Genomic DNA, 72,089 nt, shown 5'->3' with positions numbered 1-72,089 from the left:
TGTTAAGAACAGAACTTCTCTGTTCCACAGAGAATACAGTCCATGTTCTAGCAATGACAGAGCTGCTGACTGTATGGGGGCTTACAACATGGATGCAATATAATACAGAGCATTGCTTCTCATTATGTTATTGTCACCAATTCACAGTATACTGTCAGAAAAGTATCACATTTTAAATAACCATGCACTATATATGAAATACGTACGTATAGAACTTGTGGTGTATGCATGTGACCTTATGTCCACAATTAATTGCATTGTCTGCTGACTTTATATTACAACACGTTAAGCTCAATTCAGGCCTGAGGTGTGATTTCTTAACAAGGGAAATAAGTGATGTGCCAGATTGAGAAACAGGGGAGAAACACACTCCTGTGTGTGTGTGTGTGTGTGTGTGTGTGTGTGTGTGTGTGTGTGTGTGTGTGTGTGTGTGTGTGTGTGTGTGTGTGTGTGTGTGTGTGTGTGTGTGTGTGTGTGTGGGCTGCAGTTATGCATAATGGGGTTGGGGATCCCTGCAATAAGAGAGGAGGGCTCTGGACTGGCGAATGAACAAATGCGCATCTGCAAATACATACACACTCGCGCACGCCCTAAAGCTGGCTGCCCACACCCATGCAGATGCACATTCACACTCCCAACACTTCCCCCAATCTCCCACCCTTTGATATCAATGGTAAGTATACATGACACAAGTCATGTTGAGACTGAGCGTAGGCCTGCTATGAATCACTGCAGATATTTAGATTGCTTTTAGATTAGGAAGTTAAGAAACAATGTAGACTTGTTGATAACTCAATACGCATTGACTGTAGGCTACAGCGTCTCAATCCATAATTTTGCAACACTATGCCAGATTGTTTAGGCTAACATTCCGTACGGTCTTGTACTAGGCTGTATACTGTCTTCCCCTACTGTTAGGGCAAAGTATCTACAAAATAAATTATCTAGACTGTTGGAATAATACCGTATTGTAATTATGTTGCTTCTTAAGTCCTAAACATGAGCCATATGTTTCCATTTATTCATTATGGAAAGGATACGAGTAGGCCCTTCAAATTGAAATCTGGACCTTGAAGCCAGTAACACTGCTTTTTTATTCTTGCCCTCTAATCAGGGAACAGAAGACCAGCAGTACTTTGGACCTCCAGGGTAAGATTTGAGTACCCCAGCAGTAGGCCATCTCTTGAACATTGTGCAGCATACATAATCTAATTGGCCATAGGCTATTTCCCTATTTTCACTGTTGATGAAGGCCTCTTTCAATGTAAAATGTATTATGATTCAGAAATACACAAACACAATTTAGCCTACTGCGAATGGACATTTAAACTCTTGGCCAATGTCTGGGAGGGGCATTCAACATGTCTAACTGTTTATGGACCAATTAGCATCTATCAGTCACACCCAAAGGACAATGTCAACCCTTTTCACCATAGCTATACACAACTCAAAAAGTCGTGAAGGGTAAACACAATGTGGATTGGACAATGTAGGGATTCCTATGTAAAGAATATTTGCTGGTCTGTGGTGTGTAATGAGGAGCAACCAGACGCTGCACTTGACACATTTATGAAATTGGTTACTCCAGTTAACAATAAGCATGCACCCATTAAGAAAATGACTGTAAAAACCTATTGGATTGATGAGGAATTAAACAGTTGTAAGGTTGAGAGGGATGAGGCAAAAGGGATGGCAAATAAATCTGGCAGCACAACCGATTGGCAAATGTACTGCAAATTTAAGTAAATAAAAATAAGTTGAAGAAACTATGTTATGAAACAAAGAAAAATTATATAAAGAATAATAGTAAAAAGCTTTGGAGCACCTTAAATTAAATATTGGGCAAAAAGGCAAACTCAGCTCCATCATTTATTGAATTAGATGGCTCATTCATCACAAAACTCACTGATATTCCCAACTACTTTAACAATTTTTTCATTGGCAAGATTAGCTGGCATGACATGCCAGCAACAAATGCCAACACTACACATCTAAGTATAACTGACAAAATTATGAAAAACAAGCATGTGAAAACAGTATTGTTGTCTATTAACAAGCCATAGGGGTCTGACAACTTTACTCCAACTTCCGGGATGCCTACAAGGCCCTCCTCCGCCCTCCATTCGGCAAATCTGATCACGACTCCATTTTGCTCCTCCCTTCCTATAAGCAGAAACTCAGACAGGAAGTACCCATGCTAAGGACTATTCCTGGTCTGACCAATCGGAATCCAACCTTCAAGATTGATTTGATCACGCGGCCTGGGATATGTTCCAGGTAGCTTCAGAGAGAAACATAGACGTATACACTGATACGGCGAATGAGTTTATCAGGAAGTGTATAGGAGAAGTACCCACTGTGACTATTAAAACCTACCCTAACCAGAAACCGTGGATAGATGCAGCATTCACGCAAAACTGAAAGCGTGAACCATCGCATTTAACCATGGCAAGGTGACTGGCAATATGGCCGAATACAGTGTTACAAGTGTAGTTATTCCCTCCGTAAGGCAATCAAACAGGCAAAACGTCAGTATAGAAACAAAGTGTAGTCACAATTCAATGGCTCAGACACGAGACGTATGTAGCATGGTCTACAGACATTCCTGGACTACAAAGGGAAAACCAGCCATGTCGCGGACACCGACGTCTTACTTCCAGACAAGCTAAACACCTTCTTCGCCCACTTTGAGGATAACACAGTGCCTCCGACGCGGCCCTCTATCAAGGACTGTAGGCTCTCCTTTTCTGTGGCCAATGTGAGTAAGACATTTAAGCGTGTTAACCCTCGCAAGGCTGCCAGCCCAGACGCCATCCCTAGCCTCGTCCTCAGAGCATGCGCAGACCTGCTGGCTGGAGTGTTTACGGACATATTCAATCTGTCCCTATCCCAGTCTTTTGTCCCCACATGCTTCAAGATGTCCACCATTGTTCTTGCACCCATGAAAGCAAAGGTAACTGAACTAAATGACTATCGCCCCATAGCACTCACTTCGGTCATCATGAAGTGCTTTGAGAGACTAGTCAAGGATCACATCACCTCTACCTTACCTGACACCCTAGTCCCACTTCAATTTTCTTACCGCCCCAATAGATCCACAGACAATAAAATTGCCATCACACTGCACACTGCCCTATCCCATCTGGACAAGAGGAAAACCTATGTAAGAATGCTGATCATTGACTATAGCTCAGCATAAAACACCATAGTACCCTCCAAGTTCATCATTAAGCTCGAGGCCCTGGGTCTGAACCCCGCCCTGTGCAACTGGGTCCTGGAATCCCTGATGGGCCGCCCCCAGGTGGTGAAGGTAGGCAACAAGACCTCCACTTTGCTGATCCTCAACACTGGGGCCCCACAAGGATGCGTGCTCAGCCCCCCTCCTGTACTCCATGTTCACCCATAACTGCGTGGCCATGCACTCCTCCAACTCAATCGTCAAGTTTGCAGAAGACACAACAGTAGTAGGCCTGATTACCAACAAGAATGAGACAGCCTACAGGGAGAAAGTGAGGGCCGTGGGAGTGTGCTGCCAGGAAAATAACCTCTCACTCAACATCAACAAAACAAAGAAGCTGATCGTGGACTTCAGGAAACAGCAGAGGGAGCACTCCCCTATCCACAACGATGGGACCGCAGTGGAGAAGGTGGAAAGCTTCAAGTTCCTGAGTGTACACATCACTGACAAACTGAAATGGTCCACTCACACAGACAATGTGGTGAAGAAGGCGCAACAGTGCCTCTTCAACCTCAGGAGGCTGAAGAAATTTGGCTTGTCACCTAAAACCCTTACAAACTTTTACAGATGCACAATTGAGAGCCGACAGCACCTGATGTCAAAAGAAGGCCAAAAAGATCATCAAGGACAACAAACACCCGAGCTACTGCCTGTTTACCCCGCTATCATCCAGAAGGTGAGGTCAGTACAGGTGCATCAAAGCTGGGACCGAGAGACTGAAAAAGCTTCTATCTCAAGGCCATCAGACTGTTAAATAGCCATCACTAGCAGATTAGAGGCTGCTTCTCTATATACATAGACGTGAAATCACTGGCCACTTTCATAATTGGAACACTAGTCACTTTAATAATGTTTACATATTTTGCATTACTCATCTCCTATGAACAGTATACACTGTATTCTATCCTATTCTACTGTATCAGTCTACGCCACTCTGACATTGCTCGTCCAAATATTCATATATTCTTTATTCCATTCCTTTACTTTAGATTGTGTGTATTGTTTTTGATATTACTTGTTCGATATTACTGCACTGTTGGAGCTAGAAACACAAGCATTTCGCTACACCCGCAATAACATCTGCTAAACACACGTATGAAACAAATAACATTTGACTTGATTTAGACAGAAAATTACTGAGGATAATAGCGGACAATATTGCCACTCCTATTTGCCATATCTTCAATCTAAGCCTACTAGAAAGGGTGTGCTCTTAGGCCTGGAGGGAAAAAGTCATTCCGCTACCCAAGAATAGCAAAGCCCCCTTTCCTGGCTCAAATTGCCAACCAATCAGCCTGTTACCAACCCCTTAGTAAGGTGTCTTTTGAACAGATACAATGCTATTTTACAGTAAACAAATTGACAACAGACGTTCAGCATGCTTGTAGGGAATGACTTTCAATAAGCACAGCACTTACACAAATGACTGATGATTAGCTGAGAGACATTGATGATAAAAAGAATGTGGGGACTGTTTTGTTAGACTTCAGTGCAGCTTTTGACATTAACGATCATAGTCTGCTGCTGGAAAAATGTATGTGTTATGGCTTTACACCCCCAGCTATATTGTTGACAAAGGCTTACCGGTCTAACATAACACATAGGCTGTTCTTTAATGGAAGCCTCTCCAACATAATCCAGGTAGAATCATGAATTCCACATGGCAGCTGTCTAGGCCCATTTATTTTTTCAATCTTTATTATTGACATTCCAATGGCTTTGAGGTTGCGGATGACGCAACACTATACACTACTTAGTCCTAAATATTTCAAAAACTAAAAGCATTGTATTTGGGACAAATCATTCACTAAACCCTAAACCTCAACTAAATCTTGTAATGAATAATGTGGAAATTGAGTAAATTGAGGTTTCATAGTCAAAACATGTTGATACAACAGCAGCTAAAATTTGGAGAAGTCTGTCCATAATAAAGGGCTACTCTGACTTCTTAACAACAATATCAACAAGGCAGAACATGCCCAATTTGGCTGGAGCATCGGCCTTCTCGCCCGCTCCAGTTTCGCTACAGTAACGCTCCAGTAGTGCTCCAGTAGAACTCACTTCATGCGCTCAGGGCATGCCCGTCTCAGCATGCATTTGTAGTCTACTTGTGTGCTGCTATAGCCCCTAGCTTTAGCTACTGTCATGGAGTTCGCTAAATATTTTCATATAGGGGGCGGCAGGTAGCCTAGTGTTTATAGCGTTGGGCCAGTAACCGAAAGGTTGCTAGATCGAATCCCCAAGCTGACAAGGTAAAAATCTGTTGTTCTGCCCCTGAACAAGTGTAACGGGGTGAGTGACTGGTTGCCGGGAAATCAGGCGCAGGAGAGCAGAGATGGGTGATAATAGGAGAAATTTAATATACACCCTGGCCCAAAGGCACAGGCGAGGCAGCACAAAGCACAACCACGGTAACATGAACCGGATTAAACAAAACAAACAAACAAACCTAGGTTTGAAACAAACCTAGCATAACACCCTACACAAAGAACAATTCCACACACAGACATGGGGGAAACAGAGGGTAATATACACTGCTCAAAACAATAAAGGGAACACTTAAACAACACAATGTAACTCCAAGTCAATCACACTTCTGTGAAATCAAACTGTCCACTTAGGAAGCAACACTGATTGACAACACATTTCACATGCTGTTGTGCAAATGGAATAGACAACAGGTGGAAATTATAGGCAATTAGCAAGACACCCCCAATAAAGAAGTGGTTCTGCAGGTGGGGACCACAAACCACTTCTCAGTTCCTATGCTTCCTGGCTGATGTTTTGGTCACTTTTGAATGCTGGCGGTGCTTTCACTCTAGTGGTAGCATGAGACGGAGTCTACAACCCACACAAGTGGCTCAGGTAGTGCAGCTCATCCAGGATGGCACATCAATGCAAGCTGTGGCAAGAAGGATTGCTGTGTCTGTCAGCGTAGTGTCCAGAGCATGGAGGCGCTACCAGGAGACAGGCCAGTACATCAGGAGACGTGGAGGAGGCCATAGGAGGGCAACAACACAGCAGCAGGACCGCTATCTCTGCCTTTGTGCAAGGAGGAGCAGGAGAAGCACTGCCAGAGCCCTGCAAAATTACCTCCAGCAGGCCACAAATGTGCATGTGTCTGCTCAAACGGTCAGAAACAGACTCCATGAGGGTGGTATGAGGGCCCGACGTCCACAGGTGGGGGTTGTGCTTACAGCCCAACACCGTGCAGGACGTTTGGCATTTGCCAGAGAACATCAAGATTGGCAAATTCGCCACTGGCGCCCTGTGCTCTTCACAGATGAAAGCAGGTTCACACTGAGCACGTGACAGACGTGACAGAGTCTGGAGACGCCGTGGAGAACGTTCTGCTGCCTGCAACATCCTCCATCATGACCGGTTTGGCGTTGGGTCAGTCATGGTGTGGGGTGGCATTTCTTTGGGGGGCCGCACAGGCACGTGGAGGCCACACACACTACTGAGCCTCATTTTGACTTGTTTTAAGGACATTACATCAAAGTTGGATCAGCCTGTAGTGTGGTTTTCCACTTTAATTTTGAGTGTGACTCCAAATCCAGACCTCCATGGGTTGATAAATTGGATTTCCATTGATTATTTTTGTGTGATTTTGTTGTCAGCACATTCAACTATGTAAAGAAAAAAGTATTTGGTAAGATTATTTCTTTCATTCAGATCTAGGATGTGTTGTTTAAGTGTTCCCTTTATTTTTTTGAGCAGTATACATTTAGTCTGATGAGGGAATGTGAACCAGGTGTGGGGAAAAACAAGACAAAACAAATGGAAAATGAATGGTGGAGCGGCGCTGGCTAGAAGACTGGTGACATCGACCGCCGAATGCCGCCCGAATAAGAAGAGGCACCGACTTCGGCGGAAGTCGTGACAGTACCCCCCCTTGACACGCGGCTCCAGCAGCGCGCTGACACCGGCCTCGGGGATGACCCGGAGGGTGAGGTGCAGGACAATCCGGACGAAGACGGTGGAACTCCCGCAGCATAGAAGGGTCCAAAACGTCCTCCACCGGGACCCAGCATCTCTCCTCTGGACCGTACCCCTCCCAGTCCACGAGGTACTGAAGGCCCCTCGCCCGAAGCCTTGAATCCAGTATGGAGCGAACGGAGTACGCCGGGGCCCCCTCGATGTCCAAAGGGGGCGGAGGAAACTCCCACACCTCACACTGCTTGAGCGGGCCAGCCACCACCGGCCTGAGGAGAGACACATGGAACGAGGGGTTAATACGGTAATCGGGGGGAAGCTGTAACCGGTAACTAACCTCGTTCAGTCTTCTCAGGACTTTAAATGGCCCCACAAACCGCTGCCCCAGCTTCCGGCAGGGCAGGCGGAGAGGCAGGTTTCGGGTTGAGAGCAAGACCCAGTCCCCCGGTGCGAACACCGGGGCCTCACTGCGGTGACGGTCTGCGCTGGCCTTCTGGCGCAGCACGGCCTGCTGGAGGTGAACATGGGCGGCATCCCAGGTCTCCTCCGCGCGCCTAAACCAGTCGTTCACCGCAGGAGCCTCGGTCTGACTCTGATACCAAGGCGCCAGAACCGGCTGGTACCCCAGTACACACTGGAAGGGCGAGAGGTTAGTGGAGGAGTGGCGGAGCGAGTTCTGAGCCATCTCGGCCCAGGGCACGAACGCTGCACACTCCCCCGCCGGTCCTGACAATAAGACTGCAGAAACCTACCCACATCCTGGTTCACTCTCTCCACCTGCCCATTACTCTCGGGGTGACGGAAGATGTGCCAGAAGACGTGTGTAAACAAGGCCTCCGCAGTCTGTAGGGCTGTAGGGAGACCGGGCACAGGGAGGAGACGGCAGGACTTGGAAATCCGGTCCACAACAACCAGGATCGTGGTGTTACCCTGTGAGGGAGGAAGATCGGTGAGGAAATCGACTGACAGATGCGACCAAGGCTGTTGTGGAATGAGTAAGGGGTGTAGCTTTACACTGGGCGCACAACGAGCAGGAGGAAACATAAACCCTCACGTCCTTTGCCAAGGTGGGCCACCAGTACTTCCCACAGACAGTGCACCGTCTGACCGATGCCTGGATGACCAGAGGAGGGTGACGTGTGGGCCCAATAGATCAACCGGTCACGGACAGCAGACAGAACGTACAGACGCCCAGCGGAACACTGGAGGGGAGCGGGCTCTGCACGTAACGCCCGCTCAATGTCCGCGTCCAGCTCCCATACTACCGGCGCCACCAGGCAGGAGGTTGGGAGTATGGGGGTAGGATCCATGGGCCGCTCTTCTGTGTCATACAGCCGGGACAGTGTGTCTGCCTTCACATTCTGGGAACCTGGTCTGAAAGAAAGGGTGAAAACAAAATGGGTAAAAAACATGGCCCACCTTGCCTGACGAGGATTCAGTCTCCTCGCTGCCTGGATGTACTTCAGGTTGCGGTGGTCAGTCCAGATGAGAAAAGGGTGTTGAGCCCCCTGTCTCCCCCAATGTCTCCACGCCTTCAATGCCTTGACCACAGCCAACAGCTCCCGGTCCCCCACATCATAGTTTCGCTCTGCCGGGCTGAGCTTCTTCGAGAAGAAGGCACAGGGGCGGAGCTTCGGTGGCGTACCCAAGCGCTGAGAGAGCACGGCTCCTATCCCAGCCTCGGATGCGTCCACCTCCACCGTGAACGCCAAAGAGGGATCCGGATGCGCCAGCACATGAACCGAGGTAAACAGAGCCCTTAGGTGACCTAAAGCCCTGTCCGCCTCAGCCGATCACTGCAAACGCACCAAGCCCCCCTTCAGCAGTGAGGTGATGGGAGCCTCTACCTGACCAAAACCCCGGATAAATCTCCGGTAGTAATTGGCAAACCCTAAAAAAACGCTGCACCTCCTTTACCATGGTGGGAGTCGGCCAATTACGCACAGCTGAAATGCGGTCATTTCTCCATCTCCACCCCTGAGGTGGAAATGCGGTATCCTAGGAAGGAGACGGACTGCTGGAAGAACAGGCATTTCTCAGCCTCGACATACAGCTCATGCTCCAACAGTCGACCAAGCACCTTGCGCACCAAGGACACATGCTCGGCGCATGCAGCGGAGTATATCAGAATGTCATCGATATACACCACTACACCCTGCCCGTACAGGTCCTTGAAAATCTCATCCACAAAGACTTGGAAGACTGATGGAGCATTCATCAACCCGTACGGCATGACGAGGTAGTCATAATGCCCTGAGGTGGTACTGAACGCTGTCTTCCACTCGTCTCCCTCCCGGATACGCACCGGGTTGTAAGTGCTCCTGAGATCTAGTTTAGTGAAGAAGCGCGCCCCGTGCATTAACTCAAATCGCTGTGGCTATGAGAGGTACATTTACATTTAAGTCATTTGGCAGACGCTCTTATCCAGAGCGACTTACAAATTGGTGCATTCACCTTATGATATCCAGTGGAACAACCACTTTACAATAGTGCATCTAAATCTTTTAAGGGGGGGGGTTAGAAGGATTACTTTATCCTATCCTAGGTATTCCTTAAAGAGGTGGGGTTTCAGGTGTCTCCGGACGGTGGTGATTGACTCCGCTGTCCTGGCGTCGTGAGGGAGCTTGTTCCACCATTGGGGTGCCAGAGCAGTGAACAGTTTTGACTGGGCTGAGCGGGAACTGTGCTTCCTCAGAGGTAGGGGGGCCAGCAGGCCAGAGGTGGATGAACGCAGTGCCCTTGTTTGGGTGTAGGGCCTGATCAGAGCCTGAAGGTATGGAGGTGCCGTTCCCTTCACAGCTCCGTAGGCAATCACCATGGTCTTGTAGCGGATGCGAGCTTCAACTGGAAGCCAGTGGAGAGAGCGGAGGAGCGGGGTGACGTGAGAGAACTTGGGAAGGTTGAACACCAGACGGGCTGCGGCGTTCTGGATGAGTTGTAGGGGTTTAATGGCACAGGCAGGGAGCCCAGCCAACAGCGAGTTGCAGTAATCCAAACGGGAGATGACAAGTGCCTGGATTAGGACCTGCGCCGCTTCCTGTGTGAGGCAGGGTCGTACTCTGCGAATGTTGTAGAGCATGAACCTACAGGATCGGGTCACCGCCTTGATGTTAGTGGAGAACGACAGGGTGTTGTCCAGGATCACGCCAAGGTTCTTAGCACTCTGGGAGGAGGACACAAGGGAGTTGTCAACCGTGATGGCGAGATCATGGAACGGGCAGTCCTTCCCCGGGAGGAAGAGCAGCTCCGTCTTGCCCGAGGTTCAGCTTGAGGTGGTGATCCGTCATCCACACTGATATGTCTGACAGACATGCAGAGATGCGATTCGCCGCCTGGTTATCAGAAGGGGGAAAGGAGAAGATTAATTGTGTGTCGTCTGCATAGCAATGATAGGAGAGACCATGTGAGGATATGACAGAGCCAAGTGACTTGGTGTATAGCGAGAATAGAAGAGGGCCTAGAACAGAGCCCTGGGGGACACCAGTGGTGAGAGCGCATGGTGCGGAGACAGATTCTCGCCACGCCACCTGATAGGAGCGACCTGTCAGGTAGGACGCAATCCAAGCATGGGCCGCGCCGGAGATGCCCAACTCGGAGAGGGTGGAGAGGAGGATCTGATGGTTCACAGTATCAAAGGCAGCAGATAGGTCTAGAAGGATGAGAGCAGAGGAGAGAGAGTTAGCTTTAGCAGTGCGGAGAGCCTCCGTGACACAGAGAAGAGCAGTCTCAGTTGAATGCCCAGTCTTGAAACCTGACTGATTAGGATCAAGAAGGTCATTCTGAGAGAGATAGCAGGAGAGCTGGCCAAGGACGGCACGTTCAAGAGTTTTGGAGAGAAAAGAAAGAAGGGATACTGGTCTGTAGTTGTTGACATCGGAGGGATCGAGTGTAGGTTTTTTCAGAAGGGGTGCAACTCTCGCTCTCTTGAAGACGGAAGGGACGTAGCCAGCGGTCAAGGATGAGTTGATGAGCGAGGTGAGGTAGGGGAGAAGGTCTCCGGAAATGGTCTGGAGAAGAGAGGAGGGGATAGGGTCAAGTGGGCAGGTTGTTGGGCGGCCGGCCGTCACAAGACGCGAGATTTCATCTGGAGAGAGAGGGGAGAAAGAGGTCAAAGCACAGGGTAGGGCAGTGTGAGCAGGACCAGCGGTGTCGTTTGACTTAGCAAACGAGGATCGGATATCGTCAACCTTCTTTTCAAAATGGTTGACGAAGTCATCCGCAGAAAGGGAGGAGGGGGGGGAGGGGGAGGAGGATTCAGGAGGGAGGAGAAGGTAGCAAAGAGCTTCCTAGAGTTAGAGGCAGATGCTTGGAATTTAGAGTGGTAGAAAGTGGCTTTAGCAGCAGAGACAGAAGAGGAGAATGTAGAGAGGAGGGAGTGAAAGGATGCCAGGTCCGCAGGTAGCGGGTAACTGTACGTCACAGTGATCTGGTTAAGGGCTCGATAGTCAATACACGGACACAGACCTCCCTCCTTCACAAAAAATAAACTCGAGGAGGCGGGTGAAGTGGAGGACCGAATGTACCCCTGACGCAGAGATTTGGAGACATATGTCTCCATAGTGGCCGTTTCCGCCTGTGACAGGGGATACACGTGACTCCTGGGAAGTGCGGCGTCTACCTGAAGGTTTATCGCACAATCCCCCCGACGATGGGGTGGTAATTGAGTCGCCTTCTTCATAGAGAAGGCGAGAGCCAAATCGGAATATTTGGGGGGAATGAGCATGGTGGAGACCTGGTCTGGACTTTCCACCGTAGTAGCACCAATGGAAACCCCCAAACACCTCCCCAAGCACTCTCGCGACCACCCCGTGAGAGCCCTCCGTTGCCATGAAACAGTGGAGTCATGACAGGCTAACCAGGGAAGGCCTAGCACCACGGGAAACGCAGGAGAGTCAATGAGGAAGAGACTGATTCTCTCCCTGTGACCCCCTTGCGTCACCATGACCAAAGGAGTGGTGGCCTCCTTGATAAAGCCGGACCCAAATGGTCGACTGTCCAACGCGTGAACTGGAAAGGGCCTAACCACTGGAACAATGGGGATCCCTAAACTATGGGCAAATGCTCTGTCGATAAAATTCCCAGCTGCGCCTGAATCGACGAGCGCCTTATGCTGGGAATGCGGTGAAAACTCAGGAAAGTTGGCTTGCAAAAACAGGTGGGCAACAGAGGGCTGTGGGTGAGAATGGTGCAAGCTGACCTGGGATGACGCCAGAGCGCTCTGTCTGCTGCCTCAACCCCCAGAGGAACCAACCTGACACCGACCGGCAGTGTGACCTCTGCAGCCACAGATGGTGCACGTGAAGGCCCCCCCCTCCGGCCTCCCTGAGCGCAGCAGCCCCCAGCTCCATAGGCACCGGAGCAGTGGTGCTGGGAGATGGAACCAACAGAGCCGCATCTGAACGTCCGCGGGTGACCAGCATGTTATCCAGCAGGACGGAAAGGTCCACCAGCTGGTCAAAGGTGAGGGTGGTGTCTGTGCAGGCCAACTCCCGACGGACATCCTCGCGCAAGCTGCAGCGATAGTGGTTGATAAGGGCCCTGTCGTTCCATCCTGTTCCGGCGGCCAGGGTCCGGAATTCCAGGGCGAACTCCTGGGTTCTCCTCGTCCCCTGCCTCAGGTGGAAGAGATGTTCACCCACCGCTCTACCCTCGGGCGGGTGATCGAAGACTGCCGGAAGCGGCGGGTGAACTCCTCGAAGTGATCCAGCGCCTCATCTCCTTCTTCCCACACGACGTTAGCCCGCTCCAGGGCTTTCCCCGAGGGGCACGAGATGAGGGCGGACACCCTCTCACGTCCCGAAGGAGCCGGGTGGGCGGTCCCCAGATACAGGTCCAGCTGCAGCAGGAACCGCTGGCAGCATGCCGCCGTCCCATCAAACTCCCTGGGAAGGGCGAGACGAATCCCACTGGGACCGGGTGCAGTGGAGGCGAGTAGTGGAGACCCCTGTTGTGCTGGTGGGGGCGCTGGAGGGACTCCCTGTCTCTCCCAGTGGTCCATAGTCCGGACGACGCGGTCCATGACAGAGCCGAGATGGTGAAGCATCGCCGCGTGCTCCCGGATGCGCTCCTCTACCCCCACAACGGGGGCACCCACTCCTGCTGACTCCATTGGTCAGTGTGGAATTCTGTAATGGGGTGAGTGACTGGTTGCCGGGAAGTCAGGCGCAGGAGAGCAGAGATGGGTGATAACAGGAGAACTTTAATATACACCTTGGCCCAAAGGCACAGGCGAGGCAGCACAAAGCACAACCACGGTAACATGAACTGGATTAAACAAAACAAACAAACCTAGGTTTGAAACAAACCTAGCGCAAGCCAGCCTGTGGCGTAACATCCTACACAAAGAACAATTCCACACACAGACATGGGGGAAACAGAAGGTAATATACATTTAGTCTGATGAGGGAATGTGAATCAGGTGTGTGGGAAAACAAGTCAAAACAAATGAAAGGTGGAGCGGCGATGGCTAGAAGACCGGTGACGTCGATCGCCGAACGAACAAGGAGAGGGACCGACTTCGGCGGAAGTCGTGACAACAAGGCAGTTAACCCACTGTTCCTAGGCCGTCATTGTAAATAAGAATTTGTTCTTAACTGACTTGACTAGTTAAAGGTTAAATTAAAAATATATATAGAAACTGATAAACACAGATACAAAATCAAGGTGACTTACAAAGATGAGGACCAACAGCAAGAGAGGGAGTGCAGTGATGTAGTGAATCTGAAAAGACACATATCCCGAAAGCATGATTGTGTATGTACTACATGCATATGCTAAAAGAAAGGAACGAGGTGGGTAGATAACTGTGTCATTGTAGCGAAGTATTTATGAACAAAAAATATATTTTAAATGTTTTGTTCATTTTTGTGCTATTATCTATACAATAAGCCATAATTGATTTTGGCCCAATAGGCCTGGCATATTCCCACGTTCAAGAAGCTTTACGTTTTCATTGGGTTATTTTGCCTAAAAATCTTTAGGCCTACCTACAGAAAAATAAACAATACTGCATCTCCGCCCAGCCTTGTGAGAGTGGCCAAAAGGGTGTTTTGCATCCCCATTGGCTCTGCAAGTGTGGAGAGGATATTCTCCACTGCTGGCCTGCTCTGCAGGCACCGTCTCATAAGCCTGAAACCACGGACTGGCAAAACTGGTGATTCTAGAAATAAATTCAAAAGGCACTAATAAGTAATTTTTTGTTTAATTTTGTATTTAATTCTAAGTAAGTCATTGCCTATATACGCACAATTTATAGACTACATAGATTTAATACAACAAAATGTTGTTAAAATGCTGAGTGCTTTATGTCCCTACCAGCCTATTGTATCACACTCGCAAATGCTTCACAACATATTTCTTTTTAGGCTATAGCCTTGAAATATTATAAATAATATAGTCTAAATAATTCATCTTCGTTTCTTCTTAGGCTCCCTGTCTGGCTCCTGACCTATTTAGAGTGTTTATATGCTGTTTAATATGACATGTATTATATTTGAAATAATGTGTGCTTCTTACATTCACCTTTTAATGTTTATTCAAATACTGTACTTTTCATTCAAATCATATGGTTTGGTTTCAATACTTCAAAACCAAATGGTCCAGGGAGTCACAAAAATAGATGGGTGTTGGTCAAATTATGATTTTAATGAATGGAACAAATTCAGAGCTGCAGTTTTTTCACATCCAGAGCGATAAGTGGGACTTCCAACCACTCAACTCTGCTCACATACTCTGGGTGCCACACACTTAGGAAAATTACAATTGGCTCAGAACAGGGCAGCACGGCTGGCCATTAAATGTACACAGAGAGTTAACATTAATAATATGTATGTCAATCTCTCCTGGCACAAAGTGGAGGAGAGATTGACTTCATCACTACTTGTTTTTGTAAGAAGTGTTGACAAGCTGAATGCACCAAGCTGTCTGTTTAAACTACTAACACACAGCTCGGACACCCATGCATACACCACAAGACATGCCACCAGAGGGCTCTTCACAATCCCCATGTCCAGAACAGACTATCGGAGGCGCACAGTACTACCTAGAGTCAAGCATTAGAGTCAGATTTAAAAATACATCTTATGGAACAGCGGGGACTGTGACGAGACACACACACAGGCACAGACACGCATACGCACACACGCTAGCACATGCACTCTACACACACATAGTAATATTTTTGTATGGTGGTATTAAACATTTTGTATTGTAGATATGTAATAATTTAAGATGTACTGTTTAATATTTTGTTTTATGTGTGATATAAGTGCATTAATGTGTTTGGACCCCAGGAATAGTAGCTGGTGCCTTGGCTAATGGAGATCCCTAAAAAATACAAATACAAATGTGGTTGCTGAAAATACTGTTGAAGAATATCCTCGTAGTTGCAATGACTTGTCATGGCAGCCATTTCTGCAGACATGCAGAGTCAAAGTCAGCGCTTACACGATGCTAGAATTGTGTTAGGTGTGCGGTTGACACTGGTGAAATTGTAGCCAGTATTAAATTGCTAGGTAGTTCCCACTAAACACTGACAGACAGCAACATCTATTGGACGTCTTTTTTTGATGCTGTCCAGACCGGTTGATTTTTGGTCTATGTTTGGTTCAGATTTGGTCTGGACCGGCTTTGATTTGCCCCAAACATTGACCTCTATAATTAGTTCAGATTTGGTTCAGTCTGGTATAGTGTACTGTATTGTACCCTTACTATCCTACTCTAATGCACTCTACTCTGCTGAACTAAACTGTACTGAATTAAACTATACTGTGCTCTACTGAATTAAACTCTACTGTACTCAATTGTACTCTACTGACTAAAAATCTACTGTCCTGTACCGTACTCTACTGTACTTAACTGTGCCGTACTGTGCTGTTGAAACGGGGGGAGGTGTTGGCAGTGTGAATGTTGTTTTACATTTACATTTTGGTCATTCAGCAGACACTCTTATCCAGAGTGATTAGTCAGTGCATTCAAATAAAAATACAACATATCACAGTCATAGTAAGAAAAAAAGACTTATGTAACCGTTACTGTGAATGTTATTGTAGTTGAGGTTGTCTGTTGATTTTATGTAGGTTGGACAACATTGAACCTCATCACTGACAGTTTAAAGTTTTAAATATTACATGTTGCAATCTTTTGTTGGTTCCCATGACCAGACCAGACAACACCCTTCCAACCCTCTTTCTCCAAATCCCCATTTAACCCACCTGAAGATGACAGATGCACATTCACACTGCCAACACCACCCCTCCTTTGATATCAATGGTTAGCGCACATGACACAAGTCATGTTGAGACAGAGTATGCCGACTATGGGCCACAGGAATAATTCAAGGCTCCCCAGTTACTAGAACAGTTTTGGTTAAAATACAGAAATTACAATGATTCAGCCCCGTTTAACAGATTCAGAGCATAACCCTGAAACAGAATCCAAGGAAGTTACAGTACAGCTTCACAATGAATGCCTCCAGAACACTAACATACAAGTTTGGTTAAGCAGATTCACCACCGTCAAGTCAACAGCTAGGAGGGTCCTAGACAAACACCGGGGCATTCAGTTAAGACCGGACCCAACTGGAGTAGGCAGTGTCCAACAACGCTCAAGCACCATCAAGCTGGGGAACAACAGGGGCTCCGTCCACTACTACGGCATGCCCAAGCTGTGCAGGAACTGCAACCAACTGGGCCACAGCCACCATCTGTAAAGACAACCATTCCACCTCAGACTGTACCTCCACACGACCCTGCAACCTGTGCGAGAAAGGGGGCCAACACCACCAACCCCAACCCCACTAACCCAAATCTCAACCCAAATCTCAACCCTACCAACCCCCCATCCCCTCCACCAGTCAAAGACACAGACCATCCCACAGACACCATCCAACCCACCACCCAAGACGTCCCAGAAACGGCCCCCACCCAAGACGCCCCCCCCCCAATTACTTTACTCCTCCAACAGTCAAGAAGAAGAACCATAAAGGCCAGAACACACAGAATCCAAACCACAGACGAAAAACGGGAAAGGAAGACAAAATAACACACCAGCAAAGCCAGCACGCAGTCCCCCGAAGTCCCCCACCCCCTCAGAGGTACCGCCTCTCACTCCCAGACCATTCCACATACCACTCTCTATCTCCCCACCACCCTTTACCAGACCTGATCCCTCCACTCTAGCCCCCATAGGCCCAGATCCATCTCCATGGCCCTAAAGGCATCTACAGAGAACAAATAGGTGGGGCCTATGGAGCGTAGCACAGTGTTGCAATGTCGTTTTTTGTCACAAAAGAGGCTGCTCCTTGAAATACGTTCCGGCATTCGATGCAGTTTTATTCTACCTGGAGATTGAGACCTGAGGTAGCATTTACTTTCGTTGCAGTGGGGGCAGTGTTGTCGCATGGTTGCGGGATCTGATCTATAGGCTACATAGGCTATTCATCAAAGTAGCCTATTTTGCATTGATAAACAAATAAACTCAGCAAAAAGAGAAACATCCCTTTTTCAGGTCCCTGTTTTTCAAAGATAATCCGTAAAATCCAAATAACGTCACAGATCTTCATTGTAAAGGGTTTATCCTGTTTGGGATAGGGGGCAGTATTTTCACAGTCGGATGAAAAACGTACCCAAATTAAACTTGTTACTACTCTTGCCCAGAAACTAGAATATGCATATTATTAGTAGATTTGGATAGAAAACACTCTGAAGTTTCTAAAACTGTTTGAATGGTATCAGTGAGTATAACAGAACTCATATGGCAGGCAAACACCTGAGAAAAATTCAACCAGGAAGTGGAGGATCTGAGAAATGTAGTTCTTTCTAGTCCCTTTCAAAACTACAGTATCTGTGGGGTCACGTTGCACTTCCATTGGCTTCCATTGGCTGTCAAAAGCCTTCAGAAAGTTGTTTGAGCATTCTCCTGTCACTGGGCAGAGTATAGTAGCTCAGTCACTGAGTGGACTGCCTGGGGACAAAGAGATTGGATATGCGCGGTCCCGCGAGCACGCTGTTCTTTCTTTTTCTCCTTGAATGAATACGTTATTGTTCGGTTGGAATATTATCGCAAGTTTACGTTAAAAATACCATAAAGACTGATTTTAAACAGTGTTTGACATGCTTCTAAGTACGGTAATGGAACATTTTGACTTTTTGTGTCTCGAATTGCGCTCGCGCGTTAGCCTTTGGATAGTGACCTGAACGCACGAACAAAACGGAGGTATATGGACATAAATATGGATTATTTCGAACAAAAACAACATTTCTTGTGGAAGTAGCAGTCCTGGGAGTGCATTCTGATGAAGATCAGCAAAGGTAAGAGCATATTTATAATACTAATTCTGAGTTTAGGTGACCCCGAACTTGGCGGGTGTCTGTATCGCTTGCTGTGATGGCAAGCTATGTACTCAGAATATTGAAAAATGTGCTTTCTCCGTAAAGCTATTTTAAAATCTGACACAGTGGTTGCATAAAGGAGTACTGTATCTATAATACTTAAAATAATGTATTTTGTCAACGTTTATGATGAGTATTTTTGTAAATTCACTGGAAGTTTTTGGTGGGATACATCACGCGCCAATGTAAAATGCTGTTTTTGGATAGAAATATGAACTTTATCGAACAAAACATACATGTATTGTGTAACATGATGTCCTAGGAGATCTGATGAAGATCGTCAAAGGTTAGTGCTTCATTTTGCTATGTTTTGGGTTTTTGTGACATATATCCTTGCTTGGAAAATGGCTGTGTGGTTATTTTTGTCTATGTACTCTCCTAACATAATCTAATGTTTTGCTTTCGCTGTAAAGCCTTTTTGAAATCAGACAATGTGGTTGGATTAAGGAGAAGTGTATCTTTTAAAATGGTGTAAAATAGTTGTATGTTTGACAAATTGAAATTATTAGATTTGAGGTTTTGTATTTCGCGCCATGCTGTTCCATTGGATGTTGGCTCCGCTAGCGGAACGTCTGTCCTCAACAGGTTTTAAACACTGTTTCCCATGCTTGTTCAATGAATCATAAACAATTAATGAACATGCACCTGTGGAACGGTCGTTAAGACACTAACAACTTACAGACGGTAGGCAATTAAGGTCACAGTTATGGCAACTTAGGACACGAAAGAGGCCTTTCTACTGTCTCTGAAAAACAACAAAATAAAGATGCCCAGGGTCCCTACTCATCTGTGTGAACGTGCCTTAGGCATGCTTCAAGGAGGCATGAGGACTGCAGATGTGGCCAGGGCAATAAATTGCAATGTCCGTACTGTGAGACGCCTAAGACAGCGCTTCAGGGAGACAGGACGGACAGCTGATCGTCCTCGCAGTGGCAGACCATGTGTAACAACACATGCACAGGATCGGTACATCTGAACATCACATCTGCCGGACAGGTACAGGATGGCATAACAACTGCCCGAGTTACACCAGGAAAGCACAATCCCTCCATCAATGCTCAGACTGTCCTTAACTGGCTGAGAGAGGCTGGACTGAGGGCTTGTAGGCCTGTTGTGAGGCAGATCCTCACCCAACATCACTGGCAACAACGTCGCCTATGGGCACAAACCCACCGTCGCTGGACCAGACAGTACTGGCAAAAAGTGCTCTTCACTGACGAGTCGCGGTTTTGTCTCACCAGGGGTGATGGTCAGATTCGCGTTTATCATCGAAGGAATGAGCATTACACCGAGGCCTGTACTCTGGAGCAGGTTTGATTTGGAGGTGGAGGGTCCGTCATGGTCTGGGGTGGTGTATCACAGCATCATCGGACTGAGCTTGTTGTCATTGCAGGCAATCGCAACGCCGTGCATTACAGGAAGACATCCTTCTCCCTCATGTGGTACTCTTCCTGCAGGCTCATCCTGACATGACCTTCCAGCATGACAATGCCACCAGCCATACTGCTTGCTCTGTGCGTGATTTCCTGCAAGACAGGAATGTCAGTGTTCTGCCATGGCCAGTGTTGGATCGGAGGGTGAGGGCTAGGGCCATTCCCGCAGAAATGTTTGGGAACTTGCAGGTGCCTTGGTGGAAGAATGGAGTAACATCTCACAGCAAGAACTGGCAAATCTGGTGCAGTCCATGAGGAGGAGATGCAGTGCAGTACTTAATGCAGCTGGTGGCCACACCAGATACTGACTGTTACTTTTGATTTTGATCCCCCCTTTGTTCAGGGACACATCGTTCCATTTCTGTTAGTCACATGTCTGTGGAACTTGTTCAGTTTATGTCTCAGTTGTTGAATCTTATTAAGTTCATACAAATATTTACACATGTTAAGTTTGCTGAAAATGAACGCAGTTGACAGTGAGAGGACGTTTCTTTTTTTGCTGAGTTTATATTCTCAGCGACTGTTCAAACAATAAACCAAACAACATTGTAGCCTTATAGAATCAGCCCCAAATATATTTTGCTTATAAGTGATAACATTATTCTAGGCTAAAACAGTTTTTTCTCATAGAAAAAATGTATGACATTCTATTTTTGCTGATATGGAAGCAAATACATTAAAGCAGCAAATCAAATTAGGATAATGTTGTAGGTTACACTGGCAAGTATAAGAATATTTGCTAGGGCATATTATTTAATTATAAATCTGATTATTTCACATGTTGATGTGGGAAGCTAAAAGGCCAGCTAGCTTGCAGTGTTGAGCCAACTTGCTAGCAAGGGAAGACAAGACAATACTCCTCTTTTGCTTTCACCACAAATGAAAAGACAACAAGAAAACCCAAGAATCCATCCAGAAATGTATTTTGTTTAGAAGTACTAATAACGTGTGATTAAAAGGCTATTGTTAAATGGTAGAACCTGCTGTAGCCAACTTGTTAACGTTAGCCATGTGACTTTTTCTCCATGACCAAAACATGACGTTCTACTGTGGGAAAGAATACACAAGCAACATATCAAACTGGGATAATGTTTTAGGTTACACCTGCAAGTATAAGAATATTTACCAGGGCATATATTTTTTTTGTATTAATCTGATTATTTTACATGGAGATGTTGGAAGCTAAAAAAGCTAGATAGCTTGCTATGTTTTTAGCCAGGCTAAAGCAAGCTAGCAAGGGAAAGTGATTAGTCCTTGTTGTTTAGAAAATTAAAAGACAAAAATAAAAGCTTTGTTATTGCCCACTTTTGAATGGGAATGGGACCGGCGAGGATATCATGTTACCAAAAGGTTTGCACTACTCCAAAAATCCAACTGCAACCACGTGCATGCACGCACGTGGATCAACGGAGTGGGGGTTGTAGTAATCTTTACTGCCCCTGACCACCCTTAACCGTATAGTCCTTACAGGCCCAGATCCCTCCTCCCTGTTCCCTACTGCCCTTGACCCCCCCCCCCCCCCCCACGGCCCCTGAACCCACACAGCAGCAAACCAGCCAGCCTCAGTCCAGGCCCCCTGGACCCTGAGAGCTGACTTCACCCCTTCCATCAACCCACATCCCACCACCCAGTCAGTACAGGTGGCCACCAAGCAGTCAGTGGAGAGGTGGGTCAAGACCCAGCAAAATGCTTGTGTTCAAGCTCCAACAGTGCAGTAATACCTAGCAATAAAAATGTTTTTAAACAAATATACACACATAATCTGCAACAGAATGACCAACCCCGGACCCCCCAATAACCCATCACCATTACCAAGACAATACCCCCAGAACTGGAAGACAGACCTTGGAGGGCTGTTCATGGCAGCCTCCCTTTCCCAAACAGACGGCACAATGTACTTACAGAGAACTGCCCCACGGAAGCACCAAAAGGCATCTACCACCAGTTTGTTAGTGCTCCATGGCCAAGCGGGCCGAGGCCCTGTTTCTTTCCCTCCATCCTCCAGCCTCCAGCGTCAAGCTTCACTGCCGCATCCTTCAACTGCCCAGGCAAATGGACATACTCTCCACCCCCCCTCCCCCCTCTCTTCCTCCCTCTACTTCTCTACCAAACACCAGACCTTCACCCGGAGCGAGCAGACCACCGTGTACTGCCACCACTGACTCCCGGTCTAGGGCTCCGTTGTGTGTTTGCTTGCTCCTCAGGTTGTCCTTTCTTTCCTCTGCAGATCCAGCACCAATTCAGATCCCCGTTTCCAGCACAAGTCCTAACACCAGACCACTAGACGAGGCTTGGAGGAGGGACCAAAGATCGGACCTTGTGCCGCATCCGGAGCAAGCAGGCCACAGGGGAGTGCCACCACTGATCTCTGGGTCTAGGGCTTCCTTGTGTGTCTGCTTGCTCCTCAGGTTGTCCTTCCTCCTCTCTGCAAATCAAGCACCAGCACCAATCCAGATCATGGTTTCCAGCACCATGGTCCAGGAGAAACTGTAATCCATTGTTTAGTTCTCTTTAAACAGCCACTACAAGCTTCAGCTAACTTTAGGGACCACAAGCTAACAATCAATGGAAATGATGGGGGCATGTGAGCATGTTTTTTTATTGCCAAATCACCTTTAAGTAACATCAAACCAAATATGGTGTTGATTTGAATTGATTTCAGGTGATAGACATATGTTTTTTATAACTTGCTCACATGCCCCCATCAGTTCCATTGATTGTTAGCTTGTGGTGGCTAAGGTTAGCTGAAGTTTGTAGTAGCTTTTTAAAGGAAACTGCACCCTGGATTACATTTTCTCTTGGCCAATAGACTACTTTCAGGGTGAGGAACCATGTAACATCAAGTTGTAAAATAGTCAAGTAGGTTGTTTTCTTTATATATTGTTGATATTTTTCTTTTCCTTTTGATGACTGATTCGTTTTTTTACTCTTATTTAGTTGCTTATTATTTACTAAACTTTTGACTTATTGAATGCATGATTTTCCTTAAATTTTATCTAAGCTGTTTGAAATTTGAGTTTGCATTGATTTAATGTACAATGAAATAAAATTACCTTCAGTTGGTTCCCCTTTCATATATTAAATGGATTGAAAACAAGATATTTTAATATAATGCTTATTTAATTGAGAAAGTGCTGTTGAAGTTTGGCCGTAAAATCAATGACCAAAAAAGCTGTATTTTCAGCGTATGTAAATTACATCTTTTTAACTTTCATTCAGAACCGAAAATGAACCTGATTTCAACGTACGGAAAATATACTGCTCAAAAAAATAAAGGGAACACTTAAACAACACAATGTAACTCCAAGTCAATCACACTTCTGTGAAATCAAACTGTCCACTTAGGAAGCAACACTGATTGACAATAAATTTCACATACTGTTGTGCAAATGGAATAGACAACAGGTGGAAATTATAGGCAATTAGCAAGACACCCCCAATAAAGGAGTGGTTCTGCATGTTGGGACCACAGACCACTTCTCAGTTCCTATGCTTCCTGGCTGATGTTTTGGTCACTTTTGAATGCTGGCGGTGCTTTCACTCGAGTGGTAGCATGAGACGGAGTCTACAACCCACACAAGTGGCTCAGGTAGTGCAGCTCATCCAGGATGGCACATCAATGCGAGCTGTGGCAAGAAGGTTTGCTGTGTCTGTCAGCGTAGTGTCCAGAGCATGGAGGCGCTACCAGGAGACAGGCCAGTACATCAGGAGACATGGAGGAGGCCGCAGGACGGCAACAACCCAGCTGCAGGACCGCTACCTCCGCCTTTGTGCAAGGAGGAGCAGGAGGAGCACTGCCAGAGCCCTGCAAAATGACCTCCAGCAGGCCACAAATGTGCATGTGTCTGCTCAAACGGTCACATGCACATGGCGCCCTGTGCTCTTCACAGATGAAAGCAGGTTCACACTGAGCACATGTGACAGACGTGACAGAGTCTGGAGACGCCGTGGAGAACGTTCTGCTGCCTGCAACATCCTCCAGCATGACCGGTTTGGCGGTGGGTCAGTCATGGTGTGGGGTGGCATTTCTTTGTGGGGCCGCACAGCCCTCCATGTGCTCGCCAGAGGTAGCCTGACTGCTATTAGGTACCGAGATGAGATCCTCAGACCCCTTGTGAGACCATATGCTGGTGCGGTTGGCCCTGGGTTCCTCCTAATGCAAGACAATGCTAGACCTCATGTGGCTGGAGTGTGTCAGCAGTTCCTGCAAGAGGAAGGCATTGATGCTATGGACTGGCCCGCCCGTTCCCCAGACCTGAATCCAATTGAGCACATCTGGGACATCATGTCTCGCTCCATCCACCAACACCACGTTGCACCACAGACTGTCCAGGAGTTGACGGATGCTTTAGTCCAGGTCTGGGAGGAGATCCCTCAGGAGACCATCCACCACCTCATCAGGAGCATGCCCAGGCGTTGTAGGGGGGTCATACAGGCACGTGGAGGCCACACACACTACTGAGCCTCATTTTGACTTGTTTTAAGGACATTACATCAAAGTTGGATCAGCCTGTAGTGTGGTTTTCCACTTTAATTTTGAGTGTGACTCCAAATCCAGACCTCCATGGGTTGATGAATTGGATTTCCATTGATTATTTTTGTGTGATTTTGTTGTCAGCACATTCAACTATGTAAAGAAAAAAGTATTTAATAAGATTATTTCATTCATTCAGATCTAGGATGTGTTATTTTAGTGTTCCCTTTATTTTTTTGAGCAGTGTACATACTTTAAACACCCAGAAAATACATATTTTCACCTTTCATTCAGAACTTGAAATTAACCTAACTTCAATGTCTGCAAAATATGCCTTTTAGAAGTATTTTCAATGCCGTTATGCTTACTAGGTTAGCTGTGGCATGCTAGCAGCAGAGCCATTGGCTAGTGAAGTCACCTTCCTTGAACTCTAAATGCCGGTATCCTGGACACAGATTAAGCCTAGTCCTGGACTAAAATGGATTTTCAATGGAGATTCTCTATTGAGTATGTTTTTTAGTCCAGGCCTAGGCTTAATCTGTGTCTAGGAAACCAGCCTTAAAAAGTCAACTTTCTCTCATATAGTGCCAGACCACAGTAATTACTTGATCTGTCAGCTAACATGGTTGGCATGTGTGTTGACCATACCTGGTTCAACCCCAGTTCAGGGCAGACATGGAAGGAACTGCTGGGGTTGCTGTGGGAGACGTAAAAGTTGTAGCCGATGTGAATTCACTAGTTAAGTTAGATGTGGAGTCATTGTCCAGTATCATTGTTTTATGCAAGAATAAAGTGTCACAACTCAAGTAGCTGAAGACGAAGAGATACCTTAAACCCAGACTTAGACCACAAACCCACACCAGGGTGGGTATAATTTATGGATCGTTCCAACAGGAATCTGTTCTAAAAACTTTGTAAAGTACAAGGATGCCAACAAACAACGCATACAAAGTAGCATGATCAATTCACCTAGTTAACTAGCTGCCGAATAGGCATCAACTCACCACGTATCTTGTACTTAATGTTTGTCCATAGGCTACCAGAGTGAGGACAGACATTTTTTTGGAATAAACGTGGTGAGTGAAAAATGTAATTAAATTGCCCGCTCCCTACCCGGTACCTTAACTTTGTATGAGTTGTTTGTTGGCAACCTTGTTATTTACTCTGTTTTTGGAACAGATTCCTATTGGAATATTTCACAAATTATACCCAACTCACTGAATAGCAGGCAAGTGATTGCTTTGCAATGCATTCCAAACCACTCATTGCTGAATTTGCGATGTCCAACTTGTTGTGTAATGTTTAAGTCTAATGGCCGATGAGCACCGATACATTTTAATTTCTCTTCATAATTTGTCTTCATATGACAAGGATTGGAAAGGATTCACTAGTATATTGTCCACTTGATTCATGATGATGACTGCTATCTAAGATTTTGAAAGTATGTTGACATGATTAGTCCAATCAAAGCTATGGTAGATATTTTTTATTTTTTTATTTCACCTTTATTTAACCAGGTAGGCTAGTTGAGAACAAGTTCTCATTTGCAACTGCGACCTGGCCAAGATAAAGCAAAGCAGGTCGACACATATAACAACACAGAGTTACACATGGAATAAACAAACATACAATCAATAATACAGTAAAAAAAAAGGATATATACAGCATGTGCAAATGAGGTAGGATAAGGGAGGTAAGGCAATAAATAGGCCATGGTGGCAAAGTAATTACAATATAGCAATTAAACACTGGAATGGTAGAATGTGCAGAAGATGAATGTGCAAGTAAAGATACTGGGGTGCAAAGGAGCAAGATAAATAAATAAATAACAGCATGGGGATGTGGTAGATTGGATGGACTATTTACAGATGGGCTATGTACAGGTGCAGTGATCTGTGAGCTGCTCTGACAGCTGGTGCTTAAAGCTAGTGAGGGAGGTAAGAGTCTCCAGCTTTAGTGATTTTTGCAGTTCGTTCCAGTCACTGGCAGCAGAGAACTGGAAGGAAAGGCAGCCAAAGGAAGAATTGGCTTTGGGGGTGACCAGTGAGATATACCTGCTGGAACGCGTGCTACGAGTGGGTGCTGCTATGGTGACTAGTGAGCTGAGATAGACCGGGGCTTTACCTAGCAGAGACTTGTAGATGACCTGGAGCCAGTGGGTTTGGCGTCGAGTATGAAGCGAGGGCCAGCCAACGAGAGCATACAGGTCGCAGTGGTGGGTAGTATATGGGGCTTTGGTGACAAAACAGATGACACTGTGGTAGACTGCATCCAATTTGTTGAGTAGAGCGTTGGAGGCTATTTTGTAAATGACATCGCCGATAATGTAATTTGATGTCCTTTTATCTGTGGCCAATGACCTTGAGCCTTCTTGGATGGGCCCTTCTAATGTAACTCTATGGCAGCACCCAAGGTGCTTCCATTTTCGAGCTCTCCCAGTAGATTTTGCAGTGATGTTGTCCCCATGAGTGACAGAACACTGAGCCAATCACGGCGCAACTAGAATACATTACCAACCCCCTACGCTCCATATTTTCAGCTGGCTGCCCCACCACTACAGAAAGCACTGCGCTAGGATGAAGCACATGTATTTTGGAGCTGCCTTACTCAAGAAAGAAAAAAAATAGACCATGTTTGTATATGGCTTTATTAACTCAATGATTCATAATTATTCTTTTTACATTGTTTGCAAACTGATATGTGATGCGTATTAACGCCAAAATAGCATGCAAAAAAAACACAAAATGTTTTATTTTTAGCTAAACAGGTGTATTTAAAAAATAAAAATAAATTGTATGTTGTTATTTTGGCGTTAATACGCGTCACATAACAGAATGACGGGTCGCCACTGCACTTACTACAGAATCGTTTATGTTTTATTTTCAACTATTTATTGAAATGGTGCATCATGTCAAATTAGGGCATAGGCTTCACTAAAGTTGTACAACCCACTGTAGCGCATGAGGCTATTTCAAATTCGTAATAGGCAAATACCAGAAAAACTTCACCTGCCAAATAAAACATTTCTTAAACACTGCACATTCTTCTTTAGTTTTAACATTCAGATCTTGCTGGGATTCTCATCCGTTGACAGACTGGTGAAAAGAAAAGTCGCGTGTACCTTCAGGTCTCACCTTCTAGGGGTCCTTAGGTACATTTATTGTGTTCTAAAATGCCTAAATAAAATCCATACATTACAATAGAAAGTATGCCATATTTCATTGTCCGTAAATATGGGTTTACATTAAAGATATCCGTATCAAATGCAATGCGCCAGGCTTTTGTTTAAAAGAATGTAACGCCCACATATGCCACACTATAAACAGGCATATCCAGAGACGCCTATATACCCAGAGTCTTAGCGTGACCTCTACTGCAGTTGAAAACACTTGGGAACCGAGCTTGAATGAATTGGTCATTGAAATATAATTGCAGCAGTTTGATTTATAAATTAATTAATCTTAAATATCACCAACTTCAGAAAGGCTTATGTGCTCCGCGCCGCTCGATTTCCGACTCGGGGAGCTTAGTGTGACAGTTGTCGGCGTTAAGTCCATTTCAACACAACTACATCAACATGGTGAGTATTCTGTGTCACGGCAAGCTTACCATTTATACCAGTTAGCCGTTAGCTTGATATCAGAGAGCAACAAGCTAACTAGCTAGATAATATTACACATCGGCTGCAGCACTAGCTCTTGATGCAGAACTTTCTAATATATACTGAAGTTTCAATCAGATGTAATATTGCATGTTTAGTTCCAAGTCATGCATTCGGTTCCTGTGCTAGCTACCTAACGTTATCTAGGTAGCTGACGTTAGGTTAGCAAGTTAGCTACCTACCGGCAGGTAGCTATCGAACCTCAGACACCTGTGCAGTGAACTCCAATTAGTTACGATTACTAGCTAGCCAATGTTTTTATCCATCTTATTCTGACAACTACTTAGATTGCTGGAGAATTTGGCGCTCGTGATGTTCAGCGAACAACCTTGCTAGCTTGCCATGTTCACTTTGCCTATGTCAATCATTGAGAATGTGCAGCTAGGGAAAGGTGTTTCTCACCTCTAGATAGAACACTCGTTTTGACCTCAGAATGCCCTCCGTGAGGTGGTATGCTTGTGGGTTATTTTCTAACTTGCCATGTTGTGATATTGCAGTTGATCAGCAATACACAGTATGTCCCTCGTACTTTTTTGCCTCTTATAATATTATGGTACTGGTAATGCTTGCTAAATCCCCAGGGCAATCTGTTAAGAATGAGTTTAAACTCCTCAAGTTATACGTTGTATGGCACCGAATGTACAAACGATGTAACATAAAAGTAGGATCAGATACCGTACAATCCCTTGGCATGTTCTAAAATGAACTACCGAAGACCGAACAGTACAATTTATAACATTCTGAATAGGAAGATGGGCCTACCATCTCTGATCTAAATGTAGATTTACTATTGATGTCCATTTATGTTTAGGTGAATTGTGTGTTATCATAAGGTCTCCTGAACTATAGGCCTAGGTTTGCGGAAGGTGAATTCTTAATTTAGTAGTTAGGTTACACCAAAGCGCCTTATCTTTTTCAGATAGTGCTGGAATTCATTGCAATTTAAAAAAGGGACTTTAAAGCACTCATGGTTCATTTGTGAATAATGGAAGCACAGGTGTGAGATTTAGGATACTTCGTTGTCACTTCTAAGGATGCACTCAGCCACTGAGTTTGGTATTTGATATGCCAATTATAAGCAGTTTATAACACATAACATCATGGAGATACCTTTTTTTAATGGCATGTATGTCTTCTAATGATGCCTGGGCTATTCAGATTGGACATTTAGATAAACTGGCTACATTGTCATTTGTGATGGTCAGTGCGACACACACAGTCAGAAAGTCACTGATTTGCCTTACCTGTGTTTGCAGCTCTCATGCAATTGGCCCACGATTCACAGGTAAGGTGGCTGGAGTAAGCTGTTTTAATGGGGTGCACTATGGCTGCTCAATAGTAGATATGGATAATAGCCTAACAATAATCAATCAGTGCATGTGTAGCACACCATTATTGTCTATTATTCACAAGTGATATTGGTCTACACAGAATTATTTGACTGACTTTGATATTCTTGTATGTTTTCTCTGTGAATCCATATTGTTAGTAGTGAGTACCCTTTCCAGGCAGGGAAACCTTGAAGCTTTCCACCAACTGTCAGCTTAACCAGAGAGCAGGGGGCAGTGGAGATGGGCTCCCCTCTCTGGTCTCCAGTTGGTTTCAGGGGCAAGATGGCAGGCTGCCTGTTGGGGGCGATTGAGCTTTGAGGTGTTTTATCTCCCCTGTGCCCCCCCTGGCCTTCATTTGGCCCCTGTGTGGATGGGGTCGTGGGGACTGGGGAAGATAAGAGAGCCCATGCTGCTGTTCAATTTCCCCAGGCTTGGGACTCCTAGAGTACCCTATGGAGAATGTTCAAGACCGACCCAACTGTGTTAGTGTGTGTTTGACCTATATACCCTGTACATCCAAGAGTCTGAGAAATTCCATCCTGCCTGTTATTGTCAGATACCAGAGGTCACATTTGTCATGATGTCAGATGAAGAGTAAATTGCAACATTATGGGTCCTACTCCCCCCCTCTGTGACTCAAGTGGAGGTATTGACTTTGGCTTTAAGAGTGCATGCTGCACTGTGTGATGCCTGCCTGGGGTCTCCCAAATTCCCCCCCGCACACACACACACACACGCATCTATTCCCTCCATCTTATCTTCCGCATTCTCTACCCACATCTCCCTTCCCTCTCTCAAATCCAGTAATAGTCAATCTGTTGACCAAATCCCAACACATTCAGTGGTCAGGTCAGAATCAGGAAACCAGTGAATTTAGAACACTTAATTTCTCTTGTTTTCTGCTCACAGAGCCTCAAGATGGTGCTACATCAGCAGATTCTGCAGTAGAGTACTCTTAGAGGGGAAAGTGAGGTAAAATTAGCCATAAAAATGCACTGTAGAAACACTATAAAAGTCACCCTTTCATTCACATTTCTTCCCCCACATGACCTAATTTTCTCTCAGGGTAGCAGTCTCTCAGCTGATGGAAAAGGCAGTCTCAGCTGTGCAAGGCTTCTTGATGTATTCTGAGTCAGTGTTAATTTCGTCAACAAAAATAGTGAGTAAAATACTCGTTAACACCAATCTTTCCATGGTAATTGACAAGACTATCGCTGACTAAATGGACCCAGAAAAAAAAACTAAACAAAAATGACTTTTCTAAAACGAGACTAAACAAAATTCTCTGACTAAAATCTGACTACTAAATGGACTGGGAAAATAGTTTTTGGAGCGATTTGAGAGCTTTTCAGTGATAAGCACAATCAATATTAGCTGCATATATGCGCTTCGCAAGCGTTGAGTATGGGCAGACAGTCTCTGCTCCGGCTCTGATTATATACATCTTCCCAGTAGCTATTCAGTCACCACCAGCATTCTAGGTAGCTACCCTTTGCTTGGTTAAGAAGCACCAGCTGCTTTACGAAATAAAAAACGAGCAGCATTGAGCTTTAATAGTAAAATAACAGTTTAGCTATGTTTTCTCTCCCTTCAGTATAGAAAAGTAGTCCGTCTTTGGATTTGTAGTCTCGTTCAACCCTCCCACTTTCCCCACTGCATTTCATAGCCAGGTTCTGTAGCCAATGCAGCCAAGTCTTCTTATTTTCATCAGAGAAAACGTCTTGGTTGTAGCCCTTACCGTTCAAAAGATATAACCCATAACAACGGCACTACGTTTTTTTTCACTACGTTTCTTTTTAAAATGCATTGGGTACTTGCGGACCATTAACCATTTGTTTAGGCTACACCTTGTTCAGTCATGATACCTCATTGGCTAGCTATAGATAACAATCCAGGGCGTGTTCAGTAGGACGCAACATTTTGGAACGTTCACATAGAAACATGCTATGTAGAACAAACGTGTGTCTGACATTTTTGAATAAGGAATAACATCACCTCTTCATGGAATGTCTATCTGCAACGTTCAAGAACATTTTGCAATGGAACATGGCCCTGGTAACATTATCGTTAGCCTTAATGCAAACATTTGGTGCCACAGAAGAAAGGAAAGGGATAGCAACAGTGTCTGAAGGGGAAACATTTATTTATTTTGAGTTAATGTGGACCTAGTGACTCAGACTTGAGCACTTGGACCAGGACACGAGCACTGGAACTCAGACTTCAGCCAAAGGGACTTGTGACACGACTCATGACTTGACCATTGTTGACTTGGACTCGAGCACAGGGGACTTGGGATTCGATTCAGACGAAAGGTTTAGTGACTTGACCACATCACTGGGCAGTCATTAGCTCCTGTTCAAAGTAATGAGCCCCTGTTCTACTTTGGACACCAATGTGGCTGCGGGGTCTGTAGAATGTTGATCACAATGGTAATGATGCCACCGAGTGACGGAGGTGCAACCCATACTACTTTTATTTACAGTAGCAGTCAAAAGTTTGGACACACCTACTCATTCAGTTATTTTTTTTTTACTGTTTTCTACATTGTAGAATAATAGTGAAGACATCAAAACTATTAAATAAAACTTATGGAATCATGCAGTAACCAAAAAACTGGTCAAATAGCCCTTACACAGCCGGAGGTGTGTTGGGTCATTGTCCTGTTAAAAAATAAAAATAAATGCTTGTCCCACTAAGATCAATACAGATGGAATGGTGAATCGCTGCAGAATGCTGTGGTAGTAACGCTGGTTAAGTGTGCCTTGAATTCTAAATAAATCACTGACTCTGTCACCAGCAAAGCACTCCCACACCATCACACATCCTCTTCCATGCTTCACCATGGGAACCACAGATGCGGAGATCATCCGTCCACCTACTCTGCATCTAAAAAAGACACGGCGGTTGGAACCAAAAATCTCAAATTTGGACACATCAGACCAAAGGACAGATTTCCACCGGTCTTATGTCCATTGCTCATGTTTCTTGGCCACAGCAAGTCTCTTCTTATTGGTGTCCTTTAGTAGTGGTTTCTTTACAGCAATTTGACCATGAAAGCCTGATTCACGCAGTCTCCCCTGAACAGTTGGATGTTGAGATGTGTCTGTTACTTGAACTCTGAAGCATTTATTTGGGTTGCAATCTGAGGTGCAGTTAACTCTAATGAACTTATCCTCTGCAGCAGAGGTAACTCTGGGGCTTCCTTTCCTGTGGCGGTCCTCATGAGACGGTTTCATCATATCGCTTTTTGCGACTGCACTTGTAGAAACTTTTTTACAGATTGACTGACCTTAATTTCTTAAGGTAATGATGGACTGTCATTTCTCTTTGCTTATTTGAGCTGTTCTTGCCATAATATGGACTTAGTCTTTTACCAAATAGGGCTATCTTCTGTATACCACCCCTACCATGTCACAACACAACTGATTCGCTCAAACGCATTACGGAAAGAAATTACACAAATTAACTTCACCTGTTGGGGGTAGGGGCAGTATTGACACGGCCGGATAAAAAACGTACCCGATTTAATCTGGTTACTACTCCTGCCCAGTAACTAGAATATGCATATAATTATTGGCTTTGGATAGAAAACACCCTAAAGTTTCTAAAACTGTTTGAATGGTGTCTGAGTATAACATAACTCATATGGCAGGCAAAAACCTGAGAAGATTCCTTACAGGAAGTGCCCTCTCTGACAAGATCTTGTTCTTCTTGTCTCTGTTTATTGAAGACTGAGGGTCTTTGCTGTAACGTGACACTTCCTACGGCTCCCATAGGCTCTCAGAGCCCGGGAAAAAGCTGAATGATATCGAGGCAGCCCCAGGCTGAAACACATTTGCGCTTTTGGCAAGTGGCCGATCAGAGGACAATGGGCTTAGGCGCGTGAATGAGTCGACCCCATGCTTTATTTTCTTTCGTCTTTTTACCTAAACGCAGATTCCCGGTCGGAATATTATAGCATTTTTACGAGAAAAATGGCATAAAAATTGATTTTAAACAGCGGTTTACATGCTTCGAAGTACGGTAATGGAATATTTAGAATTTTTTTTGTCACGAAATGCGTCGTGCCCGTCACCCTTATTTACCCTTTCGGATAGTGTCTTGAACGCACGAACAAAACGCCGCTGTTTGGATATAACAATGGATTATTTGGGACCAAACCAACATTTGTTATTGAAGTAGAAGTCCTGGGAGTGCATTCTGACGAAGAACACCAAAGGTAATAACATTTTTCTTACAGTAAATCTGACTTTGAGTGCTAAACTTGCCGGGTGTCTAAATAGCTAGCCCTGTGATGCCGGGCTATCTACTTAGAATATTGCAAAATGTGCTTTCACCAAAAAGCTATTTTAACATCGGACATATCGAGTGCATAGAGGAGTTCTGTATCTATAATTCTTAAAATAATTGTTCTGCTTTTTGTGAACGTTTATCGTGAGTAATTTAGTAAATTTTTTGTAAATTCTCCGGAAGATTGCGGGGGGTATGCTAGTTCTGAACGTCACATGCTAATGTAAAAAGCTGGTTTTTGATATAAATATGAACTTGATTGAACAAAACATGCATGTATTGTATAACATAATGTCATAGGTGTGTCATCTGATGAAGATCATCAAAGGTGAGTGCTGCATTTAGCTGTGGTTTGGGTTTATGTGACATTATATGCTAGCTTGAAAAATGGGTGTCTGATTATTTCTGGCTGGGTACTCTGCTGACATAATCTAATGTTTTGCTTTCGTTGTAAAGCCTTTTTGAAATCGGACAGTGTTGTTAGATTAACGAGAGTCTTGTCTTTAAAATGGTGTAAAATAGTCATATGTTTGAGAAATTGAAGTAATAGCATTTCTAAGGTATTTGAATAACGCGCCACAGGATTCCACTGGCTGTTACGTAGGTGGGACGATTTCGTCCCACTGGCCCTAGAGAAGTTAACAAGGCACACCTGTTAATTGAAATGCATTCCAGGTGACTACCTCACCACGCACACCTCCATCTTACTCATCAACTTTGCAGATGACAGGCCTGATTACCAACAATGATGAGACAGCCTACAGGGGGAGGTGAGGGCCCTGGGAGTGTGGTGCCAGGAAAATTACCTCTCACTCAATGTCAACAAAAGAGATGATCGTGGACTTCAGGAAACAGCAGAGGGAGCATCCCCCTATCCACATCGACTGGACCGCAGTGGAGAAGGTGGAAAGCGTCAAGTTCCTCAGTGTACACATCACTGACAAACTGAAATGGTCCACCCACACAGACAGTGTCGTGAAGAAGGTGCAACAGCGCCTCTTCAACCTCAGGAGGCTGAAATAATTTGGCATGGTACTTTTTTAAAGATGCACAATTGAGAGCATCCTGTCGGGCTGTATCACTGCCTGGTACGGAAACTGCACCGCCCACAACCACAGGGCTTTCCAGAGGGTGGTGCGGTCTGCCCAACACATCACCGGGGCAAACTACCTGCCCTCCAGGACGCCTAAAGCACCCAATGTCACAGGAAGGCTAAAAGGATCATCATGGACAACAACCACCCGAGCCACTGCCTATTTACCCCGCTATCATCCATTTGGGCGAGGTCAGTACAGGTGCATCAAAGCTGGGACCGAGAGACTGAGAAACAGTTTCTATCTCAAGGCCATCAGACTGTTAAATAGCCATCACTAGCACCTTAGAGGCTGCTGCCCTATATACATAGACTTGAAATCACAGGCCACTTTAATAATGTTTACATATTTTACATTGCTCATCTCATATGTATATACTGTATTCTATTCTACTGTATTTTAGTCTTTGCCACTGACATTGCTCGCCCACATATTTATATATTCTTAATTCCATTCCTTACTTTAGATTTGTGTGTGTTGTGTTGTGACATTTTTGATATTACTTGTTCGATAATGCTGCACTGTTGGAGCTAGAAACACAAGCATTTCGCTACACCCGCAATAACATCTGCTAAACATGTGTATGTGACTGATTTGGATTTGAGAGAATGCCAAGACTATGCGATACTGTCATCAAGGCAAATTGTGGCTACTTTGAATAATCTCAAATATAAAATGGATTTTGATTTGTTTAACACTTTTTTTTTTTTTTTTTTTTTTGGTTACTACATTATTCCATATGTTATTTCATGGTTTTGATGTCTTCACTATTATTCTACATGAAGAAAATAGTAAAAAAAATGAAGAAAAACCCTTGAATGAGTAGGTGTGTCAACTTTTGACTGGTACTGTATGTTTGTCATATTTCTGCTGTTGGGAAGAGAATAGGATGTTATGCAGAAAAATATGTTGGTAGGACAAGGCTATGTATGTTTGCACATAGAAGTCAGTGATTTTATATTTACTATAAGTTAATGAGGCATACCAATGTGGCGTGTGACTAAAATGTGGCACATGAAAGGGCATTTTGTTGACCACAATGGCCCACTGTTTTCGTCAGTTTGACAATAACTCGACTCAATCATTATTCAAATGACAAAAATGTGTCTAAGATTTAGTGTTATTCAAAGGCCTACATTCGTGTGTGTGTATGCCGGCGCGCATCCACATGAGTACGTGCTGATATGGCTAAGCCCACTTATTAGGGTAAAAGTTGGCCTACCCTACACTGAGCGTGTAAAGTAACAGCACCATATGAATGATTCTACCCAGCCTGTTTAAGAGAGTATTGATCCGTAAGGGTTGAAACTAAATCCCCTGTGCTAAAGCCTAAGCTGGCTATCACAGGACCAGCTTTCCACTGTTGAGTGCTGCTTGTTCTCAGATGAGCATCATAGGTGCTGAGAGTCACACATTTTCTTTTATTGCCACCGATGGCCGTTTTTCCAAGTGCCTCAAATGTACCAATAAAAACATTTAATGGTCTCACTTCTTTGTTACTGCAGTTGTATATCATAACTGAAGAAGTGCACTTTGCTGCTGTGTAGCCTACTCCATTGTTGGAAATTACAGTGGATGAATTGTTGGACTTTCAGGGGAAGTGTGTATGAGCGAGTCTGCATTGTACAGCATTAACAGTCCTAAATGGGTATATTAGAGACCCTTTTTTTTTTTATTGGAGTGTACTTGAATTGACGCTGGGTTAGATGTGTACTCTCGTAAGTTGCTTACTAAGCCTTATCAAATTGTTTCCTAATATTATTTCTCTAATAATCCCCCATGTAATTGAGTTTGTCTACTGCACGAAGTTGGTTCAAACTCATGTCTGAAAACACATGCTACACTACAACTCCATTAGTGGCTCAGGAAATTGTTTCAATAATGACTTGTTCAGTTTCTTCCCTAACAGCCCATAACCTGTTATCTTCAAAGGACTAAAATCGAATTGTATTTGTCAAATGTGCTGAATACAACAGACCTTACAGGGAAATGCTTACTTACAAGTCCTTATCCAACAATGCAGTTTTAAGAAAATCCCCAAAAAAGTAAGTAATAACAAATAATTAAAGAGCAGCAGTAAATAACAATAGCGGGGCTATATACAGGGGGTACCGGTACAGAGTCAATGTGTGGGGGGCACCTGTGTCGAGGTAATTACGTACATGTAGGTAGAGTTATTAAAGTGACTGTATAGATAATAACAGAGTAGCGGCAGCGGGGGGGGGTCGGGCAATGCAAATAGTCTGGGTAGGCATTTGCTTAGCTGTTCAGGAATTTTATGGCTTGGGGTAGAAGCTGTTTAGATGCATGCCTCTTGGATCTAGACTTGGCGCTCTGGTTCCGCGCGATAGCAGAGAGAACAGTCTATGACTACGGTGGCTGGAGTCTTTGACAACACCGCCTGGTATAGAGGTCCTGGATGGCAGGAAGCTTGGCCCCGGTGATGTGCTGGGCTGTACACACTACTCTCTGTAGTGCCTTGCGGTCGGAGGCCGAGTAGTTGCCATACCAGGCAGTGATGCAGCCCGTCAGGATGCTCTCAATGGTGCAGCTGTAGAACCTTTTGAGGATCTGAGGATGGAAGGACTAAAGAGAAAGTGGATGAAGTGAACTCTCAAAGCACAATTTCTAAAGCATTTTGAAATGTTCAACGACTCTCCTCCATAATCCATATCAGTAAAAGCAGTTACGACCAATTTCTAAAAACAGTTTTTTAGACATTTTTGCACACAAAACAAAAACCTGCTAAAATACCATAATCTACATAAGTATTCAGACCCTTTACTCAGTACTTTGTTGAAGCACCTTGGCAGCGATTACAGCCTTGAGTCTTCTTGGGTATGAAGCTACATGCTTGGTACACCTGTATTTGGGGAGTTTCTCCCATTCCTCTCTGCAGATCCTCTCAATCTCTGTCAGGTTGGATGGGGAGCGTCACTGCACAGCTATTTTCAGGTTTCTCCAGAGATGTTCGATCTGGTTCAAGTCCGGGCTCTGGCTGGGCCACACAAGGACATTCAGAGACTTCTCCCGGAGCCACTCTTGTATTGTCTTGGCTGTGTGGTTAGGGTCATTGTCCTGTTGGAAGGTGAACCTTCGCCCCAGTCTGAGGTCCTGAGCGCTCTGGAGCAGGTTTTCATCAAGGATCTCTCTGTACTTTGCTCTGTTCATGAGGAGTGGCTTCCGTCTGGCCACTTTGCCATAAAGGCCTTATTGGTGGAGTGCTGCAGAGATGGTTGTCCTTCTGGAAGGTTCTCCCATCTCCACAGAAGAACTCTGGAGCTCTGTCAGAGTTCTTGGTCACCTCCCTGACCAAGGCCCTTCTCCCCCGATTGCTCAGTTTGGCCGGGCGGCCAGCTCTAGGAAGAGACTTGGTGGTTCCAAACTTCTTTCATTTATGAAAGATGGAGGCCACTGTTCATGTGTACTTCATATGCTGTGCTTCGACACAATCCTGTCTCGGAGCTTTACGGACAATTCCTTAGACCTCGGAATACTTTCCGAATGCACTGTATGCAAATAGCCATTGCCATATGGAAATGTGCCATTCACTTTGAACTTGACTTTTTACAGCATGAGCACTCTGTGCTTCTTTTGAGATCAAAGCAAGAGCTGCATGTAGCCACCTGTGCACATTTTTTTCAATCTGAGTTATTAGCCCAGTTATAGCTCATTTCTAGTCAATAGTGGGGGAGTGGTTGCTTCCTTCAAGAGCACAAAACGTGTGCATTTCTAGCCATCTTTGAAAAGCAAGTCCAGTAAAGAGCTTTTTTTGTCTTGAAGGGGCAGTGTTGTATTGAGACGGTCTTGACTAAGCTAAGTAGCCAATAGGCAGAGGCTAGCATAATTTTGGATTCTCTGTAATAATGGTATGGGAATAATATTTTATTTTGTAAATAAGTTGTTTCTTGCATCAAACAACACATTTTCAGTCACCTTCTAAGAGGATAAACAGGTTAATGTGTAGCCCTACTTGTTGTTTTTCAAAAGCTCATGGAATGTACAGTAGGTTTACATTGAACACCACACATTGGCTGCTACTGTAGGCTGAATGATAGAACAGCTATTTCCATGTTAAAATGTTATGGGTTGCATTTTTCACCGTTTTTTTTTATGGTAGGCCCCTGGTAGGCCTACATTATGATCAAATAGTCACAGTAGCCTACTTGGCCTCTGTTAAAACTAAATTAAAGCGGGTACAGCCTCAGTGTTCTCAGTAAATGCATGCTGGAAGTTGCACACAATTTTCACAATGTTCAAGTTTTGCTCTCAGCAGACCTGAAATTTGCTCAGTGCCAGATTATTATTTTTTTAACATTGGTTATGACCTGCAATATCTGTGGGTTTTTAGGAAAATAAACTTATGTTTACTCTCATGTTTTGGTCGGGAGGAAAAGACGGTGAAATGACATTGAGGGACAACTAACCCCGCTTTCCACTCTTACCTGTCCCTATCTCAACTCAGTTGAAGGTCATTGTAGAAGTTGGCGTACCCTTCCCAAATTGATGTAATCTAATCAAATGTAAACAAGACTTCCATTCTTTGCTTTGCAGTGATTTTGCAGTGCTTTGCACAGTTTTAATGAGACATGTTGCATAAATAGTAGGCTGTGAACAGCCACACCATAATCTATAGGCCTATGTAGTCTAGGCCCCAGTACTGTACATTTTAGTCATTTAGCAGACACTCTTATCCAGAGTGACTTACAGTAGTGAGAGTGCATTCATTTTATTCCCTCCATACTGGTCCCACATGGGAATCCAACCCACAACCCTGACGTTGCAAGCGCATTGAGCAACACGGTCCCGCATTGTTTAATGTGACACTGCAAAGTCTTTAATTTTTTTAAATATATATTGCCAGTAACCTCACTATACGATGTTATCACTTTACTTAGGCGCCTTTATTGCTATTCTCATGATTCTATATGTATTGCGATTCAATACTGCGATTTGATGTTCCTAACATATGTCTGCTGCAGAGAAATGAGTTTTGATCAGTCAGGGAAATCAAAGTGCTGAAAACATGTTGGCTCACTATTTAAAAAGAAGATGGACAACAAGCTATAGTTTTGGCGCAGGTACAGCCGACTAACAGAGGGGTTGGATTAAATGTGGAAGTAATTTCAGTTGTACAACTGACTAGGTATCCCCCTTTCTCTTTCCTAACAGTGTTTTCTGTAAGTAGGCGTACATGGAGTAGCCAGCCAACTAGAAAAAGTAGCCAGCCAGGGAGTTATTAAAGAAGAAGCTGTATTTTGCTTACCTCTGTCTTGATTCCACACGAAATACACAACTAAATACTTTAACGACTTTACCTCCCAGCGTTGTAAAATGAGTTGTGTATTGAATAGAAAGACAACTTTAAAGTTACTGAAAATTTATGAATTCAGTGTGAGTTGTTTTGGATATCGCCTATATGATCGGGGGTATTTTCTAAGTAAGGTAACCTTTTTTAACATTAAATCTGTTTTGAGATTAAAGCCATAGTTACTGTTTTACTGCAAGATATAAATTGCCACACTGATGTTTGTTCTTCAAATTATGTATTTTATTGGCTCTGCTGCTCTGGACACTTAAGGTAAGGAAACCAATTTTGTTTTGTAATTTGGGTGAATAATCCCTTTTTACAGTTTGGCCTGTCAATCATTCACTCTGGGTGGGATTGTCAGGGGAGGGGGCAGGATGTTTGAGTCACAGAATTGGTAGGGTTTCAGACCTGTCAATCACTGGGGGTGGGACTTTGAGGGAAGGCGGTAGATAAGTAATCTAGTCTGAAAAATGAGTCTTTCAATTAAATGTATTGTTGCAAAAACCTAAGAATAAAGGTTGTGTTCTGTCAAGAGCATAGATTCTGTCATAAACATTGATTCCCTGTTGAGAAACAATATAGAATTGAAGGGAAAGGGTTTTAAAGGTACGATTTGAAAAAGGAAGCAGGTGTTAAACTTTGCTACATAGAAAGCAGCAGTCGACACTTTACTCAAATCAGTAGGCCTATAGCAATATATTTAATAATGCCATATACAGTGCCTTCAGAAAGTATTCACACCCCTTGACTTTTTCAACATTTTGTTGTGATACAGCCTGAATTTTAAATGGTTGAATTTAAAATGTTGTCACTGACCTACACACAAACCCATCATGTCAACGTGGAATTATGTTTTTAGACATTTTTACAAATGTATTAAAAATGAGAAGCTTAAATGTCTAGAGTTAAAGGATTCAACCACAAAGACCCAAATGCCTTGCAAAGAAGGGCAGCTATTGGTAGATGAGTAAAACAAAAAAAGCACACATTAAATATCCCTTTGAATATGGTGAAGTTATTAAATACACTTTGGATGGTGTATCAATACACCCAGTCACTACAAAGATACAGGCTTCCTTCTGAACTTCGTTGCTGGAGAGGAAGGAAACCGCTCAAGGATTTCGCCATGTGGGCAATGGTGATTTTTAAACAATTACAGAGTTTAATGGCTGTGATAAGAGAACTGAGGATGGATCAGCAAAATGTTAGTTACTCCTAGGGTTGCACATTTTGGGGAATATTCAGAGGTGGAAACTTTCCTTTGGAATTAACAGGAATATATGGGAATTGATACCATTTAAATGTAGATGTTTGCATTGGATATATTTACCATATAATATGGATATGAACAAAAACCTTTTACCTTATCATAAGAGTACATAATTGCAAATTATTAAATCCTTCCAATAGAAATAAAAATGTTGTTACGAATTGAACTTTAATTAAATGAGTTGACTCTTCACATGGGATGATTTCACTGAACAACAAAAGAAAGAAAGGGAATATTGAATGATCCCCAATGATCCATCGCATCTCCCAAAAATGTTTTCAACATACATCTGTAAAATGAGTCTAGGAACTAAAGCTTTGGTTGCCTTCCCCAAAGTCCCTTCAGCCAGGTGGCTGAGGAAATATGTTGGCACGACTGCCATATTAAATCTCCATCCCAAAGCCCTTGCTTGGAAGTGTACTTCGCCAGACTGCCAAGAACCTTGCCCTCATCCAGGCCAAGGTGGCGAGACACGGTAGTGATGACACCATTGGCCTTGTTGATCTCTGCATCAGACAGGATGCTCTTGCCAGCATACTTGGGTCCAGCATGTATGAGCTTCAGGCAGAAGTCTTCACGCTTTTTGATGTATTTCAGAACTGCAGCTTCCTCTGCTTGGAGCAACAGTGAAGTGGGCAGGGCAGTACAGATTTATTCTCTTACATCTGCAAGCAGAGTCTGAACATCAGACAGGATGGCATTGTCTCCCTCAATCCATGCAATGGCTACTGCTATAGGTTTCAGGTTGCTTACCACTCTCTCACAAAATACATCATCCAGAAGGATCCTCTTGATGTGGTTGTCCATATCAGCAGACTGTGATATGGCCATTTCTTGGAGAGACTCCTTCCCCACCAGGAGACTGTCAAACATGATGACAACACCACCCCAATGGGTGTTGCTGGGCAGCTTCAATGTGGTGCTCTTCTCACTTTGCTTGGTGAGGTAGGTTGCTGCTATAACTTGATGACCCTTCAAATACCTAACCATTTCCTTGGCTCTCTTGTAGAGTGTTTTCAGTGCCATGATGTCCTTGAGGAGCAGATTCAATGCATGAGCAGCACAGCCAATGGGTAGGACTACTCCACTTTAGACCAAGCATCCTTCATGTTCACAGCATTGTCTGTCACCAGTGCAAATACCTTATGTGGTCCAACATATGATTTGGCACATTGTTTACAAATGTACACAGCTTTTCCTTCTACATTGGCTGCAGTGAAATGTCTTCACACATCAGATAGTGCCCATGGCATTTTCCTTTAAAGATTAGAAAAAAATTAGTAAAATAAAAAATACAATTCCATGTACAGATAAATAGTTAAGAATTTAGATAAAATAGTTATCTTTACAAAGGAGTTGTTTAAAAATGAAACATGTATGGAAACAGGTGTATTAACACTCCTCCAGTTAGCATGCTTAAGCAAGCTAAAATCCACATGGTAGCAAAAACTAACTAGCAGAAATTGTTAACAAGTTAGAAATGATTTTAACACACTTTGCTGTAGGCTACTATTTACTAGTAAACAAAAAATCATGCATGTCATATAAAAATATTCATTGTTATCAAAACTTATTGTTATCAAAACTTACCAGAAAGCATGTAGTCCTTGGCTCAGACAGTGTAGTAGTTTGGGCTCAATAGCATCTCATTAGTGTGCAAGATCTTGAGAATCAGCTGTACATGTGATGGAAGAATACACTGTGCATGCAGAGGGTTGAAATTCCATTGAATTGGGGATAGTTTAACCAAAATATGCCACAAGACCTAGAATTGCCTTGTATCTCACAAAGATTCACTGTGCACAGAGACGTGCGCGCGTGTCCGGTTTGGTCAGCATGTTAGAGACTTATCTAGACAGACACACCGCTGTAATCGCTGCCAAAGTTGATTCTAACATGTATTGACTCATGGTTGTGAATACTTGTGTAAATTTGTCTTTCTGTATTTCCTGTCAAAATGTGCACACATTTCTAAAAACATGTTTTCACTGTCATTATGGGGTATTGTGTACAGATGGCTGATTTTGAATTCAGGCTGTAACACAGCAAAATGTGGAATAAGTCAAGGGGTGTGTACATTCTGAAGGCATTTAAGTATCATGACATTAGCTTTTATAATACTCAATCTGTTTTCTTTTATATTCAACATCTTCATCAAATGTTTTCATATTTTATCTGCAGATAATTGCAAAAAAAGCAGTAGTAGCCTAGTATGCAAATTAGGGAGCCAAATAAATGTCTCTCACCGATGATTTGATTCTGTTCACCTAAAAGATCCTTTTTAAAACAGCCGTTCGGTGGCGAACAACCCATTACTTTGCTACACTCACGAGTCACTTTAGGGGTCACTGGCAAGTCTCTTCATGGGCTTAGAATCTTGGGAAAATACACACAATCTTTGGTTTACTTGTTTACTTACTATGGACATGCAATGTATTTATATGATTTATGAATATCAAAGGGATATTGGAGATTGACTGTATTCAGTCAGTTTATTTTTTTTTTAAATGTACCGTTTTCTTCGCAAGCCATAAATGCAACTCCCGTACGGACTCGGGAGAGGTGAAGGTCGAGAGCCATGCGTCCTCCGAAATACAACACTGTCAAGCCGCACTCCTCCTTGGCACACTGCTCGCTTAACCCAGAAGCCAGCCGCACCAATGTGTCTGAGGAAGCACTGTACAACTGGCGACCGAAGTCAATGTGCATGCTCCCGGCCCGCCACAGGAGTTGCTAGAGCGCGATGGGACAAGGACATTCCAGCCGGCCAAACCTGGACGACACTAGGCCAATTGTGCACCCCTCATGGTCTGTAGTGACAACTCTGCGCCACTCGGGAGGCCCCTAATTCAGTCAGTTTGACACTTTTTATAAACTAGTCCACACAAGTTCGGTCGTCAATCAAGGAACAGTAAATGGCCTATGCGCCCCGACTCAGTGGCTGGTTAAAAGCCTATGATACATGCAAAAGAAGATCAATTATGTGGATTCGAACTCATCGTTACCACTTACATGGGATGTGTAAATTCACCCACTGGAGACGATGAAGAAGCATCATGCTCTCCAGCCATGAAAATAAATGTGAATGCAGCCAACCACATCGCAAAAAAAACAACACAGGTAAAGAGAGGCAGGACAAACCGCAGACTGACAAACCAGCAGTTTCCTGTCATTGCTTGCTTTGTGACTTGAAAGTCACCTGTCCTGTCAATAGATCACTAGAAGATGCATATTGTTCATTCTAGCAGGAGAAGGCTTTACAGACTTTTCTGACTAGCGAATTGAAACTTTTAAATGAAAAGCCTAGTTAATTGATAAGGTGTAAAATACTGGACCGGTGCTTATGGAAAGCACTGGACTTGTAGTCAAATATTGATATACAGTATTCAGACCCCTTTTCCACATTTTGTTACCTTACAGCCTTATACTAAAATTGATGAAGTAAACAGGTAATATAATCGATCTACACACAATACCTCATAATGACAAAGCGAAAACAGGTTTTGAGAAAGGTTTACAAATAATAAACTAAAACAGAAATACCTAATTTACTAGTATTCAGACCCTTTGCTATGAGACTGGAAATTGAGCTCAGGTGCATCCTGTTTCCATTGATTATCCTTGATGTTTCTACAAATTGGAGTCCACCTGTGGTAAATTCAACTGATTGGACATGATTTGGAAAGGCAGACACCTGTCTATATAAGGTCCCACAATTGACCGTTTTTGCGCTGACATGCACTAAGCCATGACGTCGAAGGAATTGTCCGTAACACTCAGGCAGGATTGTGTCAAGGCACAGATCTGGGGAAGGGTACCAAAACATTTCTGCAGCATTGAAGGTCCCCACAGTGGCCTCCATTCTTAAATGGAGGAAGTTTTGAACCACCAAGACTCTTCCTAGAGATGGCTGCCTAGCCTAACTGAGCAATTGGGGGAGATGGGCCTTGGTCAGGTAGGTGACCAAGAACCTGATGGTCATACTGAAAGAGCTCCAGAGTTCCTCTGTGGAGATGGGAGAACCTTCCAGAAGGACATCCATCTCTGCAGCACTCCACCAATCAGGCCTTTATGGTAAGGTGGTCAGACGGAAGCAACTCCTCATTAAATGGCACATGACAGCCCACTTGGAATTTGCCAAAAGGCACCTAAAGGACTCTGACCATGAGAATCAAGATTATCTGGTCTGATGAAACCAAGATTGAACTCTTTGGCCTGAATGCCAATTGTCACGTCTGGAGGAAACCTGGCACCATCCCTACGGTGAAGAATGGGGGCTGCAGGATCATGCTGTGGGGATGTTTTTCAGCGGCAGGGACTGGGAGACTGGTCAGAATTGAGGGAAAGATGAACAGAGCAAAGTACAGAGAGATCCTTGATGAAAACCTGCTCAAGAGTGCGCAGGGCCTCAGACGGGCAAAGGTTCACCTTTCAACAGGACAACGACCCTAAGCACACATCCAAGACAACGCAAGAGTGGCTTTGGTACAAGTCTCAATGTCCTTGAGTGGCACAGCCGGAGCTCGGAATTCTCTGGAAAGGCTTGAAAATAGCTGTGCAGCGACGCTCCCTGTCCAGCATGACAGAGCTTGAAGGATCTGCAGAGAAGAAAGGGAGAAACTCCCCAAATACAAATGTGCCAAGTTTGTAGCGTCATACCCAATAAGATATAAGGCTGTAATCGCTGCCAAAGTTGCTTCAACAAAGTACTGAGTAAACAGTCTGAATACTTATGTAAATGTGCATACTTATGTAAATGTGATATTTCAGTTTTTTTGTTTTTATAAGTTAGCTAGCATTTCTGAACTGTCTGCTTTGTCATTATTGGGTTTTGTGTGAAGATGGATGAGGGGGAAAAAAAATACAAATCCATTTTAGAATAAGGCTGTAATGTAACAAGATTTGGACAAAGTGAAGGGGTCTGAATACTTTCCAAATGCACTGTAATATTATTCAAAATAATATTGTGATATGTAACTGTACCCCCCCCCCCCCAAATTTAAAAAAAAAAAAATGCCGCACTACTACTCAAATCTCAAACCCAACACTTCCACCCTGTGTATACCTTTTGGCTAGGCTATATCAAATTAAGCACAAATTATCCATGTTGTGCCAATAATACAAGAGACCATGCATACCAAAGCCACATGAATGATGCTCTCATCAGAAGTGAAGGTAACAGGTTGAATCCCATACACATGGTACTCTATCTACCTTGTTCACACCGCAAGCCTTTTCCAAATCCCTTTCGGTATACTGGCTGTTCAAACAAGTTACAAGTGACCAAATGTGGATTTGTGTTCAGACTGCAGTCCAATTTCTGACATGGCTACGCTAGTTGTCATAGTAACGAACTGTGTGTGCACGGTGGTGTAGGCAGATTGGTGGTGCTCATGCTTCCTATCACTCAAAAGTTGTGTAGCAAGCTAAGGTGACAACAATGCCTGTCATGAGCATTTCCCAATTGCTTTGAATGTTCAAAGTCAGTGTAAGAACACTTTTAAAGGAGAAGCTGATCCAACTTTTAAAATGAGTTCTTTTTAGCTTGCCACAGCAGTCAAACTAGCTAACTAGGTAGCTGTTTAGCTTTCTAGTACATTCACAAATTTGTTTGTAACCCATTAACAAGCTAGTTAGTTACCACATGTTCTTGTAAAACTGTCAACAGAGTAGCTAACTAGCAAACAACAAGATATGCCAAATAACAGACTAAAAACCACTTGAGAGCAAATAAATCCAATTTGACCGTCTAGTGTGCACGTACAGTGGTTGCTCAACTGAAAATGTTGAGATTATGCTGTTGGATTTAGGTAATTTGTGGTTTAGTATGGTACCCTGCGTCACTGCTTCGTTGCTCCAGACCAGCGCAAGGGGGAGTTAGAGCACTGATTTATGCTTTTTGGTCCTACTGTGTCTCTGACAGTGAATGGGCGACATAATCCTAAATAGAAACTAATTGTCCACGACTTCAGTATTACTTACTAAAACTGTTACACTAAGGATTTTATTTTGTTAGGATTATTTTGCTCTTAATGTAGTACTGTAGTCCACTCCCGACCGGTCACGTTGTACAGTGGTGCAATGGTCTAAGACACTGCATAACAGTGCAAGCTGTATTGCTACAGATCAAATTGATTTATATAGGCCTTCTTACATCAGCTGATATCTCAATGTGCTGTACAGAAACCCAGCCTAAAACCTCGAACAGCAAGCAATGCAGGTGTAGAAGCACGGTGGCTAGGAAAAACTCCCTAGAAAGGCCAAAACCTAGGAAGAAACCTAGAGGAACCAGGCTATGAGGGGTGGCCAGTCCTCTTCTGGCTGTGCCGGGTGGAGATTATAACAGCACACTTGACCAGCATGGTCAAATAATAATAATCACAGTAGTTGTCGAGGGTGCAACAGGTCAGCACCTCAGGAGTAAATGTCATTTGGCTTTTCATAGCCGATCATTGAGAGTATCTCTACCGCTCCTGCTGTCTCTAGAGAGTTGAAAACAGCAGGTCTGGGACGGGTAGCACGTCCAGTGAACAGGTCAGGGTTCCATAGCCGCAGGCAGAACAGTTGAAACTGGAACAGCAGCACAGCCAGGTGGACTGGGGACAGCAAGGAGTCATCATGCCAGGTAGTCCTGAGGCATGGTCCAAGGGCTCAGGTCCTCCGAGAGAGAGAATTAGAGAGAGCATACTTAAATTCACACAGGACACTGGAGAAATACTCCAGATATAACAGACTGACCCTAGCCCCCCAACACACAAACTACTGCAGCATAAATACTGGAGGCTGAGACAGGAGGGGTCAGGAGACACTGTGGCCCCATCCGATGAAACCCCCGGACAGGGCCAAACAGGCAGGATATAACCCCACCCACTTTGCCAAAGCACAGCCCCCACACCACTAGAGGGATATTTTCAACCACCAACTTACCATCCTGAGACAAGGCCGAGTATAGCCCACAAAGATCTCTGCCATGGCACAACCCAAGGGGGGGTGCCAACCCAGACAGGAAGACCACGTTAGTGACTCAACCCACTCAAGTAACGCACCCCTCCTAAGGACGGCATGGAAGTGCACCAGTAAGCCAGTGACTCGGCCCCTGTAATAGGGTTAGAGGCAGAGAATCCCAGTGGAGAGAGGGGAACCGGCCAGGCAGAGACAGCAAGGGCGGTTCGTTGCTCCAGTGCCTTTCCATTCACCTTCACACTCCTGGGCCAGACTACACTCAATCGTAGGACCTACGGAAGAGAAGCGTCTTCAATAAAGACTTAAAGGTTGAGACCGAGTCTGCATCTCTCACATGAGTAGGCAGACCATTCCATAAAAATGGAGCTCGATAGGAGAAAGCCCTGCCTCCAGCTGTTTGCTTAGATATTCTAGGGACAATTAGTTGGCCTGTGTCTTGTGACCATAGTGTACGTGTAGGTATGTACGGCAGGACCAAATCGGAAAGGTATGTAGGAGTAAGCCCATGTAATGCTTTGTCGGTTAGCAGTAAAACCTTGAAATCAGCCCTTGCCTTAACAGGACGCCAGTGTTGGGAGGCTAGCACTGGAGTAATATGATACATTTTTGGGGTTCTAGTCAGGATTCTAGCAGCTGTATTTAGCACTAACTGAAGTTTAATTAGTGCTTTATCCGGGTAGCCGGAAAGTAGAGCATTGCAGTAGTCTAACCTAGAAGTAACAAAAGCATGGATTAATTTTTTGCATCAACTTTGGACCGAAAATGTCTGATCTTTGCAATGTTACGCAGATGGGAAAAAAGCTGTCCTTGAAACAGTCTTGATATGTTCGTCAAAAGAGAGATCAGGGTCCAGAGTAACGCCGAGGTCCTTCAGTTTTATTTGAGACGACTGTACAACCATCAAGATGAATTGTCAGATTCAACAGAAGATCTCTTTGTTTCTTGGGACCTAGAACAAGCATCTCTGTTTTGTCCAAGTTTAAAAGTAGAAAGTTTGCAGCCATCCACTTCCTTATGTTTGAAACACAGGCTTCCAGCGAGGGCAATTTTGGGGCTTCACCATGTTTTAGATGCTGGTTCAATACCCGTGCCGCCCTTGACTGGGAGACCCATTAGATGATTGTAGGTTTCTCTCCCTCTAAAAACATAAATAAATACTTCTAAATAACAAACTGGCTTAATTTACAAATTAGTAGCAATGTCTCACCTCATGTTCAAGAATGACCTTTTTTCTCACTCATTTTACATTATTTGAAAACAAAATAATCTCAAATATTATTTTTTAAACAGTGAATATTATTCATTTAGAATGATATAAAAGCCTGTTGGATATTCTCAGATATATTATTAACCCTGTTATTAGCAGGACAATATATATTGGTCATGGCTCCCGAGTGGCGCACAGTGGGATTGCCTTGCAGTTCTCCAGCTGCATCCACTGAAAGCGCGCAAGGTCGAAGGTTCAAGGCACGAGGGCACGGGATAGGCCGCAGAGCCGCGCACAGACCTAGCCCATGGGGGAGGGGGGGTGGACCCCCACCCCGCCACACTGGCAACACTTTTTAAGGGGCATTGCACTAGTAATGGCGCTGAATAGGGGAACGTTCCCGCTGTTCTGTTCTTAGTGCCAGTTTGCACGTTCAAACTAAAACAATGTAACTAATAATGGCATCTTTTATGCTTTCGTTAATAAAATAATGATAAAAATACTCTTAAAATGCCAATTATCCCCCCCAAAAATATATATACTGCTCAAAAAATAAAGGGAACACTTAAACAACACATCCTAGATCTGAATGAAAGAAATAATCTTATTAAATACTTTTTTCTTTACATAGTTGAATGTGCTAACAACAAAATCACACAAAAAGAATCAATGGAAATCCAATTTATCAACCCATGGAGGTCTGGATTTGGAGTCACACTCAAAATTAAAGTGGAAAACCACACTACAGGCTGATCCAACTTTGATGTAATGTCCTTAAAACAAGTCAAAATGAGGCTCAGTAGTGTGTGTGGCCTCCACGTGCCTGTATGACCTCCCTACAATGCCTGGGCATGCTCCTGATGAGGTGGCGGATGGTCTCCTGAGGGATCTCCTCCCAGACCTGGACTAAAGCATCCGCCAACTCCTGGACAGTCTGTGGTGCAACGTGGCGTTGGTGGATGGAGCGAGACATGATGTCCCAGATGTGCTCAATTGGATTCAGGTCTGGGGAACGGGCAGGCCAGTCCATAGCATCAATGCCTTCCTCTTGCAGGAACTGCTGACACACTCCAGCCACATGAGGTCTAGCATTGTCTTGCTAGAGAGGAGGAACCCAGGGCCAACCGCACCAGCATATGGTGGGGTCTGAGGATCTCATCTCGGTACCTAATGGCAGTCAGGCTACCTCTGGCGAGCACATGGAGGGCTGTGCGGCCCCCCAAAGAAATGCCACCCCACACCATGACTGACCCACCGCCAAACCGGTCATGCTGGAGGATGTTGCAGGCAGCAGAACGTTCTCCACGGCGTCTCCAGACTGTCACGTCTGTCACGTGCTCAGTGTGAACCTGCTTCATCTGTGAAGAGCACAGAGCGCCAGTGGCGAATTTGCCAATCTTGGTGTTCTCTGGCAAATGCCAAATGTCCTGCACGGTGTTGGGCTGTAAGCACAACCCACACCTGTGGACGTCGGGCCCTCATACCACCCTCATGGAGTCTGTTTCTGACCGTTTGAGCAGACACATGCACATTTGTGGCCTGCTGGAGGTCATTTTGCAGGGCTCTGGCAGTGCTCCTCCTTGCACAAAGGCGGAGGTAGCGGTCCTGCTGCTGGGTTGTTGCCCTCCTACAGCCTCCTCCACGTCTCCTGATGTACTGGCCTGTGTCCTGGTAGCGCCTCCATGCTCTGGACACTACGCTGACAGACACAGCAAACCTTCTTGCCACAGCTCGCATTGATGTGCCATCCTGGATGAGCTGCACTACCTGAGCCACTTGTGTGGGTTGTAGACTCCGTCTCATGCTACCACTAGAGTGAAAGCACCGCCAGCATTCAAAAGTGACCAAAACATCAGCCAGGAAGCATAGGAACTGAGAAGTGGTCTGTAGTCCCCACCTGCAGAACCACTCCTTTATTGGGGGTGTCTTGCTAATTGCCTATAATTTCCACCTGTTGTCTATTCCATTTGCACAACAGCATGTGAAATGTATTGTCAATCAGTGTTGCTTCCTAAGTGGACAGTTTGATTTCACAGAAGTGTGATTGACTTGGAGTTACATTGTGATGTTTGTGTTCCCTTTATTTTTTTGAGCAGTATATTTTAACTTAATATAATACATCAATAACATTTATTTAGTCTCAAATAAATAATGAAACATGTTCAATTTGGTTTAAATAATGCAAAAACAAAGTGTTGGAGAAGAAAGTAAAAGTGCAATATGTACCATGTAAAAAAGCTAACGTTTAAGTTCCTTGCTCAGAACATGAGAACATATGAAAGCTGGTGGTTCCTTTTTAATGAGTCTTCAATATTCCCAGGTAAGAAGTTCTAGTTATTATAGAACTATTTCTTTCTATACCATTTGTATTTCATATACCTTTGAATATTGGATGTTCTAATAGTACTTTAGTATTGCCAGCCTAATCTCGGGAGTTGATAGGCTTGAAGTCATAAACAGCGCAATGCTTGAAGCACAGAGAAGAGCTGCTGGCAAATGCACGAAAGTGCTGTTTGACTGAATGCTTACGAGCGTGCTGCTGCCTACCACCCCTCAGTTAGACTGCTCTATCAAATCATAGACTTAATTATAATATAATAACACACAGAAATGCGAGCCATAGGTCATTAATATGGTCAAATCTGTAAACTATCATTTCGAAAACAAAACGTTTATTCTTTCAGTGAAATACGGAACCGTTCTGTATTTTATCTAACGGGTGGCATCCATAAGTCTAAATATTGCTGTTACATTGCTCAACCTTCAATGTTATGTCATAATTATGTAAAATTCTGGCAAATTAGTTCGCAACGAGCCAGGCGGTCCAAACTGCTGCATTTACCCTGACTCTGCGTGCAATGAACTGAAGTGACACAATTTCCGTATTTTATTATTGCCTGCTAACATGAATTTCTTTTAACTAAATATGCAGGTTTAAAAATATATATACTTCTGTGTATTGATTTTAAGAAAGATATTGATGGTTAGGTACATTCGTGCAATGATTGTGCTTTCTTTTGCAAATGCCCTTTTGTTAAATCATCCCCCGTTTGGCGAAGTTGGCTGTCTTTGTTAGGAAGAAATAGTCTTCACACAGTTCGCAATGAGCCAGGCGGCCCAAATGGACAATGACCCTAAGCATACTTCCAAAGTTGTGGCAAAATGGCTTAAGGACAACAAAGTCAAGGTATTGGATTGGCCATCACAAAGCCCCGACCTCAATCCCATAGAAAATGTGTGGGCAGAACTGAAAAAGCGTGTGCGAGTAAGGAGGCTTACAAACCTGACTCAGTTACACCAGCTCTGTCAGTGGGAATGGGCCAAAATTCACACAACTTATTGTGGGATGCTTGGGGAAGGCTACCCGAAATGTTTGACCCAAGTTTAACAATTTGAAGACAATGTTACCAAATGCTAATTGAGTGTATGTAAACTTCTGACACACTGGGAATGTAATGAAATAAATAAATCTGAAAGAAATAATTCTCTCTACTATTATTCTGACATTTCACATTCTTAAAATAAAGTGGTGATCCTAACTGACCTAAGACAGGGAATTTTTTACGAGGATTACATTTCAGGAATTGTGAAAAACAGAGTTTAAATGTATTTTGCTAAGGTGTATGTAAACCTCCGACTTCAACTGTATGCGTGTTCTGTATTTCATATCTGTCCAATTCCTATTAGATTATAACTTGATTTGTTTTCCCTCCCTCAGGGTGTGATCGGTGTGCAGCTGGTGGTTACTATGGTAATGGCCAGTGTAATTCAGAAGATCATACCTCATTATTCCTTTGCAAGATGGCTACTCTGCAGTGGCAGGTAATGTAGAACTCTGTACCTGACATTAATGTTTCTGATGGTGTCTTTAAGAGCCATGATTTAATCTCCTCAGTGGGTTTCCCATCAGAACAATTCATTTCAAGTCTTAACAATGCGGAAAATAGTATTTGCTCAATTTGTAAACAGTCTCTTTTTTTCATTGTCTGCTGAAAGGGAATAAAAAAATATATAATTTAAGTCGCATTGCATAGACCAAAGGGCATCATCAAATATTGGGACAACCCGAGAGGACGGGCAATAAAAATAAAGCACCCGTCTCGTTTCCTTTAATTAGTGCGATATGTGTTTTTGAGTAAACAGCTCCCCAGAAAACACTTAATAATTCATCAGTACTTGTTTTTTTCTAGGGGGCTGTTGATGCATTTTTCCAAAAACTTTAGCCCAAACTGGAGGCTCAGTGTTGCTTCAGAGAGATCCGCAATTAAGTTTCCCCTAATAAATAAATAAAGATGAATGAATGAAAACAAGCCCTCCACCCCTCCCTCACGCTTATGCCTCTCAGGGCTTGTGACAAAGTTAGAGCTTGCGTGAAATGTTAGTCTTCAAAAGGCTGCTCTTAAATTAGCTCTTGTTTTAAGTACAGTCCTCAAAGGACACAATAACTACCCTCTTTGTAAACTTATGGCAAGTATTTGTCATAGGTGTATCAGTTGTCTTGAATACATTGAATATGCTTTGAGGGATGTCTTGTTTGTATTTTCTAAGGTAAATGATAGCAAAACCCAGATTGTTTGCTAATTGATGGTCCTTATCATTTTCAATCATGAAGGCCTGGAACCGCAAACAATAGAAGGGCTCACTTTTTGGAGTATGTGAGGTATTACGTCACCAATACTGGTCCTAGTGGCCCATAGACTGTGTAAATATATTGTTCTTGCACAACACAAAAAAACAACAATCCAAATGATGTATTGGTTAGTTAATTGATTGATGTGTAAAAGCCTGTCCACCCTTCATCCCTCCAGGACATGGGACAACTGGTGTAGTTCTAAAGCTACCTAGATTACTCACTTGTCTCCTCCTTTCCCAGTCTGCGGTGGTACCAGCACCCTACGGAAGATGAGTTGAGGAGCCTTGCCGGAAAGCAACAAAAAACTAAGAGCAAGAAAGACCGGTAAGGAGGGAGGGCTGAGGAGGGTGGAGCGGAGGGGAGCGAGGCAGGAAGGAAAGGCAGACGTGTGAGATGGATGGGGAACACGGGCGCGGGAGTTGAGAGATTAAGCTGATGTGTTTAGGAGGCTTGTTTAAGGCCTGTTTGAAGTGAGAGGACTGACTTATTTTTGTTTGTTTGCTTCTGCCTATGAGTGAAGCTAGCCTTGCCTTAAAATGCTCTCTGGCTGTCTATGGTAGTGAGTTAAGGTGGTAGAGCCTTGAATGGTTGGTCAGGCCATGCAGGTGACATCTTTCAGTAGTGTATGAACAGCAGTTTAAGACTCCCAACAAAACAAGCTTTACGGCTAAATCCATGTAATGGTTTCAGGTAGAAGTCATGGCGATACTATGGCTGTTCTGAAATAAGACCTATGTAATGTAGATATTTATTCCTCATCTCCATTTTGTGTTCATGCCTTTAGACTAATAGAAAGCAAGGTTTGGCAATGTGAAATGTTCTCAAACATTTGAAAATTAAGTCAATGAAGTTTATCTTCTAGATTCTTGCTTGGAGCCATTATGTAGTTCTAGTCCAATTCCTAGGCCTCCATGAGGCAGGTTGGAGCTCAACGCCACGTTTACTAACACGGAACCCAAACCGGCTGTGCACGTGCGCTATCGTGCATACATTTATTTTGTCCCCCTACACCAAACGCGATCACGACACACAGATTAAAATATCAAAACAAACTGAACCAATGACGGTAATTTGGGGACAGGTCGAAAAGCATTAAACATGTATGGCAATTTGCACTTGCTAGCTAATTTGTCCTATTTAGCTAGCTTGCTGTTGCTAGCTAATTTGTCCTGGGATATAAACATTGAATTTAGAAATCCATGTTATTCAATTATTGCACCCACACTGCTCGTGTGCACCAACAAGCATCTGCGTTGCCAAGGGCTAAAATAGAAGTCATTCCTATTTCTGACGCAGATCGCGCTGCAAGTCCTGCCTCTCCCATCTCCTCATTGGTTTATAGAAGCAGGTACCCACGTGCCATCTCCTCATTGGTTATACCCACGTGGGTGATTGAAAGACGAAATGTTTTGCCGGTTGTCGTGGTAATATTATGAAAGTGTAGAGATGCCCAAGTTCAGATGAAAAAGCCTGGAAGGAGGAGAGATGACTAGAAACAATTCGGTTGGCTGTTTTATATGTGGATTAATTGTCGGAGTAGAGGACCTTGTGCATTTCAGGTAAAATAACAACTCAATGTTTATATCCCCGGATAAATTAGCTAGCAACAGCAAGCTAGCTAAATAGGACAAATTAGCAAGCAAGTGCAAGCTAACTAGCTAAATTGCCATACATGTTTAATGCTTTTCGACCTGTCCCCAAATTAATGTCATTGGTTCAGAGTTTGTTTTGATATTTTAACCTGCGTGTTGTGATCGCGTTTGGTGTAGGGAGACAAAATAAATGTATGCACGATGGCGCACCACGCAGCCGGTTTGGGTTCCGTGTTACACTTCAAAAACGGACCACTGTCCTTTTGCCTGCTTGTGCCACACATTTCCATTCCTTTTGTTGTGAAGCCAAGAGCACTTTTTCCTGTCAGGTCCCCCAAAGATGCCTTGGACACATTTAAAGTTTGGTCCCAGTGTCTTGCCATAGTATTGTCCTCTGAATCCAGCACACGCACATGGCTGAACAAACACTACCCTGTGTCCCAGAGGCCCTCTAGAAAGGTTGGCTTGTCCAAGGAACAGCTGGCCCAGCCCCTGCCGTGTGCTGCTCCTGCAGTCTGCACTGCATGTTGCCCCCTGTAGCCCTATGACAAAATATTGGACTTATGAATTACATGGGCCCTACTCCACACTACAAAGAGCTAGCGTCAGTGCTCAGTATGCCTTGGTTGGGTTGACAATAGACTGGTTGGTTGTTTAGCAACAAAACCGACACGTGTGCAACTATGGGCCAAAACATACTGGTTGGCTTTGATTGTTGACAACATCTAAACTATATTCAGTCTCCAAATGTTTAGAAGAAAACATACATTTGCACAATGAGCACGTGGTGTCTCTCAAATACATGGTTACAGTTGTTTGTTAGCTAGCAAAGTTTAGCCATATTAGGTTTAGAGGTCGACTGATTATGATTTTTCAACGCCGATACTGATTATTACCAAAAAAAGCCGATACTTATTATTATTATTATTATTATATATATATTTTTTTGTAATAATGACAATTACAACAATACTGAATGAACACTTATTTTAACTTAATATAATACATCAATTTAGCCTCAAATAAATAATGAAGCATGTTCAATTTGGTTTAAATAATGCAAAAACAAAGTGTTGGAGAAGAAAGTAAAAGTGCAATATGTGCCATGTAAAAAAGCTAACGTTTAAGTTCCTTGCTCAGAACATGAGAACATATGAAAGCTGGTGGTTCCTTTTAATATGAGTCTTCAATATTCCCAAGTAAGAAGTTTTAGGTTGTAGGAATTATAGGACTATTTGTCTCTATACCATTTGTATTTCATATACCTTTGACTATTGGATGTTCTTATAGGCACTTTAGTATTGCCAGTGTAACAGTATAGCTTCCGTCCCTCTCCTCGCCCCTACCTGGGCTCGAACCAGGAACACATCGACAACAGCCACCCTCGAAGCATCGTTACCCTTCGCTCCACAAAAGCCACAACTACTCCAAGTCTCAGAGCGAGTGATGTCACCGATTTCAAACGCTATTAGTTAGCGGGGTGCGCGCTATCTAGCCATTTCACATCGGTTACACCAGCCTAATCTCGGGAGTTGATAGGCTTGAAGTCATAAACAGCTCAATGCTTGAAGAATTGCGAAGAGCTGCTGTCAAATGCCCGAAAGTGCTGTTTGAATGAATGCTTACGAGCCTGCTGCTGCCTACCATCGCTCAGTCAGACTGCTATATCAAATCATAGACTTAATTATAACATAATAACACACAGAAATACGAGCCTTTGGTCATTAATATGGTCGAATCCGGAAACTATCATTTCGAAAACAAAACGTTTATTCTTTCAGTGAAATACGGAACCGTTCCGTATTTTATCTAACGGGTGGCATCCCTAAGCCTAAATATTGCTGTTACATTGTACAACCTTCAATGTTATGTCATAATTATGTACAATTCTGGCAAATTAATTACGGTCTTTGTTAGGAATAAATGGACTTCACACAGTTCGCAACGAGCCATGCGGCCCAAACTGCTGCATATACCCTGACTGCTTGCACGGAACGCAAGAGAAGTGACACAATTTCCCTAATTATAAGAATTTCATGTTAGCAGGCAATATTAACTAAATATGCAGGTTTAAATATATATATACTTGTGTATTTATTTTAAAGAAAGGCATTGATGTTTATGGTTAGGTGCAACCACAGTGCTAAATCATCACCCGTTTGGCGAAGTAGGCTGTGATTCGATGAGAAATTAAAAGGCACCTCATCGATTATATGCAACGCAGGACACGCTAGATAAACTAGTAATATCATCAACCATGTGTAGTTAACTAGTGATTATGTGAAGATTGATTGTTTTTCATAATGCTAGCTAACAACTTACCTTGGCTTCTTGCTGCCCTCGCGTAACAGGTAGTCAGCCTGCCACGCAGGCTCCTCGTGGAGTGCAATGTAAGGCAGGTGGTTAGAGCGTTGGACTAACAATGTAAAAATCTGTCGTTCTGCCCCAGATCAAGGCAGTTAACCCACCGTTCCTAGGCCGTCATTGGAAATAAGAATGTGTTCTTAACTGACTTGCCTAGTTAAATAAAGGTGGAAAAAAAATAAAAAATACCGATTTCCGATTGTTATGAAAATTTGAAATCGGCCCTAATTAATCGTCCATTCCGATTAATCGGGCGACCTCTAATTAGGGTAGACCTGACATGAGTCAACTAGACATTGTATCAATAAAAAGATACAACGAGCTGAAATGAGCCACCTACGATTCCTCTCATGGCAGCTTCTTGTCATTGTTGCTAACTATCTGACTGCTCAGAAATACAACACGGCCTTCTGCCTCATCAATGTGCGCGCACAATATTTTGTCACGTTTTTTGTGACCCCCATGACGCTAGCCATCTCGTAGATGCCCAAATAACCTTGTACACAGATTAAGTTTGATATAGTCCAGGATATGATGTGTTTTTCTTTAGGACAGCCAGTAAATTGACACGATAGCAGTAGTATTTTTTATTTAGCACTCTCTGCTGTGGCCGTGTTTTTAGAGGTGGACTAATGACCAGAAAAATGACATGGAGTAAACCTGCCTGCAACATAGGACATGTCTGTATGTCTGTCTCTCCCTCTCCCATGTCTGTCTGGTATTGATTTGGCGCTCTGTCTTTTGTCCCAGGAGGAACAATGGCCACATAGAGAACAAGCCTCTGACCATTCCCAAGGACATAGACCTGCAGCTGGAGACCAAGTGCATCACAGAAGTGGACACGTTAGGTATGAGGCCATATCTACTGACACCATTCAGTTATCCTCTTATCTTTATAACCAGTTTTATTTTCTCTCTTAAACCTCAACAAATCTTCATCATTCAGTATTTGAGCACATCATCACAGTCCAGAATTACTGTCATAAATCAACCAAGTAACAGAACAGTAAATAAACAGTCATCCTCCTCTTCATCCTCCTGCTCGTTTCCTGCAGCGTTGCACTACTTCCCAGAGTTCCAGTGGCTGGTGGACTTCACGGTGGCAGCCACAGTGGTGTATCTGATCACAGAGCTGTACTACACAGTGGCCCAGCCCTCTGGGGAGATGAACATCAGCGTGGTGTGGTGCCTGCTCGTCCTCGCCTTCGTCATGTATCCTTCAGTCAGTACATCGTCCAATCCATTTTTCTCTCTTTCGATCATTCCTTCTATATAAAATCCATTTGTCACAATGTCCTGCTGAACAGCAATCCAGGTCTAGAGGATGTCGGGGTTTCGGTTGAACCCAATCTCACCTAATAGCAACGTTTGACAAGCCAAGTCATTAATGGTGAAACGTATATTACATAACAAAGATGTTACTGTGAACAGTGAACACTGTTTCCCCCCCCCCCCCTTCTGACAACATTACATGCGCGATAGTACATATTCTGATTTCATTAGAGTTCTTGCATTTAATCACTCCGTGCACATACTGAGAATCCTACCTTTTGTTCCCTACCTGTTGCCTGTTGGGGCTACAGGTTAGCAATGAACCCCGAGACGGGATTGCTAACAAGGCTGGAAATTCAAAACATCAAAAATCTAATTTCAATTTCTCAAACAATCAACTATTTTACACCATTTAAAAGATAAACATCTCCTTAATCTAACCACATTGTTCGATTTTCAAAGAGGCTTTACGGCAAAAGCATAAAGTTAGGACAGTACATAGCCACAAAAGTACAAACATCCAGTTTCAATTCAAGGTCAGGCGTCACCAAAAGCAGAAACCAGCTAAAATTATGCACCAACCTTTGACAATCTCCATCAGATGACACTCCTAGGACATTATGTTATACAATACATGCATTTTTTGTTCCATCAAGTTCATATTTATATCCAAAAACAGCATTTTACAGTAGCGGTGAAATTCAGATTTTTTTCTTCTCTGAAATGCTTCCGGTGAACATAACAAAATTACTATTCGAAAACATTGGTAAATTATAATATTGTCATTCAAAGAATAATATATTATCATCTCGTAATTGCTACCGAATGGCCAGATCTCAAAATAACTTTACTGGGAAATCACATTTTGCAATAAACGGGGTGCTATGCTAAGAACAATAGGCTATGCTATACAGTTAGCATCATCTAATATCGATAATAACATTGTAAATATCCCCTTACCTTTGATTATCTCCATCAGAAGGCACTGCCAGGAATCCCAGGTCCAGAACAAATGTGGTTTCTTTTGACAAAGTTCATAATTTATGTCCAAATAACACCAAGTAGTTAGCGTTCAGTATGCTCCCACAAAACGTGGTGGGGGGGGTGTAAAATCACGCCGAAAAGCAAAAAAAAACGAGTAAATAATCTATTTACGTTCGTTCAAACATGTCAAACGTTGTTTAGCATTAATCTTTTGGTCCATTTTTAAGGTGAAACATCAGTAATATTTTCACACAACCTATCCTATGTCTAGATAAACAATTATGACAAACTCACTCTTCTCAGATTTATGCGCAGGCGCAAAAAAATTAAGTGACGACATGTCAACTTCCCTGCATTCTAATTTGCTCTCTGTTTATCATAGACGCTTCAAACAACTTTATAAAGATCGTTGACATCTAGTGGAAGCCGTAGGAGTTGCGAAATGAATCCTTTCTCACTATGGTATCTATAAAACAATGACACTAAATAGTACAGTCACAAAATTCACATTTTTTTTAATCTATTTTTCACAGGTTTTTGCCTGCAATATGAGTTTTGTTATACTTACAGACACCATTCAAACTGTTTTAGAAAATTCAGAGTGTTTTCTATCCGAATGTGTTAATAATATGCATATCCTAGCTTCTGAGTTGGTGTAGGAGGCAGTTAAAAATGGGCACATATTTTTTTCAAAATTTCTCAATACTGCCCCCTAGCCCCAACAGGTTGTCTACGAGAGTGTAAAAAAACATGTGAGAGAGAGCCTTGATTGTTCCCAGGTTCCATTTCAGACGGCAGTAAGTAGCCATAAACTGACAGACACAGCTCTAGCCACTGCCTGCCACCACATGCCTCCCTGCTACTCTCTTCTGCCGACGCGTCACCAAATCATACGCATTATCCTCCGCCACAGTCCGTAGGGATCAATCTTTCCCACGCTCCCTGGCTGAGTGCGGTCAGAAGGCATGCCATTTCTGCATGCCTGCTGAGGAAGATTGGAGGCCCAATTTTCACAGCCTACCAGACTGATTTGCTTGGGAAAAGAGGCGACTGGGAGGGGGTGGTACGTGGAGGAGGGGGTGCACGGCTAGGTGGATGATGAAGATGATGATGTGATGGTGTGTGTGTGTTAATGGCACACTTGATTTCATATTCCTGTCTCGGGCGACCCTCTCGGAGAAGTAAAGAGCCAGAGGCTGCAGCCGGGCACCTGTTGTGTTAACCTCGACTTAACACACCTCAGCCATGGAATGGAATCTTAAAACTGCCAAATTGGAATGGATTTAGCAGATTACATTTTTTGTGAAGTTACAGTATGATGTATTGGAACATCTGATTCTTTCCAAGCTCTGTGAGTTCCACCTAACAGAAAGGGATTTCAATAAGCGTTGATGAAGTTGAATGCACAACAGGTAGACATCCCATCGAGTGGTCTGTTGGTTAGCATAGATTTATCCTGACAATCAGTGATGGTATAACGAAGTGGGGTAGAGCTACTCTCGCTGAAATGCTGCATCGAAATTTGCCACTTGCGTTCTGTGGCTGCTTCCCAAGGAGTATTTAGGGCTACATTAGCAGCTGCCTCACTGAGCTCTGATAATGGGGCTTCATTGCTCCTTTGAGAGAAACTAGCTCTTAAGTTTAAAAAGAAAATGCAGCCTTTAGTATCCTGGTTGTGACCCCCAGGAAAAGGCAAATCCGTTGGCTTGCCTACATTACCATGATTCCCCATTCAGAATAGCCTGAGAGATTGCTATGTGGAATAAAGGCTGAACACCATCACCTTGGAGATGCAAGGCAGCTCTAGAAGCACGCTATGTCCTTACTTAGCCTGCTAGAAACACTGCAGCCAGACACCGCAGAAAACACCATTCTAGTTCTGAGGAAGCCCGGCCCATTGAGCCCCATGGTAATGTGTGACCGCTGCTTAAGAGAGTGAGAGAAGCTAAACTGTGTGTGCGCATGCTTGTTGCAGGATCACTGTTCAGTACTGTTGCATGCTTCTGATCCTTCGAGTCCATTATGTTAATGAGCCACCACCATTACTCCAGAAACGTCTCTACATGGCCATGGCTCACAGCAATATGAATAGTAGGCTATATTTCATGAGTTGTGTGTTTCTGCTGGCGTTTTCCTTAACTCCCCTGCTCCACAGTAAGACCCTGTTCTCCCTGACGGCCTTCTACTTCAAGCTGGAGGAAGGTGGCGAGCGCTCGCTCTGCATCACCTTCGCTTTCTTCTTTTTTGTCAAAGCCATGGCCATCCTCATCGTCACTGAGAACTACCTGGAGTTTGGCCTGGAGACAGGTGAGTGGGCGATGAGCCATCTGTCAGTATGGCTAGCCCACAGTGCTCTTCCATCCTGCACCTGGGTCCTATTCATTAGTACAAAACGTAGCAAAACATTTTGTAATGGAAAACGAAAACTAGCGTTTTCGTCCCATTTGCTTCCTAGTGAATACAACCCTTGGGACCCACAGGCTAGTGTTCCAGATCAGTACTAACACATCAAATTCTATCTAACTAGCTGTGTTAGTGATGGGATAGAACAAAAGCCTGCAAACCCTGTGCTTCCCTAGGACCAGGTTGGAAGAACACTACATTAGAGGAATAGATTAAATCCATTGTTAGAGGAATAGATTCCATTTGTTTTGTCTAATGTACTGTAATTGTTATTTTTCTGGACTTTGTAGGACCAATTTTAAAATCGAATCGTGTTTTCATCTAGGTTTCGCGAATTTCTCTGAAAGTGCCACACAGTTTTTGGAAAACCAGGGGTTAGAGTCCCAGTAAGTATGAGCTTTTGTTTTTATCAGTATGCATGGGTCATGAATCTAATTGACTCATGGACTGTGTGTGTGTGCGTATTCACATGTTGTATGACTGTGAGGTACGCTTTAGCCCAGTATAACTGTGTCTCTGTTCTTTTCTCCAGGGGTCCCATATCTAAACTCACCTTTAAGCTGATCCTGGCCTTGCTCTGCTCTCTGATTGGTGCATTCCTCACCTTCCCTGGTCTACGATTGGCTCAAATGCACCTGGACGCCCTCAACCTGACCACAGCCAAAGTCACACAGTGAGTCCCTCTCTTCTCTCTTGTCTTTCTCCACCTCACCGCAGTTACACTGTTGTCCCATTCATATATGGGCTAGTTGAAGTAGGTGTGAGTTTAAATTGTTTTTTGTGGACCCCAGGAAGAATAGCTGCTGCTTCGGCAAAGGCTAACGGGGATCTGAATAAACCAATAAGTAATGTGGTCTACTATCCGTTCCTCAATGAGTGTGGATGATAGTATGCCATAAACACATAGTGCTCATACAGTATTTACATTGTACTCCTGGATAAGCAAAGCATTTTACTGACAAGAATGGGTGACCATTTATTTTGTTCTTCTCTTCCAGGACCTTGCTTCATATCAACTTCCTTTCCCCTCTTATTATGGTACTGCTGTGGGTGAAGCCTATAACCAAGGACTACCTCCTGAATCCTGCCCTGGGGAAGGAGAGTATGCCTTTGTAAGTTCACCTTGTTTTGTTTGTCAGTACATTTTTCAACCACATGCATGGTCATAGGATTAAGCCTTCCCAAAGTTTCACATCTCTGTAACATCTCTTTCCACCTCTCCCTGTCACTCCTGGCTTTCATTCTCTCACATATCTCATCTTCTCACATTATCGACATGGGTTGGCTTATTTTTCCTTCACCCATCTCACTCACTCACTCACTCACTCACTCACTCACTCACTCACTCACTCACTCACTCACTTGCTGTGTCTGACTCCTCACCAGGATGACTGAGGAGACCTATGACACATTGCGGTTGTGGGCCATCCTGCTGCTGTGTGTGCTGCGCCTGGCCATGATGAGGCACCACCTCCAGGCCTACCTCAACCTGGCACAGAAGGGCGTGGAGCAGATGAAGAAGGAGGCGGGACGCATCAGCACCGTTGACCTGCAGAAGATGGTGAGTGGCGCCTCGAATCGGACAATCATTTGGCCTTGACAGATGGGCAGAGTATGATAAAACAAATGAGGTTTTAAGAGTTCCTCTTGACAGGAAGTTATCTTTTTTCTTCTGTTTCCAAGGTGGCCCGTGTTTTCTACTACCTATGTGTAATCGCACTGCAGTACGTGGCACCCTTGGTGATGTTGCTGCATACAACCTTGCTGCTAAAAACCTTAGGTGAGTTTGGCACATCATCAGAAATTATTGCTCATATATTAAATTGAACCGTTTAGCAGCAGTCTTTAGTCCACCACACTGCTAATGTAGCACCCTACTCTTTGTGTTATAGGTGGACACTCCTGGGGGGTGTACTCTGTGGAAGACCTCCCCTGCCCAATGGAGATGAACTCTGACCCTGCTGTGGTTGCAGCAGCAACTGCAGCTCCAGGGCTAGCTGTGGAGGCCCAGGCATCGGTGGTCCAGCTGTCGGTGGCCCTCGGGGGCCTGCGAACAGTGTTCACCCCCCTGCTTTTCCGTGGCCTCCTCTCCTTCCTCACCTGGTGGATCGCTGCCTGCCTCTTTTCCACCTCCATCTTCGGCCTCTTCTACCACCAGTATCTCATGGCGGCATAGCAGCATTACCCCAGGGTCAGGGTGGTGTCCCACTGGGCTCTGTTCCAGCCCCGTTCAGAAACGACTGTGTGGGGCAGGGCTCTGAAGGACAACCCTTCTCCCCTCCCACAGCCACATCACTCATGACCATATCTACAGAGAACCCCTGGTTCACCCCCAGTGCTTCCTTCATGGATGACTCTTAACTTGACTTTTACTACCTTTTTATTTTGACAGCAGGATTCACAAATCCTTAACAAAAGACACTAATATAAATGAGAGTAATGGTAATATGTGTGTGCGTACAGTCTTAAACAGAGCAGCAGAGAACCTTGTCTCTGCAGACTGTGGGGGCCGGGGGGGGGGGGCCTGTGGATGTTGTAAAGGGATGTGTGAACTAAAGCAGCCAATAAGAGGTCACGATGCTTGTCCTACTGGAGAAGGAGGAGGGGACACCTCACTGGGAGAGTCCCTGCTGAGATCCCATCACTTGAAACTGTTAAATTGACATATGTCTAACTGGCTACCAAGGACGAACATGGGTTTTTAAATGTGCGTTCCTTATGATTTGTGAAATATTTTATCCCCCCTTTACTGTCCCTGGTACAAACTGAGCCATACTGGAAGAGCTGAGAGAAACTTCTGCCCCTTCTGACCAGTTGTGACGACAGTCAGGGAGGGCAGCAACACACAGGCCTTGGTCAAGGGAATGGTACGTGTGAATGTGAGTAAGATCCCTGCTGTTAGGTTGGTATACAACTAAAAGGGCATTTTGATCAATAGAAGTGTCAAGTCAAATGCCAATTGTAAGCTACAGCCTCTTTCCTCCACCCTCCCCTGTCCCCGTCCACCCCTTGTAGAGCCAGTAGGGAAACTACAATTTTATGTCTTCTGTTTTTGTTTCATGGATCAAATTGTGAATTTAGAAAATTGTTTTTATTTGAAAGAGCTGCCAAGTAAGTGGCCTGTAGATTTGATGACTGATAGTTTTACAGCAACCCTGCGGCCTTCTGCCTTAAGAGTCTTCAGAGCCCCCATGAGGAATCAATAGAGCACAAGTGTGTACTCATACACTTGTGCATATCTTGTTCTATGTACAGACTTTCATAGGCTTACTGACACTCACACACACACACACACACACACACACACACACACACACACACACACACACACACATATATATATATATATATATATATATATATCACAAGCTCAAACACAGGGATGATTGTTCAGGAGTAAAGAACAGTTGTGTCTGGACAGAGGGGTATACTACAAAGCATGGTCAATGAGTTAGCCAGACAACTTTGACAAATTGTTTATTTTCTGGTTTGTTAAGAAAGCTCAACATGGATACAGTACCAGTCAAAAGTTGGACACCCCTACTCATTCAAGGGTTTTTCTTTATTCTTACAATTTTCTACATTGTAGAATAATAGTGAAGACATCAAAACTATGAAATAACACATATTGAATCATGTAGTAACCCAAAAAGTGTTAAACAAATCAAAATATATTTCAGATGTTGCTTTGATGACAGCTTTGCACACTCTTGGCATTCTCTCAACCAGCTTCACCTGGAATGCTTTTCCAACCGTCTAGAAGGAGTTCCCACATATGCTGAGCACTTGTTGACTGCTTTTCCTTCACTCTGTGGTCCAACTCATCCCAAACCATCTCAATTGGGTTGAGGTTGGGTGATTGTGGAGGCCAGGTCGTCTGATGCAGCACTCCATCACTCTCCTTCTTGGTCAAATGGCCCTTACACAGCCTGGAGGTGTGTTGGGTCATTGTCCTGTCGAAAAACAAATGATAGTCCCACCATGCTTCACAGTGGGAACCACACGAGGTCCCGTGTGGCTCAGTTGGTAGAGCATGGTGTTTGCAACGCCAGGGTTGTGGGTTCGATTCTCACGGGACCAGTACGGGGGAAAAAAAATGTTTTATGAAATGTATGCATTCACTTCTGTAAGTCTCTCTGGATAAGAGCGTCTGCTAAATGACTAAAATGTAAATGAGATCATCCGTTCAGCTACTCTGCGTCTCACAAAGACACGGCGGTAGGAACCAAAAATCGCAAATTTGGACTCATTAGACCAAAGGACAGATTTCCACCGGTCTAATTTCCATTGCTCATGTTTCTTGGACCAAGCAAGTCTTTTCTTCTTATTGGTGTCCTTTTAGTAGTAGTAATTTTTCATATATATTTTTTTACTTTTACCCCTTTTTCTCCCCAATTTCAAGGTATTGAATTGGTAGTTAGTCTTGTCTCATTGCCGCAACTCCTGTAAGGACTCGGGAGATGCTTATGTCGTGAGTCAGACGTCCTCCTTAACACGACCCAACCAAGCCGCACTGCTTCTTGACACAATGCCCTCTTAACCCGGAAGCCAGCTACACCAATGTGTCGGATGAAACACCGTACACCTGGCAACCGTGTCAGCCTGCATGTGCCCAGCCCACCACAGGAGTCGCTAGAGCACGATGGGACAAGGACATCCCTGCAGGCCAAACCCTCCCTTAACCCGGACAACGCTGGGCCAATTGTGTGCCGCCCCATGGGTCTCACGGTCGTGGCCGGCTGACTCAAACCAGTATCTCTAGTGGCACAGCTAGCAACTGCGATGCAGTACCTTAGGCCACTGTGTCACTCGGGAGGCCACGACTGAACTTGAAGAAATGTTCTTGAAACGTTCCGGATTGACTGACCATTGACTGACCTTTATGTCTTAAAGTAATGATGGATTGTCGTTTGCTTATTTGAGCTGTTCTTGCCATAGTATGTACTTGGTCTTTTACCAAATAGGGTTATCTTCTGTATACCACACCTACCTTGTCACAATTGGCTCAAATACATTTAAGAAGAAATTCCACAAATTTAACTTTTAACGGGGCATGCAATACCTGTTCATTAAAATGCATTCCAGGTGACTACCTCATGAAGCTGGTTGAGAGAATGCCAAGAGTGTGCAAAGCTGTTATCAAGGCAAAGGGTGGCTACTTTGAAAAATCTCAAATCTATTTTGATTTGTTTCTCACTTTTTTGGGTTACTACATGATTCCATGTGTTGTTTTGATGTCTTCACCATTCTACAATGTAGAAAATAGCAAAACTTCAGAAAAACCCTTCAATGAGTATGTGTGTCCAAACTTTTGACTCGTACTGTATGTGTTTTTGGATGTCGAGTACGTTAGACCATGCCCATTTCAAGCTTTTAAAGAGCTGTCAAAAGTCTTCACTTGTTCTTATTTATTTGAAAGGTGGAGAGTATGCACACTATGAATGTATCAATCCTGCCTAATTTCAGATGTTTCTTTGTGATAAATTATTGATATGTGATTTTAATTTGTACCCTCAACGGTTAATGACTGCACTTGGCTCCTATTCCTAGCCCTAATCCTCGTGACTAGGTCAACAGAAGATTATTTTTACCTCTATGAACACCATGCTTTCTTTTCTGACCAACTTTTTATTTCGTTTTTTTCTTTTTCAGAGGGGGGTTACAAGCACAAAAACAATCAAATAAAATAATACAAAGCTAACCCTGACCCATCACCCTCCACCCGCCCACATCCTCCCTACCCACTCGGAAATTGGGTTTTAAATTTAATATATTTTGGGGCCTGTAAAACATGTATAATCTTAACACCAAACAATGTATTATTGGACTATGATGTTTTCAATCAGTTCAGAAACGTGTACAAGACAAATTGCAAATTGTATGTTTTTAGATTCCCCTCCCCCCTTCCCCCTGATATGTCAATTGAAAAGTAGCTGGGATACTTTTACAATCCATTGGCCAAAAAGGTGTTGTTTGCCTTGTCTGTCACCACTTTAGTGTTTTTTATTTTATTTTACATTTCTTTGTTTGAGTTCAAAAGTATTACTATTCCTCCATGTATTTATTATTTCTGGTTTAGTTTGTCTTTAATAAATTCAAATCATTACCATGTGTTTTGGAATTTGGTTTTGATCTCAATACTTTTCATTTACTGACTTACTGGTTAATAATTGTCCGTGATTAAATACTGCACAAGGAAAAGCTATTTTATTGGCCCAGAGGCTTACTGTCCCAGAGGCCCCACAGGTTGCGTGACTGTTACAAATAGTTACTCAGCATGAGGGTTACATTCAAGTCTTTAAAGTTTTTTTTTACATTTTGAACAGGTTTGTTCTGAAATATTAGTGAGGACCTTTTTAGACTGCTGTTCACTTCAGCTTTTTGCATCAGAGGTGTGGACATTGCAGGAAGGACCCACTTTACCCACCAGAGGCATGGCATACGTGTACCTCTTCTCGACAGCTAATGCAGAAATTTGTCAATAGACAAGTGTTAAATGAGGCCATGTGAGAATAGTGTCCAGACTCCTAGTAATCCATATGTTACCAGTGAAAAACATTAGCTACAGTTTTAATTTTCTCCTATTCCTTCAACATTGTTAGGTAGTGTCCAGTACAACACAAATGGTGGTTAACTTCAGAAATGGTGCCTTACAAAAGACTGTAAATGTGTCCTTGTATTGTCCCTCCCTCTGGGTCAACCCCTCTGTCGAGGCATTGCGATGACAGTCAGTCAATGGTTGTGTCCCCCTGCTCAGATGTTGCAACCCTCAACCAATGGTTGTGTGCCACATCATCGATTTGACAGAGTTCTATAATGTATGATGGGATGAGTTACATCCACACAATTTTGAGTGTTTTAAAACCATAATGAAAAGTGCCAGATTAATATATTCTGAACAAAAATATAAACACATGTAACAATTTCAAAGATACAGTTCGTATAAGGAATTTAGTCAATAGAAATAAATTCAATAGGTCCTAATCTATGGATTTCACATGACTGGGAATACTGATATGCATCTGTTGGTCACAGATACCTTTTAAAAAAGGTAAGGGAGTGGATCAGAAAACCAGTCAGTATTCTGGTGTGACCACCTTTTGCCTCATGCAGCACGACACATCTCTTTCGCATAGAATTGATCAGGCAGTTGGTTGTGGCCTGTGGATTGTTGTCCCACTACTCAGAGGCTGTGTGAAGTTTTCTGGATATTGGCGGGAACTGGAAAACCCTGTCGATCCATGGCATCCCATATATGCTAAAAGTGTGACATGTGCTGAGTATGCAGGCCATGGAAGAACTGGGACATTTTCAGCTTCAAGGAATTGTGTACAGATCCTTGTGACATGGGGCCGTGCATTATCATGCCGAAACATGAGTTGATGGCGGCGGATGAATGACGCGACAATGGGCCTCAGGATCTTGTCACGGTACCTCTGCACATTCAAATTGCCATCGATAAAATGCAATTGTGTTCGTTGTCCGTAGCTTATGCATGCCCATACCATATTCCCACCGCCACCATGGGGCACTTTCTTGCAGTCAGCATGCCAATTGCATGCTCCCTCAAAACTTTAGACATCTGTGGTATTGTGTTGTGTTACACAACTGTACATTTTAGTGGCCTTTTATTGTCCCGAGCACAAGGTGCACCTGTGTAATTATCATGCTGTTTAATCAGCTTCTAGGTATGCCACACCTGTCAGGTGGATGGATTATCTTGACAAATGAGAAATACTAACAGGGATGTAAACAAAAGTGAGCTCAAAATTTGAGAGAAATAAGCTTTTTTTTGTGTATGGAAAATCTCTGGGATCTTTTATTTCAGCTCAAGAAACATGGGACCAACAAACTATATTTTTGTTCTGTGTCATACATACAGTATAATTACTGTTAGTTTGCATTATAACACTATACCCCTGCTTTTATTTAGCTCAGGGGTTGTCAAGATGGCGGGGCAGACTTTAACAAACTGTGAGACAACTCTGCAACTGTTACTGGAGATGTTGTGTTACAGTAACATGTGTAACCTGGCCACAGTTAATAGCAACAACATTCTACTGTTGCATAGTTAAACAGAAGCAAATAAAGAAATGTATTTTGTAAGTGGCCTTGTTATTCAAGATGTTTTGGTCCCTTCTGGCTCAGTCCAGGTTTGGTCCTCACAAGGTTAGCATCAGCATGTCAAGTACATTGATAAATTCATTGGTCTGATAAGCCTCTCACTCTAGATTACTTCGTGTTCCAAGGCCTCCAACTAGTCACGTTTGAGAAGCACATGTTCTACTTCATTGTAAACCAGATACTCAAGATATGGTGTTCAATATAGTTTTGTCATCCTATATTTTGATTTAGCACAGAATGTCACTTTAGACTAAATCGAAGTCCTTGTATTACCTGAAATTGGCTAAATCAATGTATTCATTTGCTTTGCCTGTCCTCCGTTGTTGGGGTGGGGTGGTGTGTTGTAGGACCGGGGGGTCATTCTCATCCAACTCAAGCGTTATGAGGCATTCATTGGATAGTACAGAGGGGCTATAATAAAGCCTGTGAGTGCCATTGTCCATATTCCATATGAACAGGAGAAACTGGGCCAGTACATTCATTTCAGAGGCAGGATCTCAAAACAAACCTCTGGAGGGGTTCCTTTCTTTCACTTGAGAGGGGCCTATTGAGACCAGTCTGTTCTCTACAGCGGGCCACAGAGCACCCCTTTGGGGGGTTGGTGTACCCCTCCAGACCCCCACCACCCCATTCCACAGCAAGAATGACAGAATCTTCTGGAGAGGTGTCCCTTTAATCGCTAGCTCTCTGTCTGAGGGAGAATAGAAATTCCACCATTGTGTTATTGGGATTGTGAGAACTAGTAGCAATAAAGAGGAGCTACTCCATCAATGACCTGACCTTGTGGATTGAATGGCCCAAAAGAGGACATAACATTTCCCTGGAAGCCTCTGATCTGTTTTTATAGAACATTATCAATTCTACTTCAGATTTGGGACAAGGAAAAACGTGGCCTGCCGAAAGGGCCGTCAATTAAATCAAGGGCAGATCATACACACCATTTTTATAGCTTGAGCCCAGCAACAGCTTTCGTTTTCTCAAACCTGTAGTCTATTTTCAAAATCATCATCATTTGAAGCAGGGTATAGACTGAATTTGTTTGATTTGGTGTACCTTACCATCTCATCTTACCTAAGTTATGTACACAAATAAGACCCACATACTCCCTTGTATCACATT

At 43.8% G+C, this 72,089-nt stretch overlaps 1 protein-coding gene across 1 annotated transcript; it reads left to right on the top strand.

The window, feature by feature from the left end:
• Positions 1 to 27,809: 27,809 nt before the first annotated feature.
• Positions 27,810 to 66,573, top strand: tmem161b (transmembrane protein 161B). The gene is made up of 12 exons (XM_014160853.2): positions 27,810 to 28,051; positions 53,317 to 53,420; positions 54,472 to 54,555; positions 58,938 to 59,035; positions 59,243 to 59,399; positions 62,599 to 62,750; positions 63,172 to 63,232; positions 63,379 to 63,519; positions 63,845 to 63,958; positions 64,233 to 64,407; positions 64,530 to 64,626; positions 64,739 to 66,573. The coding sequence occupies exons 1-12, from the start codon at positions 28,049 to 28,051 to the stop codon at positions 65,020 to 65,022; spliced, it is 1,470 nt and encodes a 489-aa protein (XP_014016328.1). The 5' UTR covers positions 27,810 to 28,048; the 3' UTR covers positions 65,023 to 66,573.
• The last annotated feature ends 5,516 nt before the right edge of the window (positions 66,574 to 72,089 follow it).

Source organism: Salmo salar, chromosome ssa20 (genome assembly GCF_905237065.1).
Source record: "Salmo salar chromosome ssa20, Ssal_v3.1, whole genome shotgun sequence".
Classification (NCBI taxonomy): Eukaryota; Metazoa; Chordata; class Actinopteri; order Salmoniformes; family Salmonidae; genus Salmo; species Salmo salar.
The sequence above is the reverse complement of the archived record's forward strand: the minus strand, read 5'-3'. Positions and strand labels throughout refer to the sequence as shown.

Coding starts and splice junctions, on each gene's coding strand:
- tmem161b (XM_014160853.2), top strand. Junction 63,233..63,378: donor AACCAGGGGTTAGAGTCCCA/GTAAGTATGAGC, acceptor TCTTTTCTCCAG/GGGTCCCATATCTAAACTCA. Junction 64,408..64,529: donor CCGTTGACCTGCAGAAGATG/GTGAGTGGCGCC, acceptor TCTGTTTCCAAG/GTGGCCCGTGTTTTCTACTA.